The sequence below is a fragment of the Lactuca saligna genome, chromosome 6 (assembly GCF_052625555.1).
Source record: "Lactuca saligna cultivar CGN05327 chromosome 6, ASM5262555v1, whole genome shotgun sequence".
NCBI classification, from domain to species: domain Eukaryota; kingdom Viridiplantae; phylum Streptophyta; class Magnoliopsida; order Asterales; family Asteraceae; genus Lactuca; species Lactuca saligna.
Genome location: NC_136422.1, coordinates 94,114,549 through 94,186,637, shown reverse-complemented (window position 1 = coordinate 94,186,637; position 72,089 = coordinate 94,114,549). Strand labels below are relative to the sequence as shown.

The 72,089-nt window shown below is 36.3% G+C and overlaps 2 protein-coding genes and 1 long non-coding RNA gene across 3 annotated transcripts; 1 reads left to right on the top strand and 2 right to left on the bottom strand.

The window, feature by feature from the left end:
- Nucleotides 1–22,980: 22,980 nt before the first annotated feature.
- On the top strand, nt 22,981–26,432 carry LOC145001045 (vesicle transport protein GOT1-like). The gene is made up of 7 exons (XM_078960375.1): nt 22,981–23,088; nt 23,432–23,514; nt 24,502–24,593; nt 24,800–24,880; nt 25,137–25,234; nt 25,536–25,617; nt 26,073–26,432. Exons 2-7 carry the CDS (start codon nt 23,484–23,486, stop codon nt 26,109–26,111), a joined length of 423 nt encoding a protein of 140 aa, XP_078816501.1. The 5' UTR covers nt 22,981–23,088; nt 23,432–23,483; the 3' UTR covers nt 26,112–26,432.
- Nucleotides 26,433–27,521: 1,089 nt separating this feature from the next.
- Nucleotides 27,522–46,130, bottom strand: LOC145002030 (uncharacterized). Its single transcript, XR_013661785.1, has 4 exons — nt 45,782–46,130; nt 29,004–29,116; nt 28,040–28,604; nt 27,522–27,952 (listed from the first exon to the last, which is right to left on the bottom strand). It is a non-coding gene; the product is annotated as an uncharacterized LOC145002030 (long non-coding RNA).
- A 2,132-nt stretch (nt 46,131–48,262) lies between these two features.
- LOC145002788 (uncharacterized) lies at nt 48,263–48,935 on the bottom strand. Its single transcript, XM_078961984.1, has 2 exons — nt 48,872–48,935; nt 48,263–48,702 (listed from the first exon to the last, which is right to left on the bottom strand). The coding sequence occupies exons 1-2, from the start codon at nt 48,933–48,935 to the stop codon at nt 48,263–48,265; spliced, it is 504 nt and encodes a 167-aa protein (XP_078818110.1).
- Nucleotides 48,936–72,089: the final 23,154 nt, after the last annotated feature.

Genomic DNA, 72,089 nt, shown 5'->3' with positions numbered 1-72,089 from the left:
TTTAGTTACTATGTGCATTGGATTTGATACTCAACGTGGAGTCCACCCCGGAAATGTTTCAGCCTTCGGTTTTCGGGGTGTGACATAAGTCCTCCGAATTGAATCAAGAGATATGAAACAAGGGATATCTCTTTACGACAGGCATAGAATTCTATTAAGCAATAAAGCAAGAATGAATTACAGATAAACTATTGCTAAAGGAATGTTTGAGGAGCAACGCTGGGATAAGGATTTCTATAATGGATTCAGCTCGAGAAATACTCCTATAGTATTTCTTGTTTCGATGCAACGTCGGCTCATTGTTTGGGTATTGGGTAAGTTTTAGGCATGCCGCACACCACAATCACTCCCAAGCACATGTTGACCGTGTCTCGAATGAATATAGTTGGCCAGGCTATATTGATCCTAGACACGACTACATAACTGCCCAGGTTTAACCGCAACGTACAACACCCATTTACTTATGTTTTGTTCTACTTGTAGTTACGGATTTCGACGGTTGGGTATACTTGTATTTTTTTGAAAATACTTATATTTGGAGGTATAGCTTTAGTTCAGAGCGCTTAGGCCCTTTAGTGTTTATAGTTTTATACCATGTAAGGTTTGGTATACTAGTTCACTATAAACAAGGGATCTTATACCAATCTGTCACACCCCGGAAACCTAAGGCGGAAACATTTCCGGGGCAGACTCCACGTTGAGTATCAAATCCAATGTACATAGTAAGCAAAGTAAACAACCATTACATTACATATTCAAATTTACATTTGTTCAAAAGCAAAGTGTTACAAGTGTTATACATATATTATATGAACAAAAGTAGAGACGAGTCTTCTGTACGCTCCGTCTTCTCCAAAAGGATCGATGGATACCTGTCTAATATGGACCTGAGAATACAAGCAGTTTGAAAATCAGCATAAAGCTGGTGAGTTCATAAGATGTTTGTTTTCTGAAAATGTACAAGTTCCCTTTGGTTTTCCGAAAAGTTTGTTTTCCAAGAAAATCCCATATTTTCTTATATGTAAAGTTGGATTAACTGTTTTATTACACAAATCTGGTTATGTACAATTGTTATCCTAGGAAAATCCTATATTTTCCTAAAAGTAAGTTTAGTTATTGAATTTCAATGTAATGTTTGATTACCTTTCGTACTTGTTATATTAGCTAGGTATTCTGATATCTTAATGGCGTTACACTTGAATGTACCTAGACGCGTGCTTTCGTATTCGTATTCTTATTCTTGATCATATTCATATTTGTATTTTATACTTGTATTCGTATTTATATTTGTAATCCTATTCGTATTCATATTCACATTCGTATTCGTATTCCTACTCCTAATCCTAATCCTATTCGTATTTGTATTCGTATTCATATTCGTAGTGGTATTAATATCCCTATTCCTACTCCTAATACTATTCGTATTCGTATTCATATTCGTATTCGCAGTCATATTCGTATCACTATTCCTACTCCTAATACTATTCATATTCAATGTCGTATTCGTATTCGTATTCGTATTCGCATTCGTATTCGTATTCCTACTCCTAATCCTAATCCTATTTGTATTGATATTCGTATTCGTATTCGCATTCATATTTGCATTATTACTTTAGTATTCCTATTCGTTCTATTCCTAGTTATACTTTCGTATTCGTTCTGTTCCTAGTTGTACTTTTGTATTTGTTCTGTTCCTATTTGTACTTTCGTGTTTGTGTTCATATTCATATTAATTCTAATTGATGATTAGTAAGAATTATTCGTAGATTATGAAATATGATTTAGATTGTAACATTTTATCAAGAAATCTACGATTAGTCTGAAAGCTAACTTCGTAATTCGAACTATTTGATAAACACGGTTTTTGATATTAAAACATATAGAATATAGACATTTAAACTGAAAACAATAAGTATGAGTACAAGATATCCTTGTACTTTTTCTTGTATTCCCCCTGAAAACATTTGAAAAAGGGTAGGGGTATGAACTCACCGATCGAGAAGCGTGTCAGATTGGATGTTAAGTATCTGTTCGAGGCTTGATAATGCGTGAGGTTCATATGTAATATGAAATGATATACAAATGTATCTAATTAGACTTTAAATCACTAATTAGATATGATTATACACTCCAAGATGCGAAAACACTTCAAATCAAGTGTTTGGAGTGACCCGGGTGACATCTAGGGATGTATAAGGCTCGGATATGGAGTTTACTCCTCAAGAGTAAACTCATAAGAGGGTTTACGGTTCTAATGACTCATTCCCCATGAGTTTACGTCCGTAAACTCATGGGTGGTGTGTTCGTGGATGCCAAATGGTCATACAATGCACACGGGAAGGTTCTAGGATTGATTATATGGCTTAGGAAGTGATTGGGACTCTAAATGACCTTGGATAAGAGTTTACGGTCTATGAAGATGTTCTTCGGGAGTTTACTACCTTAAACACGAGTTTACTACCTTAAACATGAGTTTACTACCTTAAACACGAGTTTACTACCTGAAACACGAGTTTACTACCTTATACGCGAGTTTACTACCTTAAACACGAGTTTACTACCTTAAACACGAGTTTACTACCTTAAACACGAGTTTACTACCTTAAACATGAGTTTACTACCTTAAACACGAGTTTACTACCTTAAACATGTGTTTGTCCATGATTCATGAGTTTTAGTGGTTGAAAGTTAAGCATACTAAGTTCTAGACCCATTTCTAAGCCATACAAGGTGTTAAGGGCACTTTAACACCCATAGAATGAGTTTAAGGTCTAAGGAGATGAGTTTACGGTCTAAGAATGTTCTTGGACCGTAAACTCAAGCTTGTCCCATTTGAATAAGTTTTGGTGCATTTCTTGAAGGTTTATGAGGTTCTACACTCCTATGGAAGCATTTTGAAGGTGTTCAAGGGCATTTTGACTCATTAACATGAGTTTATGGTCCATGAATGGGGGTTTACGGTACAAGAAGGTTCTTGGGCCGTAAACTCATGTTCATATATCAAATGTCATGATTTTGGGGTCCTTAGTCCATGCATGCAAGTTTCTAAGTCGAATCTAAGCCCTAGAAGTGTTTTGGAGGGGTTTTATGGCACAAAAAACCCTCATTACATGTGTTCACGGTCTAAGAAGGTTCCAAGACCATAAACACTTGTTTATGGTCCCATTCCTCATATAAATCCCGAATTTGAAGGTCTAAGATGCTAATTTATGAGTTAGGGAAGTTACCTTAGTGATTTGGAGCTTGTTTTGGATGATTTTGGCTAAGTTTCGGATTTTAGAGAGAGAGAGAGAGTAGTGAGAGAAAGTTTTTAGAGAGAGAGTAAAAGCCTCAAAATGATGTCACTCAATCCCTTATATAGGGGTTGAGTTTGTGGCCCGGAGGAATTCTACCCGATACTACCGTTAGACGGTGCTTTTGGTCGAACCCGATAAATTTGTCGTAATCACGATTTAGATGAAAATAATAATTTTCCAAACAAATATGGAAAATATTTTAATGATTATAACACATCCCGACATTTACGAAAACAAAATAAAAGTCACGATAAAATTAATTTAACGCAAAGGTTAACGGAACGAATTGAATACAATGGATTTTTAATGACGTATCGGGTTACGACGACGGAACGAACTTCGGGTTGTCACACATGACTTAGTATATTTTTTGTACACTCAGGTTTCCTATAACTAGTGACTGAGGTTAGAAGTAGAGGGACGATATATTCGAGTGATTCATTAATCATTCGCATTTTTCTCTCTGCTTATTGTAATCAGTTCTTCATCAATATAAAATCTTATTAATATTTACTTCCTGTGTTCATACTTTACACTCCTACAATCATGATTGCATTCTGATTCTCGATAACAATTCTCTTCAAGGCTACAAGGACACTGGATGTGATGATATTGGAGCCTTTTGTGATTTTCTCGAGATTCGGGTGCTTGCTCTTAAAAAGCTCAGCACAAGTAAGGCTGGTCACAAGATAAGTGATAATCTCGACATAATGGATAGGGCCATAATCGCTAGTAGAGACCTTGAGATGTTTGTAAGCAAGGAAGGCGCCAAAATTTGGTCTCTTCAAGCCAGTGACCATACACCAGAGAATTTCTAGCTCCTTCTTGTCGGATTTGCTAACGTCTTCTTAGGGAAGACAATATTACCAATAATTTGGAGAGCCACCCTTAAAATCGGATGAATGATTTGGGATGCTTTGCCGGATCGAGCCTCATACACATCAAGTCCTGTGATTTCCTTCCAAAAGGCTTTGGTTTTGAAAAGGGTATTTTTCTCTCGCTTGTAGTCTAATTTGGGACCATAAGTATTGAATGTAGAAATCCCAACAAACCTACTAAGATCGTTTAGACTCAAAAAAAAATTACAACTGCGATAGACGGAATTAGAGACATTTAGCATTGTCATTGAATTCCAAGGATTGTAAGAATTCAATGGTTGTGTTTTTATATGATTCCATTGGTGCCAAAGTGAGAAGTTTCTCCCAACCGATGTTGCTAAACAACCTAATGACGCCATCATAAACTCATAGTTCTTTGAGAGTGGGAATATCTAAAAACCGTAGCTGAGAGTATTCGCGGTCCTTTAGGTGAAGGTAGCGGTTATGATGTTCAATAAAATTGTGAAAAATGGTGGTGGCACCATATTTGGATTGAAATTGTTCCTTTGGCTTTGGATTTTTGCGTTTTGCAATGATGACAAAGCAAATATATGACAGACAAGTGGTGACCAAAGACTAAAGCACAACTAGACAAGCACGAAGAGCAACTATATGAAGCATAAGAATGGATTTGCAACAATTCTAGCCAAAAAAACTTCAAATTAATGCATAAAACTTGAGATATGGAAGGAATCTACCATTGAAATTCCTGAATTTGTGATGTTTGCTTGAATTGTTCACTTTATCTTCAACCTCAAGAAAGCTTGAACTCTTCAATGGTGGAATGCACAATTGGAGATGAAGGCTTCTGATCTTCTCTCCAAAACGCCTCCCCAAGCTTGATCTTGAAATCCTATACAAGAATTTTGAAACTCAATATAAGAATCAATTCAAACTTTACAAATAAAAAACTGGGGTTTATGAAGAAAAATCTGATTTTTACCCAATAATGGAGGTATTCAACCTGGATTAATGAGATGAAGTTAGGAACCCATAATAATATACCTTTGTGCCTTAATCTCGAATTAATTGAAAGAAATCAAACAATAGACTATGTTTGGAGGGTTATCGGACGAAGATGGTTTTAGAGGGGGAAGACGCGACTAGCGATCGAGAACGCAAGAGAGGATAAAACCTGACTTTTGTTAGGCAGCCTCAAAACGCATGCCCATGAGTTTTTGCAATTATGCCTGTGTTTTCGTGGAATTGATTATGCATTGCCGATCACACATCCAAGTTAGTTGTGTGTTTTTCTAAATGTTGACCGTGCTTTTTTTTGTTTATGTCGTGCGCCACACTTTTTTCTTTTTTAATTGCGATGTGAATGTACGGTCATCCATAGGCCATGCATTTTTTTGGTTTAGTCGTGTGCTTCAAACTAGCTCCCGTGCGCTTCTTACTTGTTTCCTTGCATCATCGATGTGACAACCCGGTATTTCAACTCTATGTAACGACCTAAAAAGTCACGTATTATAACCACGTTTGTTATAATGAAATTAAATTCGAAAATAAAATGTCCAAAAAGCACTAATTAAATTACCTATTATGTTAGATGTCATTAAACTGTGATCGTACGTAAAAAGAACGCCCAAATCTGACTTCGTATAAGGAAGTTATGAATTTTCCAATTTCGTCTTAGCAACGGACAGCTAAAAACTCGAACCGGAGATCGAACGACTTTTGAACAGAATGACCTAAATGAGAATCGAAGGTCTCGACAATGGTTTTTCAACGGTAAAAAGTTTGGCAAAAACAGACGTCAGATAATGAAGTTATGAATTTCTAACGAAACTTTCTTACCCCGAACTTTTAAAAATAAATAATAAAAATAATTTCAAAATTTGCCGACGGAATCTAAACGAAAGTTGTAGAGTATAGTCTCACCTACGCGTGGATATAATGAACGTCGAGAACGGAGTTCATATGAAGAAGATATGAATTTTTGAAGTTTATTAAATATTTAAAATATAATTTTTATATTTAATTTCGGTATTATCCGAAGGCTGAGTCACGGGCCGAGTTACGCCCAGCGTACACACGTACACCCAGCGTACACTCGTACGCCCAGCGTACTCGAGGCCTAGGCCTCGGATCGTCCACGTCGCCCCTATGCGAGGCTATGCCCCGTCCCATCTGAAGTCTGAGGCAGTCGAGGATTCGGTCACACATGATGCACGAGTATGCCCAGCGTACCGAGGCGGTTCCCACTCACTATAAAAGGGATGCGAGGGTTCCAAAGAAAAGGGCCAATTCCTCTCATATTTCTTGCGTTTTTTCCTTGTTTTCCGTGCACGTGCTATCTCGAAGTCCCAGTTACCTTTCTTAAGTCCCGAAGGTCGTTTGTGCTCCCGAGATTCTCGAGAAAATCCGCTTTCTCGAGTCGAAATTCTGCTCGGTTTTCATCTCGCCTTCTTCGATCTTTCAAGTGAGTTCATACCCCTACAATCCACACTTTTAAATGTTTTATGAATACTTTTATATGCTTTTAAGGGGGGGGGGAATACAAGTAAAACACTCGATTATTATCGTGTGTTATATAAAGTTTCATTATACGCTTGTTATCAATGGAATCAAATGTGATTTATAACTATTATAGGGAAACTTTCGTATGCAAATTATACCACGATAACATCTTATCTTTTGAAATAAGAAATGATTTATGTATTTATGTAAATCAAACACTCTTTTTATACTACAGGTATATGTGTCCAGTTTTAGGCACTACAAAAATTATACTTTTCATGACAAGTGAGCATTTCAATAGGGATTACTATACAAACGAAACGCACTTTTAGAAAACTATAATAGGTATAGTTTTACGAGAACACTACGAAATTTTGCATACTGGAAATATTATTTCAAGAAGTTACTTTCATATACAACAACAAACGAACATTTTCACACGTAAATCTGTTTTATACTAAGTTTTGTGAGACATTAAACTTCACGTACGCTCGAGTACACATTTCAAGTCCTGTATTATATACCAGAATCCCTTGGAGGGGGAGCATGGTGTTTGTGTATAGATCTATACGAGATTGACAACCCTGCACGCCGACTGTTAGCTGTAGTACACCATTTGGGGTGACAAACATCAGACAATTCCAACACCTGAAGAACGTTGTGTATAGGCATTTCTAGTCAATAGCATGGTTATAAAACTCACATAGAGTATTAACAACACATTGATTTACGGGGTTTTTCAGACGTATTGGAGGTTTTATACGTACATAAATTAAGTAATTTATGCATGAAAAAACTAATTGTGATACAAGTTTGGAACTTCTAAACCACTACTCACAGTTGGGAAAACATCAACTTTCTAACAAACATTGGTCTTGATTTAAGACTACATTTATACCAGTAGGAAATATGGGATTTTCTAGAAACTAACAAACAAAAACAATCCATTTCATTTTAGTTCATACAAATACTATCATTTAATACTTATGAAACTCACCAGCAATATTGATCTACTCTTTCAAAGCTACATGTATGTCCCAGGGACTCAGTAATTGCAGGTACTAAACAGCTTTTTGAAGAAGGAACGCTGCGGCGCCAGTTTAAATTCATATTTTTGGCATCATATTGTAATTGGTTTTGAACATGTACTCTTTTAACAATGTAAACTTTCAGTTATATATATGATGGTTGTATTGCTTTCTTTACTATGTATTCATTTGTTACGTTACCACATGAAGTCATCCGCCCCCGAACGTTTTCGCCGTTCCGGTTTGGGGTGACAGATTGGTATCAGAGCAATGTTTATAGTGAACTAAGTATATCGAACCTCATAAGATATACAAACTATAAATGCTTAGGGACTCAAAGTCTCTGACAAAAGGTTTCCACACCTAAAATCCCTATTTCATTTAAATAGATTATTTTAGGTAATGAAAATACAAAATACATGCATACAACGATATATTTTCATGATGAGAGCTGTACAAAAAGTATTAAGACGAGTTGGACACTACGATTAGTTCTCGATATATGTAATTGAATTTGGGACGAATATAGCATGATCAACTATATTTATCCGAGATTGGACTAACGTATGTCGAGGAATGATCGTAGTGAGCAACAAGTCAAAACTTACCAAAATAGACACTAGTATCAAACATACAAATTTAAATACTATAGGAGTATTTGGTGCATACAATAGTTTAATCGACTTGTTTATTGTTACATGTTTTTAATTTTTGTTCAAATCTTATAACCCTATTCTCATATAGTCAAATGGCTGGATTTCACCCACAATGGGACCACTACTACCCAAACCAGGGCAATGGAGGATGGGTAGAGGAGGATCCTGAAGAGGATGAAGAACCTATCAAGTTGGAAGAAGGGGATGACTCTGGTATGGACTCAGAACCAGAAGTAGTCGACCCTCCAGCCATTAGGAGGAACTTCTAGGGACCGACTCCCGTTTGGGGAAGTCACCTCCACCATTGGAGCCAACAACAAGGGATACGCTCTCTCTGCGGTATGTGTCGGGACTTCTACAACATCAGGGATGGCGGTTCAGCCGACCGAGCACTTCCGGTCAAGGTAGGTAAAATGGCCAACCAGTCCTATCAATCGGGGGTCCAAGAAAATCGAATCCGCGAAGTCAACGTGGAAGTACAAGTTCACACGGCCGACATCCGTCGTCTAGATATGTTGCAGGATGACACCCATCTCCGTGCCGACGCATTCCAAGCACAAATGATTGCAGCCCTCGCAGAGTTGAGGGAACAGCAAGCCGCCTTCGATAGACGTCTTATAGAATCAAAGCAATCGGATGCGGAGTCAAGCTCCAAGCGCAATACACGTCGCAAGTAGTACTTGCGAAAACCTCAAATTTTGTTATAAGTTAGGACCTCAGCTAAAAGTTTTTACTTTCTTAAACCTTGTAACCGGAGATCCTTTTCGGGGTCAATTTTCGTGATCGTTGTATCATCTATTATATTAATATAATTTGCACGCTATTATTACTACGTTGAGTATTTCATTCAATCTTTAAAATATTATGGAAAACCATACGCTTGTTTCATGTATTCAGATTTACGAATGACTTTCATTCTTCTATCTTTGAGACTCATACTATCATCTGTTGTTGAACTATAGCGATTTAGTTCATGAGGCACATTCATTTTCTATACTATGGACTTCTTACCCTTGTCTTTTCAATCTTTAGTTGAAGGATACCTCTGTGTAGAAATCCGAGACGAAACAACAGTGGGGAAGCACCGATACCACCACCACCTCCACCTCTTCAATTTGATGTTGTCATGTTCCAAGAAGCAGTCACCACAGCTATGGCGGCTGTCATGTCACAGATCAATACCCCTGTTACTACTGGTTCAGGAATTGGCATACATCCTTCCAACCACGGCGATAGTCACGGGCAACCCCGAGAGTGCACCTATAAAGACTTTATGAATGCTAAACCCAGTATGTTTAATGAAACGGGTGGTGTGATGATTTTAAGGCAGTGGATTGAAAGGACGGAATCAGTCTTTGAAATCTGCTCCTGCCCAGAGCACAACAAAGTCAAGTTTGCAACTTACACACTGACTGATAGAGCTTTAACTTGGTGGAATGGCCACGTTAAGGTACTTACTATGATAGTGGCGAATTCAATAAGCTGGGAGAGCTTAAAAATCATGTTGATGAGGGAGTACTGTCCACGAGGAGAGATTCAAAAACTCGAGCACGAACTCTGGACTCTTGGAATGATTGGTACTGACATAGTAACTTATACCAATAGATTTTGCGATTTGGCAATCCTTTGCCCAGATATGATTGCTCCTGAGAGCAAGAAAATAGAGAGATACATTTGCGGATTGTCGCCCCAGATTCAGTCAAGCGTGTTAGCTTCAAAACCTAACACTTTTGAAAGTGCCAAAGAGCTGGCACAATCGCTTATTGATCACAGAAATCATCAGAACTCAACAATTTCTGCACCAGAACCACAAAAGGGAAACAACAACACCAACAATAAAAAGAAGAGAGGATGGAATAAGGGGAAGGGTGGGTCTTCCCAAGAATTCTCGAAGAAACAACAACTAGTTATAGTGAATGCTACTACTATACCTACTACCATTCCTACAAATCTCTACCCAACAAAGCCTTATGTGGGCAAACTTCCAAAGTGCACCAAGTGCAATTACCACCACAATGGACCTTGTTGAGAAATGTAGTGCTCCAATTGCAACAGAAAGGGACACACTGTCCGTTTCTGCAAAGCCCCCGTAAAGTCGATCACTCAAGTTCCCAATGGTGGTGTATGCCAACCTTGCTACGGTTGTGGCGAGGTGGGCCACTATAAAAGAAACTTCCAGAAGGCAGCAAATACCAGCGGAGTGGGACGAGTTTTGGCTATAGGTCACGAAGAAGCCATAGCTGATCCTACAGTAGTTGCTGGTACGTTTCTTCTCGATAATTCATATGCATGCATACTATTCGATAGTGGATCAGAGAGAAGCTTCATGAGCCAAAACTTTATTCACTTACTTAAACATAAACCTAGAACGTTAGAAGAATCATTCACGGTAGAAATGGCAAATGGAAAAACAGAAAACACTAACTGCATATACATGAGTTGTACATTAACTTTAGATGGTCACTCTTTCCCAATCAACCTCATGCCGGTCCAAATTAAAAGTTTCGACGTCATAATTGGCATGGATTGGTTAAGTCTTCTTCGCGCCGACATCATGTGCTTTGAAAAAGAAGTTCGTCTTAATCTCCCTAACGATAAAACATTAGTGATTTACGGAAACAAATCAAGTACAAACCTTCGCATCATTTCGTGCATCCAAGATCGAAAGTGTTTGCGGAAGGATTATCATGCATTTCTTGCACACATCATCGATACGAGTTGGGAAGTGAAGGATATTAACAGCATTCCAGAAGTACGCGACTTCCCCGATATCTTTCCAGAAGAACTATCGGGATTACCACCACAATGCCAAGTCGAATTCAGAATCGACTTAGTTCCAGGGGCTACCCCAGTAGCAAAATCTCCTTATCGTCTGTCACCAATAGAGATGCAAGAACTTTCCAGTCAGCTTAACGAACTCCACCAAAAAGGATTCATTAGACCAAGTTTCTCACCTTAGGGAGCACCGGTGTTTGTAAAGAAGAAAGATGGATCATTCCGTATGTGCATCGACTACCGAGAGCTGAACAAACTTACTATAAAAAATCATTACCCTCTGCCCCGCATTGACGACCTATTTGATCAACTTCAAGGAGCGAACTACTTCTCGAAGATAGATCTACGATCCGGATATCACCAATTACGAGTGCTAGAGGAAGATGTTCCCAAGACAGCCTTCCGAACCCGTTATGGACACTACGAATTTGTAGTGATGCCGTTCGGATTAACCAACGCACCAGCGGTATTCATGGACCTAATGAATAGAGTGTGTCGTCCATACTTGGATCAGTGCATCATTGTCTTCATCGATGATATACTTATCTATTCCCGAAGTAAGGAAGAACATAGTCAGCACCTACGAAGAGTCTTAGAAACACTACGATCGAAGAAGCTCTATGCGAAGTTCTCTAAATGTGAATTTTGAATTCGAAGAGTTGAATTTTTGGGCCATGTTGTTAGCGAAAAAGGGATACATGTGGACCACTCCAAAATTAAGGCCATTAAGAACTGGTCGGCACCGAAGACACCTACAGAGATTCGTCAATTTCTAGGTCGAGCTGGCTACTATCGCAGATTCATAAAGAACTTCTCTAGCATTGCGAAATCTCTTACTACATTAACCCAGAAAGGTGTGGTCTTTGACTGGGAAGCAAAACAAGAGAAGGCGTTCCAAACACTGAAACAGGCCTTGTGCACCGCACCGATACTATCCCTCCCCGAAGGGATAGAAGATTTTGTAGTGTATTGCGATGCATCAAATCAAGGACTTGGTTGTGTTCTTATGCAAAGAGGGAAGGTTATTGCCTATGCCTCCCGTCAGCTTAAGATACACGAAGTAAACTATACAACACATGATCTTGAGTTAGGAGCAGTGGTATTTGCTCTGAGGATCTGGAGACACTACCTGTACGGAACGAAGAGTTCTATTTACACCGACCGCAAAAGCCTTCAACACATTTTTGATCAAAAGGAGCTCAACATGCGACAACTACGGTGGGTCGAGCTACTCAACGACTACAAATGTGAAATTCATTATCATCCTGGCAAGGCCAATGTAGTAGCTGACGACCTCAGTCGAAAAGAATACACTGGTCGGAAAGTCAAATCTCTGAATATGACCATCCATTCCCACTTATCCACACAAATTAAAGAGGCTCAACTGGAAGCTTTACAACCCGAACATGTGACGGGTGAATCCCTGAGAGGAATGGAAAACAATCTAGAAATCAAGGGTGGCGGAGCCTATTATCTAATGGACCGTATCTGGACACCAAGACATGGTGGTTTCAAGGATGTGGTCATGACTGAAGCGCACAACACGAGGTATTCCGTTCACCCAGGTTCAGATAAAATGTATTTGGATCTTAAGAAACTGTACTGGTGGCCTAACATGAAGGCAGAGATTGCTACCTTTGTAAGTAAATGTCTTACTTGCGCTAAGGTTAAGGTCGAGTACCAGAAACCTTCAGGATTACTACAAAAACCAGAGATACCGGAATGGAAATGGGAACAGATCACTATGGATTTCATAACCAAGTTGCCCAACACAACGGGTGGACTTGATACCATATGGGTCATCGTCGACAGATTGACCAAATCCGCGCATTTTCTACCAATCAAGGAGACTGACAAGATAGAAAGGCTTTCAAGAACTTACATAAGGGAAATAGTGCGACTACATGGTGTTACGATATCCATTATCTCCGATAGAGATAGTAGATTTACATAAAGGTTCTGGCAGTCACTACAAAGTTCCCTGGGGACTAGACTAGACATGAGTACAGCCTACCATCCACAAACAGACGGGCAAAGTGAGAGAACGATACAAACTTTGGAGGATATGCTAAGAGCCTGTGTGATTGACTTTGGAAAGGAATGGGATATCCATTTACCCCTTGTCGAATTTTCATACAACAATAGTTATCATACGAGCATAAGGGATTCTCCATTTGAATCCCTATATAGCCGTAAGTGCAGGTCCCCTCTGTGCTGGACTGAAGTTGGCGACACACAGTTAGCTAAAGGACGAGATATTGAAAACACTCTCACCGGTCCGGAAATCATACGAGAAACGACAGAGAAGATCGTTCAGATTCGTGAACGGTTGAAAGCATCTAGAGACCGACAGAAAAGCTATGCTGACCAACGGAGGAAACCTTTGGAATTCTAAGTAGGAGACTGCGTTCTATTGAAAGTCTCACCGTGGAAAGGCTTAATACGCTTTGGAAAGCGTGGAAAGCTAAATCCAAGATACATAGGGCCTTTCGAGATTCTCGCTAGAATCGGTCCTGTAGCTTACAAACTTAATCTACCACGTGAACTTAGTAACATACATCCAACCTTCCATGTATCGAACTTGAAAAAGTGTCTGTCCGATGAGACTCTTGTTATCCCACTCGACGAGATTGAGATCAACGAGAGCCTCAACTTCATGGAAGAACCGGTAGAAATCATGGACTGAGAGGTCAAACAAACGAAACAAAGTCGCATACCCATCGTGAAAGTCCGTTGGAACGCCAAGCGAGGACCTGAATTCACATGGGAGCGCGAAGATCAGATGAAACATAAGTACCCACATCTTTTTCTCTAATTCACATGTATCTTTCTTACTTTAAATTTCGGGACGAAATTCCCTCTAACAGGGGGATGATGTGACAACCCGGTATTTGAACTCTATGTAACGACCAAAAAAGTCAAGTATTGTAACCACGTTTGTTATAATGAAATTAAATTCGAAAATAAAATGTCCAAAAATCACTAATTAAATTACCTATTATGTTAGATGTAATTAAATTTCCAAGTTCGGCTTAGCAACGGACAACTAAAAACTCGAAACGGAGATCGATCGACTTTTGACCGGAATGACCTAAATGAGAATCAAAGGTCTCGACAATGGTTTTTCAATGGTAAAAAGTCTGGCAAAAACAGACGTCAGATAATGAAGTTATGAGTTTCTAACAAAATTTTCTTACCGCGACCTTTTAAAAATAAATAATAAAAATAATTTCAAAATTTGCCGACGGAATCTAAACGAAAGTTGTAGAGTATAGTCTCACCTACGCGTGGATATAAAGAACGTCGAAAATGGAGTTCGTATGAAGAAGATATGAATTTTTGAAGTTTATTAAATATTAAAAATATAATTTTTATATTTAATTTCGGTATTATCCGAAGGCTGAGTCATGGGCCGAGTTACGCCCAACGTACACTCATACGCCAAGCGTACTCGAGGCCTAGGCCTCGGATTGTCCGCGTCGCCCCTATGCGAGGCTATGCCCCGTCGCATCCGAAGTCCGAGGTAGTCGAGGATTCGGTCACACATGACGCACGAGTACGCCCAGCGTACCGAGGCAGTTCCCACTCCCTATAAAAAGGGATGCGAGGGTTCCGAAGAAAAGGGCCAATTCCTCTCATCTTTCTTGCGTTTTTGCCTCGTTTTCCGTGCACGTGCTATCCCGAAGTCCCGGTTACCTTGCTCAAGTCCCGAAGGTCGTTTGTGCTCCCGAGATTCCCCAGAAAATCCGCTTTCTCGAGTCAAAATTCTGCTCGGTTTTCATCTCGCCTTCTTCGATCTTTCAAGTGAGTTCATACCTCTACAATCCACACTTTTAAATGTTTTATGAATACTTTTATATGCTTTTAAGGGGGAGGGGGACTACAAGTAAACCACTCGATTATTATCGTGTGTTATATAAAGTTTCATTATACGCTTTTTATCAATGGAATCATATGTGATTTATAACTATTATAGGGAAACTTTCGTATTCAAATTATAACACGATAACATCTTATCTTTTGAAATAAGAAATGATTTATGTATTTATGTAAATCAAACACTCTGTTTATACTACAAGTATATGTGTCCAATTTTAGGCACTACAAAAATTATACTTTTCATGACAAGTGAGCATTTTAATAGGGATTATTATACAAACGAAATGCACTTTTAGAAAACTATAATAGGTATAGTTTTACGAGAACACTACGAACTTTTGCATACTGGAAATATTATTTCAAGAAGTTACTTTCATATACAAGAACAAACGAACATTTTCACACGTAAATCTGTTTTATACTAAGTTTTGTGAGACATTAAACTTCACGTACGCTCGAGTACACATTTCAAGTCCTGTATTATATACCAGAATCCCTTGGAGGGGGAGCATGGTGTTTGTGTATAGATCTATACGATATTGACAACCCCGCACCCTGACTGTTAGCTGCAGTACACCATTTGGGGTGATAAATGTCAGAACATTCCAACGCCTGAAGAACGTTGTGTATAGGCATTTCTAGTCAATAGCATAGTTATAAAACTCACATAGAGTATTAACAACACATTGATTTACGGGGTTTTTCAGACGTATTGGAGGTTTTATACGTACATAAATTAACTACTTTAGGCATGAAAAACCTAATTGTGATACAAGTTTGGAACTTCTAAACCACTACTCACAGTTGGGAAAACATCAACTTTCTAACAAAAATTGGTCTTGATTTAAGACTACATTTATACCAGTAGGAAATATGGGATTTTCAAGAAACTAACAAACAAAAACAAACCATTGCATTTTAGTTCATACAAATACTATCATTTAATACTTATGAAACTCACCAACTTAAATGTTGATCTACTCTTTCAAAACTACTTGTATGTCCCACGGACTCAGTAATTGCAGGTACCAAATAGCTTTTTGAAGAAGGAACGCTGCGGCGCCATTTTAAATTCATATTTTTGGCATCATATTGTAATTGGTTTTGAACATGTACTCTTTTAACAATGTAAAATTTCAATTATATATATGATGGTTGTATTGCTTTCTTTACTATGTATTTATTTGTTACGTTACCACATGAAGTCATCTGCCCCCGAACGTTTCCGCCGTTCCGGTTCGTGAGTTTTCAAGTTTGCCCATGCCTTAATTTTTTTTATTAAAAACCTCAAAGTGTGGGCATGGGCTAAAAATTGGACCATGCGTTTTTGGTTGTGCATTTTTCTTCTGTAAACTACAAAAATCACGAATTTTTTAAACCCAATTTGCTCTTGACCCCTAGATAAGAAGTTTTTTTTGTACCGAACCCTCGAAAAGATTCAAAAAATTGCAACATGGATGTAACAAAGTAAAATAAAGAAAATTGAAAGAAATACTCTTGATTTGCCTCTCGGTTGGACGCCCTTGTTTTAAGTCTTTGGCTCGACTTTTCCCTTTAAAGTCACTCAATGTAGTCCGGACATTCCAGGCTATCAACCTCCACATCATTCTCTTAGAAACCTTCATAAAATACCTTTAACTAATGACCATTAACTTTGAACACTTTTACAGTTTTGTTACTTTTAGTCTTAATTGCACCATGATCAGATACATTAGTAAAAAGCAACGGTCCCACGCACCGGGACCGTAACTTACTTGAAAACCATTTAAGTCGAGAGTCGTAGAGTAATACCTTTTGACCAATCTCAATGTTTTTACTGGAGAGGTATTTATCATGGAATGATTTGGTCTTGTCTTTGTAAATGCATGAGCTCTCGAAAGATTCATTTCTGATCTCCTCTAACTTTCGGTGAACACCCGCTTCATCAATCTTCATGTTTAGCTTTTTGACAGCGCATAAAGCTTTCTGCTCTAGTTCAACGGGAAGATGACAGGCTTTGCCAAAAACTAGTCTATAAGGTGACATCCCAATTGGAGTTTTATATTGTCACACCCCAAAACCGAGAACGGCGGAAACGTTCTAGGGCGGAGGACGTCATGTAATGTATCACAACAATGTAAAGTAGTAAACAAGCAACAACATCATCCATTGTATTAATAGTATAAGTTTCAAGTACATGTATGTTCTTTCATAATATACAACAATAAAATGAATAATCAGAAAATAAGACGAGTCTGGATTGCTCCGTCTTCACAAAACCTGGTCGTCGTACCTGTCTATTTGCGACCTGAGAATACAAGTTATTTTGAAAGCGAGTATCAGCCAAAAAGCTGGTGAATTCATAAGTATTAATGTGTTTTTGATTTGTAAAACTTGTAATGAAAGACTTGATATTGTTCTGAAAGAAAGTTCGTATAAGTGTGGAAATGTTTGTAAGTAATCGAAACCGTTTGGTAAACCCTAGAAATCCCTATGATTCCTATTAGTATAGATGAAATCTTCTACCAAGACCTAGTTGTTTTGAAGGTAGTCTTCTACCAAGACCCGACTGTTTGACAATTATTATTAATATAAGAAATTGTATCCTTTGGTACTAGGATACTCAAATACAATTCACCTCATTGGTTATGTGGATAAGTCACAAGATAATGGTAATAGTATAACTAACTTACGTATTATCCCTTTATACTAGGATAACTAACAGTGTTAACTTTAGACATCCGTAGATGTACATTTACCTCTGTTGCTAACAGCTGGGTGTAGGAATAGTTAATCCCTTAAAGTATACCTGTAATGGTATCAACCGAAGACATCCGTGGATGTGCATTTACCTCTGTAGCTAATAGAGATTCTAGGAATGGTTAATCCCGTAAAGTATCCTTTGGTACTAGGATATAAAGTCCAATCTATCTCGTCGATGATGTGATTGTATCACAAGGTAAAGATAGAAAGGAGAACTATATAACAGTATCTAGACATATAATATGTAATAGTAATTTGCCATATAATATCTATGTAAAAGTATTCATGTGTAAGTATTCATGTAAAAGTATTCATGTAAACATACTCATGTAAGCGTATCTATCTAAGGGTATTCATGTATAAGTATTCATGTAGAAGTATTCATGTAAGAGTATTCATGTAAAAGTATTCATGTAAGCGTACTCATGTAAGCGTATCTATGTAAGAGTATCCCTATAAATATATCCCTGTAAGAGAAATCTCTGTAAGAGTATCCCTTCATATAGCATGTAGTCTAGACTCATGAATGAACTGACTCTGGTGTAATTTCTTGTAATAGGAATAATGTTTTGTATCCCCTAAACTATTCTTATAATAGTTTACTAGAATGTAATTGATGAGTGTCCAAGTAGATTTATACACCCTTGCTACCCAAGAGCGTCATAACAGAATTAACTGATGGAACATTTATGACTATACATGTACACATGATATATAACTAATATTTAAACGACCTTCGGACGGGTACCCGATATCCCACCAGACCACATCCAAATCGCGGAAAAGGAAATAGGGTGGATAGCCTTCCTAAGTCTTTTAAACATTTCTTATATAACTATACATATAGAGGCATGCAATTTATAATATAAAACCATAAAATAAGTTTTGTAAAACCATTGAAAAGTCTAATAAAGAATTTGTGACTTGATGTCAGTTTATAAAACGATTGAAAGTATTTTGTTTGATAAGACAGTTTAAGTACACGGAAAACCACTGTTTGAAAATACCTTTGTAACTGAGTTTGAAAGGAAGCTTACAGTGTGTAAGACAGTTTGATAAAGAGCTTTAATCATGTAAAAACGTTTAAGAAAGTCATTTGAAGTAATATATTTAGTAAAACTACTAAACTTGTAGTAAATCCATTTGTATACTAGTTATAAATCCCATATGATTGATTTATTAACAACAAGTATCCTAAAATTTTGATGTTTCTCGTGCCAAAATAATCGTATGTTTGTAGTACCAAAGATGGACACATATACATACAGTATAAGCATAGTGTTTGATTATATATATATATATATATATATATATATATATATATATATATATATATATATATATATATATATATATATATATAACAACACTTTTCATTTCAAAATTTATGATGTTATCGTGATATATTTTTCATACGAAAGTTTCCCTATAATTGTTATAAATCACATATGATTCCGTTGATAAAACGCGTATAATGAACTTTATTATATAACACACGACAATAGTAGAGTATTTAACTTGTATTCCCCCCCTTAAAAGCATATAAAAGTATTTATAAAACATTTAAAAGTGTAGTTTATAGGGGTATGAACTCACATGATTGATTGAAGAAAGCGTGACGAAAACCGAGCATAACTTCTACTCGAGAAAGCGGATCTCTCGAGATTCTCGGGAAATCTCGGGAGTCTCGAGAGTGTAAAACTTTCTTCCCACCTTGGATATGAAAACCGGGCCTTTGGGATGACTCCGAGGGTTGAAACGCAGAGCTTCGGTGCGAGAAAGGAAGGAAATTAGCAAATTTGGCCGGCACCCTCGCACCCTTTATATAGGGGCTGGAAGACCTCGGTACGCGGGGCGTACTCTTGTATGCGGTTCGTACGAGACGTCACGGATGATCGCATCCTCAGTCGAAGCATCGGGCGACGTGGACGAACCGGAGCCTAGCATCCGAGTACGCTGGGCGTACGAGGGATCGGACCGTTGACTCGTTCTTTGGATAATACCGGGTTTTGATTAAATTTATATTTTAATTAATTAGCAAACTTCAAAAATTCATATCTTTCTCATACGAACTCCGTTTTCAATGTTCTTTGTATCCACGCGAAGGTGAGACTACGATCTACAACTTTCATTTAGACTTTGTCGGCTAGTTTTGATTTATTTTTAATATTATATTTTTAATAGGCCGGGACAGGATAAGTCCGTAAAAATTCCATAACTTCTTCATCCGACGTCCGTTTTCGTCAGACTTTTTACCACTGTGCTAGTATTGTTGAGCTCTTCGATTCTCATTTAGATTGTGTCAGCCAAAAGTCTCTCGATATCTATTTCGAGTTTTTAGCTATCTACTGTTATATCTATAACTTAGAAAAATCACAACTTCCTCATACGAAGTCAGATTTGGACGTTCTTTTTATGTATGTTTACGGTTTGATGATATCTAAAACTTTCATTTAGATACCTAAGGCCAAAAACTATTGTATTGAAACTTCGCATTTTACGTCTATCAGTATTGCCGGTTTTGCCAAGAATCTTCGATTGGCCATAACTTTTTCGTTATAACTCGGATTTTAGGGTTCTTTATATGTATGAAAACCTTGACATGATTCCTACTACTTTATTTAACACAAATAAGATTCTATGAAAGTTCATTTTTTATCTATATTTGACTGGTGTTACATTTCATTGTCTCGAAATATCGGGTTGTCACATATATACGGTACGGTATGCCCAAAGAGCATCTTCTAGTCTCAAACTCCAATCTTTGTGGTTTGTGTTCACTATTTTCTTAAGTATGGACTTGATTTCTCTTTTTAACACTTCAGCTTGTGCATTTGTTTGTGGGTGATAAATTGTGGACACCTGATGTTGGACTCCACACTTCTTGAGAACTGATTCAAGAGTTTTGTTGTAGAAGTGTGTGCCTCTGTCACTGATCAAGACTTTTGGACTTCCAAACCTACATAAGATGTTAGCCTTGACAAAATCTACAACAACTTTAGCATCATCAGTTCTTGTTGCCTTTGGCTCTACCCATTTGGAAAAATAATCAACAACCAAAAGGATGTATAATTTCCCAAAGTATGAAGGAAAAGGATCCATAAAATCAATACCCCATATATCAAATATTTCACAAAACAAGATGGAGATCAAAGGCATTTGGTTTTGGGAACTCAAAGAACCAGTCATTTGGCATCTCTCACAACTTTTACAAAAAGTGCAATAGTCATGAAAGAGTCGAGGCTAATAAAATCCACGGTCTAAAGCTTAGGTCTTGCATTTTGGACTTTACCCGTGAGTTTTCAAGTTTGCCCATGCCATAATTTTTTTTATTAAAAACCTCAAAGTGTGGGCATGGGCTAAAAAATGGACCATGCGTTTTTGGCTGTGCATTTTTCTTCTGTAAACCTCAAAAATCATGAATTTTTTAAACCTAATTTGCTCTTGACCCTTAGATAAGAAGTTTTTTTTTGTACTGAACCCTCAAAAAGATTCAAAAAATTGCAAAATGGATGTAACAAAGTAAAATAAAGAAAATTGAAAGAAATACTCTCGATTTGCCTCTCGGTTAGACGCCCTTGTTTTAAGTCTTTGGCTCGACTTTGCCCTTTAGACTCACTCAATGTAGTCCGGACATTCCAAGCTATCAACCTCCATGTCCTTCTCTTAGAAACCTTCATAGAAGACCTTTAGCTAATGACCATTAACTTTGAACACTTTTACAATTGTGTTACTTTTAGTCTTAATTGCACCATGATCAGATACATTAGTAACAATGAACGGTCCCACGCACTGGGACTGTAACTTACCTGAAAACCATTTAAGTTGAGAGTCATAGAGTAATACCTTTTGACCAATCTCAATGTTTTTACAGGAGAGGTATTTATCATGGAATGATTTGGTCTTGTCTTTGTAAATGCATGAGCTCTCGAAAGATTCATTTCTGATCTCCTCTAACTCTTGGATATCTAACTTTCGGTGAACACCCGCTTCATCAATCTTCATGTTTAGCTTTTTGACAGCCCAAAAAGCTTTGTGCTCTAGTTCAACAGGAAGATGATAGGCTTTGCTAAACACTAGTCTATAAGGTGACATCCCAATTAGAGTTTTATATACGGTACAATATGCCCAAAGAGCATCTTCTAGTCTCAAACTCCAATCTTTGTGGTTTGTGTTCACTATTTTCTTAAGTATGGACTTGATTTCTCTTTTTAACACTTCAGCTTGTCCATTTGTTTGTGGGTGATAAATTGTGGACACCTGATGTTGGACTCCACACTTCTTGAGAACTGATTCAAGAGTTTTGTTGTAGAAGTGTGTGCCTCTGTCACCGATCAAGACTTTTGGAGTTCCAAACCTACATAATATGTTAGCCTTGACAAAATCTACAACTACTTTAGCATCATCAGTTCTTGTTGCCTTTGGCTCTACCCATTTGGAAAAATAATCAACAACCAAAAGGATGTATAATTTCCCAAAGTATGAAGGAAAAGGATCCATAAAATCAATACCCCATATATCAAATATTTCACAAACCAAGATGGAGGTCAAAGGCATTTGGTTTTGGGAACTCAAAGAACCAGTCATATGACATCTCTCACAACTTTTACAAAAAGTGTAATAGTCATGAAAGAGTCGAGGCTAATAAAATCCACAGTCTAAAATTTTTCTGGTAGTTCTTTGAGGACCAAAATGCCCTCCACAAACATAACTATGACAAAAGTTGAGAATAGATTGTACCTCAGATTGTTATCTTTATATCTGGTTTACTTGTAAGTTTTATTGGGTACGCCTTATATACCTACCGAACATAAAAATAAATACCTACACAATTTTTACTACTTTAATGGTATCAAAATTCCAAACATATTTTTTGATTGGGCAATATGGTTTCCATTCATTTGAGATCTGGTCGGATACATCTATTTTTGTTATTGCATAATAAATTTTGACTTGCCTTATTATTTATTGATCTTAAGTATGATTTTCTTGAATATTCAAAAAGTTATTGATCCTAATAAGCTGAAAATTAATGAATAGACAATATAGTTTTGATTTCCTCCAAAATAAAATTTAGTAAATGCTAATCATGACCCATGTATTCAATGACTTATCTATCAGCCAAGATTCTTGAAAAGCCTAGTGCCATAAATTAAGAAAATAAAACTCAAGGACTAAAGTTGTCTAAAGATCAAACGTATAGGGACTAGAATAGCTATTACTCATTCAGCTTAAACTTTAAAAACAGAAAATTGATGCAAAACCGATTTCTTCCCCAATTGTCACACACGCTAAAGCAGCAATTCAGCCATAGCCTTATTATATCTCCGTTTTGCTCGAGCTCCTCTCTTCTCTTCGCTCTGTATAGCAGGTTTATCCTATTTCTTTTTATATCTACGAGTTTTGAATTGAAATCAATTGTATATCTGTTTTTGTCTCTTTATTTTCGAATCGGATGTCAAATCGTTTCTCGAGTACGCATAAACTTTTAGTTCATATTCTTAGTGAATCCTTCGATTTAGGAAGGTTAAACTATTCTGGATCTTAATTCCGCTGAAATTTGGTCATTAAACCCCCATACTGACTGGCTGACCTAAATCAGTTGAGATTTAAGAACCAAAACGTTTTCATTTTTGTTAATTTAGTAAATAATTAAGTCGTTTTGTAGTTTACATTAAGTTTATTGAGTAAAATGTATTTTTCTTTTGGTTCAGTTTTTGAGGATCGGTTTTGGAAGTTGGAGAATTTTGTATCTGCTTAAGCATCATGGCTGGCCTAGAGATGAACGACTGGAAAAGTGAGTTTTAGACCTTCTTTTATTTATATTTTCCTTTTTCTGGATTTATGATCTTACACTGCTGTGCTATATTGGTTTTGTTGTTTAGCTTTTGTAAATTATGTTTTAGTCATGAACTGTTGTGTGATATTATAATTGGCATGTTATAATCCCAAATTTACTACATTTGCTCATATATGCAAAGCCAGATGACATGCTATCTAACTTTGATTTTGTTATAATGCAAAACATTGGTACCGAGTCCATCTGTCCATGTTTCTTGTAAATCTGTAAATCCTATTATGGATATGTAAGAATGTTGATCTTGTTGTAAACTTGTAATAGGAAGTTTGGAGTTGCTATAGGCTTTTGGTTTTCTTTTGTTAAAAGAAATTGGAGGAAGATGATAAAGTAAACTAATTAAGTTAGGTTATTGGTGATAACAGAGTTCAGACTCTACTTATTATATTTTTAGCAGAAAGTTGTGAAGACTGGAGAAGATTTACATTAAAGTTTAAGCTGGATTTACAAACTGTTTAAAATACCTTTAGAAACTTTGGTCCAAAACCCTGTCAAAAATACTATCTAGAGCTAACAAATATGAATAGGGACAGGAGAATAGCAACATCAAAGCTTACACTGAGTTTTCATATCAATGAAATTGAATGTGAACAATATTATCTAGTGCCAACAAATATGACTAACTCTCTAGTTTTAGCTCAATCGTACAATCATGGCAATGGGGTGAAAATTTGCAACTTATTGTCCCACCGAAAAGGTGGGACTGTGACTCATGATTGATCTTTTGTCTGTGCAAAAGACATTAATGCCCTCATCTCCGTCATCAAAGATAGCCCTAAAAGTCATGTCCAGTCTTGTCTACTCTTCTCCTGTGTAACAAACACAGCCTAAATAGTTCCGTTGGTATTTTCTTTACAAAAACACTGATAAGTTTGATTATTATTGTAAGTTTACTAAAGCATTTTGTTTTTATCTTAAATGAAACAGAAATTGGACTGGGATTAACTGGATTTGGCGTTTTCTTCTCATTTCTGGGGATCATTTTCTTCTTCGACAAGGGACTACTTGCCATTGGAAATGTTAGTGTCTTTGAGTCCTTGGATTCTCTTGTATCTCTCTGTTTTGTCTGCATATATATATATATATATATATATATATATATATATATATATATATATATATATATATATATATATATATATATATAAATACATACATACTTATTGCTGATGAGGTTGAGTTGGCAACTTCTAACATTAAAGTCATTTGTGGGGTACTGAACCAGATCCTATTCATCTCAGGGGTGATCATTACCATTGGAATCAAGTCCTCCTTGCAGTTCTTCATGAAGAGAAACAACCTAAAGGTACTCCAACTTCCCTTTCATAATTCTAGTTAAGGTGTGTGTGTTTGGTTCTCAAATCTGGTTGCCAGATGGATGGATTGGAATCCTTAAAATTCCATGTTTGATGGATTTTACCATTCCTAGGAATAGAATCAACAAATACTATTTGTATATGGATTAAAATGTTAGAAGTTAATACATTTAACAGATTCAATTACTTCTGAAAAAATTCTATAAACCAAACCCTACTTTAGCTTATGCTTGATTGGTTGCACAGGGCACAATCTCTTTTGGTGTGGGCTTCTTGTTTGTTATCATTGGGTGGCCTGTAATAGGAATGGCTTTAGAAACTTATGGCTTCATCATACTCTTCAGGTTTGCTTGATACAGTTTAATGCAAACAAAACATACTTGGGTTCATTTCTTATTATAGCATCCTACTTCCATTTCATCCTATTAGAGCATATTGTATCAATCAATATATCAATATTGTTCAAATACAAAGCAGATTTTTTCAACGTACAATGCTTATGCTGTGATAGAATGAAATTAAAGTAGATGGGCATAATAATACACACATCACACATGAATGAAGTTGAGTATGTTGGTGTTATTTTCATTTAACCATTCACAGATACTTATATGATTATATATGTTTTGATGGAATTATATGCAGTGGCTTCTGGCCCACACTAGCAGTTTTTGTGCAGAAAATACCGGTTATTGGTTGGGTGTTTCAGTATCCGTCTATCAGATCGGTATGTTAATTCCTAATTCCTTATCTTATTTGTTAGAAGATTCTTACTCTAGTTGCATTTGCTCTCTAATTATGATTACAACATGGAGTCAGCTTTGCTTTACTCATTCCACAATCATATTTGGTTGGTCTGTAGCTGTAGGAATGGAATGAATCATCTAAATTTTTAGTAAAATACAACGTATAGTTTCAATGAATTTAAATATAAGGAAAGCTAATTGATTCACTAAAGTTTATAAGTATATAAGATTGTAATATAACAAAAATCATGAATCAATAAAAAAAGAAGCATAATAAATTAAGTGGGTTTTATTATGTTTTTTGTATTTTTATTGATGGAATGAAAAAAGAAGCCAAACCACCCTATTGCCTAAAAAAAAAATTCATTCCATTTTACCATAAAGACACCCTAATTTATTGTGGTCGTATTTAATTATCATCTGTAATTGCTTACAGTTCTTGGACCGCTACCGTGGCAAAAGGGTGCCTGTATAAACCAAGAAGGATGACACTTGTAAGCCTCGTTCATAAATTGAAGAGGGGTTTCTTTCTAGACTCTAGGCTCACGTTACGTTTACTTCTTGTTAAGTTCCTTATGCAAATAGAAAAACTTAATATCTGGTTTCATCTCAATATTTGGCTGTGTATAACATCTCACCATCTTCAGCTCATTGTTAGATTAGATGTGTCCTTTCTATACTGTGTAAGTGTGTGTGTGTAATCTAGGGGTGAATTCTGTTTTTGGTTTTCTGAAATTTTTAGTAATGAAAACAACAATCTCATCTCATATATAGACGGGTTTGTTTCAATTCAAAATCCATGAAATTAAGGCTAGTTCAAGAACTATTACTCGAAAGGAACTCTTCGGCGCCGTTGCATTGTGCGGGTATCATGCTAGTGTATATATATATATATATATATATATATATATATATATATATATATATCGTTCAAGAACTATTACTCGAAAGGGACTCTTTGATCCACTTCATAAATTCTTATTTTTTATTAACATTATTCAACTAATTGTTTTTGACCCCGAATCAATAAAAAGTTAATAAGTTTGACCATCCCACCTCTAGGTAACTACAATAGACACAACCGAGAAAGATATTTTTGGATGTAAACGATTCAAAATTTCAAAATTTGAAATAAAAACACGGTGAAGATTGCATCCTTTGACTTTGAAACAATTATAATATTAATTTTTATATAACTAATCTCATACTTACTACTATAATCAAATTGTGTCAATTATTTATACCATATTTGACATACAACAAAAAAATTAATTCATACATTATTTTTTACATACGCATCTTAATATTCATGCTATGGAAAGTACCACTTTTAATATATTTTAACAACCTTTAAGTTATAGGCTTATCAAACGTCTTATATTTATGTAATACTTATACATTCACAAACCATATTTTTACAATTAACTAGGGAAGGACCCCCACTTTGCGGGGGTTAGAAAGTGTTCGGTTAATGTGCTTTGGTAACCAATCAACCATCCATATTCTCTGATTAAAACGTTTTACATCAAGATATTGTAACAACACCCCATCCTTAATAGGTGAAAACCCTATATGGCCATACCGGTGACCAATTTAATTGAGTCAAACTGAGGCTACAATAATAGAGTTTTAAATAAAAAGGAACAATTAGAGTCTTCATTATCATTATTATTATTTTTAAAAAGAGTTAAAAGTAGGTTTGTCAAATTGGAAAAAAAACGATAGACTCACATGTTGGTTTGGGTGTTTTTGGCTATGTACAGTAAATAAGACTTTTAATCTGATTCCAAGGCCAAGAACTTGAGGTGTTCCACATAGACAACATTTTCCATAGCCTAGACAATCCACAAGAGCATTGAAATATGTATTAAGTTTCGAAATCCAAAGAAGGAATGCAAATAAGTTTATTTAGACTTGCTTGATGCGGAGTTTTGTAGGTTAGAAAGTGTTTCTGAATCTCCTTCCAATTTGTATTACACTCCATTAACCTCAAACTAAATAACCTTCATATATCAAACAATCAACAAAAATTGAGAAAGAATAGGAGAAAGCATAAGTTATGGAACCCACAAAAAACGAAAACAAACAATCATGAACTCGGATAAGCATTCCTATGAGTCTAAGATATCCTAGGTACACTTTGCCTATCCCAAATTTAGTTAGCACACCATAGCCTAAAAACATGATATTGTAATTTGACACCATATTTGAGTAAGGAAGAGAAGTGGTAGAAAATCCAGGGCTAACCCTTTCGTAAGTACCTATCATTTCTGTAGCCATTTTATCAATATTTATGTAAAGCTCGTCACTTGTGACCTACACCAAATTCATAAATACAAATATCATAAATCAGAATACAACTAACAACAGAGAAAAAGAAGTTATAGAGCAAATGAGACTCACCTCCTCTTTGGTCAAAGCTGCAAGGTCCTACAAATAGGTAGCTGTCAAAATTGGATACTTGTTTCATCAGGTACATCCTGTGGAAAAAGAAATCTGTGGAAAAAGAAAAATAACCCAAGCAACATAATGTTGTTTATCCTAGTTGCTAACTCGTATGGGTTTATATAATCAGTCTCTAAGTCCAAAAAGCACATTATCTGCAATAAAAACATTGTAACTATTAAATACCAAGAATATCCCTCATTGTTTAAACATCAAGAATGAACTAATGTATGTTATATAGGGGCATCTTAAAAAAAATCCTTTAAACTTAATTAAAGGTCCAACCAACAACAGAGAAAAAGAAGTTATGGAGCAAATGAGACTCACCTCCTCTTTGGTCAAAGCTGCAAGGTCCTACAAACAGGTAGCTATCAAAATTGGATACTTGTTTCATCAGGTACATCTGTGGAAAAAGAATTCCGTGGAAAAAGAAAAATAACCCAGGCAACATAATGTTGTTTATCTTAGTTGCTAACTCGTATGGGTTTATATAATCAGCCTCTAAGTCCAAAAAGCACATTATCTGCAATAAAAAAGATTGTAACTATTAAATACCAAGAATACCCCTCATTGTTTAAACATCAAGAATGCACTAATGTATGTTATATTGGGGCATCTTAAAAAAAAACCCTTTAAACTTAATTAAAAGTCCACCTATATTTTCAGTTTCATCTAATAAAAAAAATTATTTTAACTAAATTTATGTTTTTTTAACATAACTTGTGATGTTTTTTTGTTTATCCGAAACCGACTTTTACAAAAATGACCATCCTAATCTATGACATATTTTTATAGTTTATGAATAGTTTTTGTTTCTAGAGCATTTGAATATAATTAGTAATTTAGTTCAACCCAAAAGTGTACGAAACTAACACCCTAGAAAGTAAAAAAGCGGATTTGAAAAGAAAAATGTGTTATGGACCTCTTTTGGAGATGTGGTTGGTACACAATATTGTCTTGTAGTTTAGTGAATATTGTGTTCTCAATGCTCCATCTTCAGCTCCAATATGCAGGAGTATTTGAAAGTATTCCATGCTGCAGTCCATGTGTGACATCCCTATTTTCACGGCCAGAAAAGACCGATTTTGTTTATGCTTTATAAAAAAATCAGAGTTCTTCTTTTAATAAAAATGTTGCGGAATTCGTTCCCAGAAAAAAATACGATAAATACGTTATTAAAACATTTTCGAAGAAACGTATTTTATTCATTTTAAAACGTTTGGGATGTCATCGTCAATACAGGAACATAAGCATAAACAGAACTTACATTTATTTACACTAGTGATCTACATCTCTTTAATCTCTCAGTGTAATGTGACTTCATATCAACACCTGTGATATAAATAAACTGAGTGGGTCAGGTTAGGAAACCTGGTGAGTACATAGGGTTTTCAACCCACAATAATATAACTATTATGTTTAAATAATCAAACAATCAACCCAATTACCCATCCCCATTATCTTCTTTATCCTTAAGGGTCTACCCTAAGAATCAACTATTTCTCATTCATTCATTCCTAAGGATCATCCTAAGGAAATAACATGAAGTCCATTGTTGCCAATGACACATTGGTCAAGCGCAGCTGCTAATCTTGTCACTTAGGCGCAGCTGCCAGAATTGGGACATTTTCTATGAGGCTCTTCTGCCGGTATTGACCTTTAAACGCTACTGTCATGGTCATAAGGCTCCCTATTGGACGCAGCTGCCGATACTGTCCTTAGAGCGCAGCTGCTAGGACGTTTACCGTAGATCTAAAACATCTACGGGTTGTGGCGCAACTGCCAGTGCTCATCTATAGGGTACTAGGTCCACTGCTGCCAATGTATACCCATGGGGCACTAGGTCCATGCTACTAATGTTCCTCTATATCAACTTTTATCGCTCATTATTCATCTACCCATGTTTTACTTAACATATTTTGTAGATATAAAATACTTTATACAGTTTACATCATTTAAAACATGTATAAAAATCTTTCATCAGCATAGACGACAAGTATTCAGACAATATGCACACATAACACGTAATTTATAATAAAATACTTCATATCTATGTGTAAGATGAAAGGGACCATGCACTCACCTGATAGGTGGTGACTCAATACTCGGATAGCGCTTCGATACTCTCAAAACAATTTCCTTCGATAAAACCTAGTATCAACACCACTAGGGTTTAGTCTAACGATAACCACAACGAGTTAATAGTCTGACTATTATTATTATTATTATTATTATTATTATATAAGCGTTAAATAACACTCAATATAACTCATAATAATAACCCAAATAATTATTTTCAGGTCCTAATAATGTTACTATAATTAATTAGAAGCTATATTAAAACTAGCGTAAGCGTAGCTCACTTACAGCGGGTTTTTCGCAAAACCGGGCTTCGCTGGATCAGCGTTTCCCGAGCCGAAAGGCTCTTTTCTCAGAGCCTTCGGGCGCTCCGGGGCTTCCGCCTCGTGCTAGGGAGTTACCCTCGGCTTTAGGGGGTTAGGGAGGCTTAGAGAGAGAGTTTAGAGAGAGAAAGAAGGTTTGGGAGGTGTGAAGAAGAGGCTAGACCCAGCACCTCTATTTATAGTGCAAAAATCTGATGGAATCGCCAAGTAGGGGGGACCTACTCGCCGAGTTGGTCCATGTGGTGGCCTTCTGGTGGTGCCACGTGTCCAATTCTGGTGGTGCCACGTCACCCCCTATCGCGTATCAACCTTCAAACTTAGAAAAATCATAACTTTCACATACGAGCTCCGTTTTTGACGTTATTTATATCCACGCGTAGGTAAAATCAAGATCTACAACTTTCGTTTAGACTCCGTCGGCTAATTTTTGTCCGATCTCAAATTTAACAGTAGGAGACGTTTAGACTGTTAAATGACCGCGAAGAATTCATAACTCCTTCATACGGACTCCGTTTTCGTCTGTCTTTTTACCATTGAGCTCCTATTAATGAGATCTTAAACTATCATTTAGGTCACGTAAGCCAAAAACCGCTCGAACTAAAATTCAAGTTTCGGGCTGTACACTGCTGGGCCGAATCTTAGAAAAATCATAACTTCCTCATACGAAGTCAGATTTGGGCGTTCTTTTTATCGACACTCTTAGTTTAACATATTCTACGAATTTTATTTAGATAACTAAGGCTAAAAAGTCCTTCATCGTAAATTCACTATTTACGCTTCCCGGTGTCGTGCCGGTTCCGTCGCGAAACTTCGATGGGCCATAACTTCTTCGTTATAAATCGGATTTCGGCGTTCTTTATATGTACGGAAACCTTGTGACATATTCTAAAAGTTGGTTAAGATTATTTATTCTAAATAATCTTTTGTCGAAAAGTCATTTTCGACCCCTATTGCCTCTAAATTGACTAGCCCGGATCTGCGGGCGTTACAATTATCTCCCCCTTAGGATGATTACGTCCCGGAATCATCAACGAAACAAGGATCGTATAATGACTCCATACGTCATCTCTTCATCCTAGGTAATAATTATAACTTCTTTATTCCTTCAAGTCTATCTTTTAGACTTATTGACTGTAAGCAGTACTTGATCGTGCACCTGCTCTCTACCTCAGATTAGACTCCAAATTATGACCTATCATCATGTGATGCACGTTTAGACTTAGGTCTCTTAAATTCTAAAACAGACTAAGCCTTCCTTCATGTTCTAATGTGATATAATCATACTTTAACATGTAGCATTTCTAGCTACCAACGAGCGCGATACTTCTATTGATCGCTTTGATTTTAATCGTTTGGTTTAAGTCAGACGCTATATCAAACTTGGTTCTCTGAACCACGTAACATACTCATCGTAGTTGGACTCAATTTGATATGACCATTGGGGTCGGAATATCAACAATCTTTTTAGTCATTACCGATGGTAACGACATACTTGAATAAAACGAAATCAATTACTGGCTTCTTGGTAACCTTGTGACTTTCCCTGATCCAAGTATGAGTCCTGTGCTTCCGGTAGTATAGGCCTCTACTACCATTCACACCTACTCATACTCGTCCCAAGTATTGTCCCGCAGTTTCCCAAGTCACCATGCAGCAAATCACACAATCATTCAACACATCAGATAACAAAACGAAGGTTTTATTTTATTACTTGAAACGATTACATGGGTGTTCAAGTTCACCCTAGCTTATGCCTCTAATAGGCTACATCATGTGACACTATCTATATGGCTTCTTCATAACTCGATCTCTATATATCCATCCTTACTCCTGATTCCTTGCATCGTCAGCTGCTTCGTCAACGATCATTTGAAATGCTCTTGCCTTTGGTTTTGGCGGCACATTTGGCTTTGTAGCCCCTTCTCTCTTTGGGCAATCTTGCTTAAAGTGACCTTCCTCGTTGTAGTGACATATGAACATGGTTTGGCATGCGGAATTAAAGCTTGTACAATTGAACATGGTGATTTGGGTGTTTAAGAGATATATTGAATGTATATGGTGTTACACAAAAAGGATCTAGATCTAGACTACATAATTAACACACACTTACACACTCACTTTTACATCTCTCAAGCACACCTCTACAAGTGGTATGAACCCACTATTTATAGAGGTGTTTACATGTCTCTCTCTCACTCTAATTAACAAATGGGTCTAAAGGCTAAAGCACCACATGCAAGTGGGTTTTACAAAAGTCAAACATTTACAAAGTCAAGAATGAATAACTTTGCACCCCAACATTCTCCCCCTCAAAGTTAGGAATGAATGACCCACTTCAAATCTTCCAAAATCAAGCACTACGCGGTTCGAGCCTCAAAGGTGACACATGTCGAAACGAACTTCAATCTTCAATTCTTCCATGACTTTTCAATTTGGGCTCTAGGATGTGAGACATTACAATCCGAGCAGCAACGAATGATTAAGAGTATTCCAAACTCCAAATAATCACCCAAAGTTGCGCATAAAAACACACCCCAAAAATCTTCAATAATTCCAAACCCATTTCGAATATATCACTTCGAAACTTCCAATTGCATCATCTCGTGGCTTCAAAACTTCAAGATCACTTCGGTCTTCAAATCCGCGTAATATGAAAAATTCAAGTTCGAATTTCCATATAAAACTTCTCCCCCTTTTTATAATCGAAATTTGATTATAAAACTCCATGGAAAAAGAACGTGCTTTATTTAGAATTTTTCATGTCAAAACTCCCCCTTAACATGTGACATAAACTTTGTGCTTCAATAAGGAAAACCCAAAAATAATCAATTTTTATTGCCGTTCACGGATCGCCTTTGACAAAATTTCTCAAAAATGGGTAGAAATTGTCAATTTCAAAATTCTGCAGTGACCCGTTGCGCCAAAAACAGCCAAATATGCGAAACACACTCCCATTTGCGAAACTGGGTAAAATGTGTAAATTCGCACAAACTGCAGGGACCCGATTTGAAAAATCTGCAATTTCATCATTTTATGACCCCATTTGCGAAGTTGGGTATTTATTTCCAAAAATGCGAAACTCCAGGGACAATATTTGAAAATTTCTGTTTTCTTCCCCAATTCGCATTCTACTGTGAAATACTTCGCATCTTCATTCTTACACCCTCCGCATCCCTTCGCATTAATCACCTTCGCATTTTAACCTAATTAATCAAATGCGAATTTATCTGAGAAACCCAAATGCGAACCACAAAATTTTCATTCCAGATGCGAACACAATTTAGTTCTTGAACTCTAAACTTGCGAAATCAAAAATTCATATGTTGAACCCATATGCGAATATTAACCCAATCGACTTCAAATTGATTCACAGATGCAAACACTCGATTGTTTTACTTTCGCAAAATGAGCATCAATAACTCCACAATCGAGTTTTCGTTCTTTTGTAAACATGGACTTCCCAGGCCTTCTTGACTTCGCATTCATCATGTGTTCTCTATCTCTTCTTTCACAACTCAAGGTCGTTCATCAAATCGACTCCAAACATCGATCATTCGCCCCAATTCCAAAATCGTTGTCATCAACAACAAATTTCAAAATCAAATTTTTCAACACCGCTGCCTTCGCTTCTTATTCGTTATCAAGAACATCAATACGTCCAGATTCAAAATTAAATTGAAACCTGATTAAATTTCAACTCTTTCAACCTTAAAACCCAAAATCACGAACTCAAGAACACTACTGGCCAATCCTTCAAATCCATCCAAACCATCGACAATCAAAATCGAAATCTCAAATCAAGTTCGATTTCCAAATCAATTTCTAAACCGATCCTTTTTAATTGCTTCATCCTTGAACATTGAAATCAAATCCCAACACATCTTGTTCAAGAACAAACACGAACGAACACAGTGTTCGTTCATGATGAACATACACCCTTTTACTTCCAGATTCGAAATTAAACCCAAATTAAGCTAGATTTCGAGTCTTACAGCCTAAAAAAAACTTGTAACTATCAATATCATCCTACGATTTCATCGATTCATCTCTTGAATTCCATCTTTTTCACAGTTTGACTTTTTAGAGTCAACGAACCATAAACTCGAAATTAATGATTCTGATGTTCGATTTCAGATCAAAACCGTGATTAACAAACTTTTCTTCAAAAATTTGAAACTTCTTGATCAGTTTCATCGAGATTAATTAAACGATTGACTCACTTGATCCTTATCGGTATGAAATTGATAACATCCGATTCACAAGTTTATAGTCACAAATCACATCAAATCGGATTAATGCAATCGATTATTAAGAATAAAGATAATCGAACAAAACTCGATTGATTCACAGAAGCTTGATGAACAACACGTACTTCAATCAAATAATGTTTTAATTTTGAAGAAATCAGATCAAAGATAGACTTATTACATGAACAGTATATGAACTTGGATCTTGGGCTCAATAATGTGAACAGTATCAGATTTCATAACCAAACAAGATATTGGATTGGGCTTTGAATTATGATTCAATGAACAGCACCAGATCAAAAATCTTGGGCTAAATCAAAAGTAATTGAATCACTATGAATTATGAGCATAAAATTTCGATTCAAATGAATTGTCACAGTTTGAGAATCAAATCAAACGAACAATTATGAAATTGGATCAGATCTTCTTCTAAAAGAAATTATTGGATCACAACAAATGGATTTTTCAATAAAATTTTGATCCAACGAGTCAAATGATCACAAATCAAAAACGTAACGCACGATTTCAATGAAATTACGAGAGATCATAGAGAGAGACTCACCAAAATTGAACAAATTGTGACAAAAATTGCCAAACCAAGAATCGTTCTTCAAAAATCAACTTGATCTTGAAGACCCGCTCTGATACCAATTGTAGTGACATAAGAACATGGTTTGGCATGCGGAATTAAAGCTTGCACAATTGAACATGGTGATTTGGGTGTTTAAGAGATATATTGAATGTATATGGTGTCACAAAAAGGATCTAGATCTAGACTACATAATTAACACACACGTACACACTCACTTTTACATCTCTCAAGCACACCTCTACAAGTGGTATGAACCCACTATTTATAGAGGTGTTTACATGTCTCTCTCTCACTCTAACTAACAAATGGGTCTAAAGGCTAAAGCACCACATGCAAGTGGGTTTTACAAAAGTCAAACATTTACAAAGTCATGAATGAATAACTTTGCAACCCCAACATTCTCCCCCTCAAAGTTAGGAATGAATGACCAACTTCAAATCTTCCAAAATCAAGCACTATGCGGTTCGAGCCTCAAAGGTGACACATGTCGAAACGAACTTCAATCTTCAATTCTTCCATGACTTTTCAATTTGGGCTCTAGGATGTGAGACCATACAATCCGAGCAGCAACAAATGATTAAGAGTATTCCAAACTCCAAATAATCACCCAAAGTTGCGCATAAAAACACACCCCAAAAATCTTCAATAATTCCAAACCCATTTCGAATATATCACTTCGAAACTTCCAATTGCATCATCTCGTGGCTTCAAAATTTCAAGATCACTTCGGTCTTCAAATCCGCGTAATATGAAAAATTCAAGTTCGAATTTCCATATAAAACTTCTCCCCCTTTTTATAATCGAAATTTGATTATAAAACTCCATGGAAAAAGAACGTGCTTTATTTAGAATTTTTCATGTCAAAACTCCCCCTTAACATGTGGCATAAAATTTGTGCTTCAATCCGGAAAACCCAAAAATAATCAATTTTTATTGTCGTTCATGGATCGCCTTTGACAAAATTTCTCAAAAATGGGTAGAAATTGTCAATTTCAAAATTCTGCAGTGACCCGTTGCGCCAAAAACAGCCAAATATGCGAAACACACTCCCATTTGTCAAACCTGTCAACTCCCAGGTTATTCATATGTTTAATGAAATGGGGCATCAACCGGAGTTGACAAAAATAAGTGATTTCAGAAAGTCTGGGTTGCCATGTATATGGAATTTTCTCTTTGAAATCTTTCTCAAATGTCTTACAGGAAGAGTAGTCGGGTTGGATAGAGGAAGAATGGAAGTATATGCTATGGCGATGGGCATATACTATGATATTAATGTCAATTATGCAACACAGTTGTGGAAGGAATTTGTCAAAAGCCTAGAAAATACAAATTTGGAGAAGGGAATTTCATGTGCAAGATACTGGAGTTTAATTCTTGAACACATGTATGCGAAAGAAGAAATTCCAATGCTGACAAATGTTGAAGTTGCTGAATTTTCTTTCTATCAATTCCCCAAAGCTGTAGAAGATGATGAAGCGATATTTACTCATGTGGCTCGTATTCCAGATGCGATGCTTCGCAAAGTTTCTCCCACCCACAAAATTTTGGTGAAATATTTGCGAACTGTTAATACAGATGAGCAGACTGGAGTTTTACTAGATGTTGCTACTCCATCTAAAACAAAGAAGGTTAGCAAGAAACCTGCGAAGGGTTCATCATCACCAACTGTACCAGCTGAAGTCATTCCAACTGAGGAACCTTCAAAGAAATCGAAGAAGGAACTCTTACCTTCCAAGTCTGGGGTACTGAAGCAAATTCGCAAAGCGGAAGTGAGTAGTAAAGGTGTTACTATTCACAATATTCCAGCGCCAGTATCTCCAACAAAGAAGCGACAAAGAGCTGAAGACGTTGCGAAAAATATGCAACGTACAATGGTTAAAAGAAGGAAGAGGGTGATTCGCAATGAATCATCTGAAGAAGAAATCGTTCCAGAAACTCCACCCGTAACAACTTTGGTACCTATTTCTTTACCCATCATACCAACTTCGCAAATTTCTACCACTGTTTCCCAAACCAAACCACTCGAAATAGTTCTTACCAAATCAGTTAATGAGGAGGTTCCTATTTCTGATATGGTTGTCAACGTATCTGATACGGGGGCACCTATCCTGAGTGTTGCACCATCAATTCAAACATCCTTACCCATTTCATTACCTGTTACCACTTTATCTACCACTTCATCAATTTTTGATCATGCTCTTCAAAACCCATTCACCACACTTTTTCCTTCTCAATCACCTGAAAAGCCTCAACTTCACAACCATTGTCTAATACAGAAGTCGAAGGAGGTGCCTTTGGTGGGATACTTGATGATATTCATTTTGATTCAGATGAAGAAGATATTCCTGATCATATGCTGATGACAGGAAAACAGTTTAAAATACTGAATCAAAAGTTAAAGACCATTGTTCAATCACAAGCTGATTCTGGTCGAATGTCTTCAATATCTTCCATGGAGGTTGATATCATGATTAAAGGAGCAGAGAAACAAATCATGGAAAAGATTGCTCAATCTGATAAAAACAATGAGCTCCGAATTACGTCACAAGGAAGTAATTTTACTTCTGTTGTTCAAGATCTTCGAGCAGCTACAAAAGAACGTCATGTTCTTTTTGTACAAGATGTTAAGAAGGTTCGCGAGGACGTCAACTTCAAAATTCAGGAGTTGAAGTCTGAACTTGCGAAGGATATTCAGAATGTCCACATGAAACAAGAAGAAGTTCAACAGCAAATTGTGGACATTTCTTCTCAGCTTCAAAAGCCCAATAATATTCCTGTTCTTGCCGATCATAAAGCAGAAATACTGATGAAATTTGATCAGCTCATCCAGTTAGTCACTGATCTTAAAACAGCTCTTTCGCATTCTTCATCCTCTCAAATCCTAACTCCTGAATTCTTGTCTCTAAAGATTAATACTTTACAAAGAAAAGATAGATTTGAACGATTTAAGATGAAGAACACAGAGAGTAAATATTAATCAGATCTCATATTGATTAAGATTGATTACAAAGTTAAGCAGAAGTGAGTTCTAGCATCGTCCTACAACTTCTAGCCTAAGTCCCTATTTATAGGGAACGAACAAAAAATATACTAAGTCTATACATTTTCACTTCGCACAAAAGATGACTTAGTAAAATAACATAAAATGCGAAACTATACAAAACACTCTATTCGACTTTTACAATACACATCAACATTCGTTATATTCGTAACACACCCTTTTGTTGAATTTACACTCGTTGACATAATGCCCATGCTTCCCACACTTGAAACAAGTCACCTCCTCACCGCATTTTCCAGAGTGTTTCTTTTTGCACTTCTCGCACCATCTTTCTTCACTCCACCCTCCTCTAAACTTCCTTGTACTTGATCTGCTTTTCTCATCGGGCTTCGCAGACCCCTCAAACTTTCTCTTTTCGCCAACCTCGGTCTTGTTGGCGGCTCTTCCCTTGATCATCTCCTCAACCGACTTGGCAGCCCAGATAGCTGCCTCCAAAGTAGGTGCCTGACGCACCAGCACTGCATATTCCCATGGAAGTCCTTTTGCGTACTTGTCAAATTTCGTCAGCTCATCCGGAACAAGACGTAAGGTGAACTCCATCTTCTCTGTGAAGTTGTTGGTGTATTCATCAATAGACATGCTTCCTTTCTTTAAGGTAAGGAATTGGTTTTCTAGCTCGAGCAGATTTTGGGCTGAGCAATACCTACGTTTGAATTGCACCATAAATTCTGCCCATGTCAGTTGCAGGGGCTCATTGGGGCTCAGAGTCTTCCCCAAGGTATTCCACCAACGTACAACGCCTCCTCGAAACTGACGCACTGCAAATGTGGTGTGCTGTTTTCCCTTGCAACCGCACGTTGTAACAACCCGAAATTTCCGTATCATTTATTGTAACTCTTTCATAGTGCAATTCGCGCAACCGATCGTCGTTTCCGATTTCGATTTCCGATCTTCCGTTTAATTAAGTCATTATCTGGTACACATTTAAAATGACTTAATGGGTGTCTTAATACATTTAGAAATCATTTTAACACTCAAGTTTAGTGATCGGAATATTTCTAGAAATTACCGTATCGGGTTACGGTAACTCAATCGGGTACGACCAAAAACCTCGACTAAAGTCGGTATCGGGTAGAATTCCACCGTGTCCAAAACTTAAACACTATATAAACGTGTTTAAGACTCCATTTGAAGCCTTTGGTCAATTTACCACTAAACACTACCAACCTCTCTCCTCATCCTAGTTTAAAGGATCAAAACTCAAATTTAAGGCTTCAAATCTCTAAGGTACTTCCTCTAGCTTGTATTGTAACCTTCTTAGCCTTCAAATTCGAGTTCAAAGCATGATTTAGGACTACATTCATGAGTTTACGGCCATGGAACCTTCATGGGCCGTAAACTCATATATCAAGGGTTTTTAAGCCCTAAAACCCCTCCTAAGCAATGTTAGACATTAGTAATGGCTTAATGACTTAATGGAAGGGACTTACAACAATTAAAACATTCATTTTAAGGGAAAAAAGTGAGTTTATGGCCAAGACACATTCTTGGGCCGTAAACTCATATTCAAAGGGTTTTTGAGCCAATTAACCCTTCCAAATCATAGTTGAGACTTAGATATGACCTTTGGGCTTGCTAATCTAGAATTGGAACACTTTAAACATGATTTTTGGGTAATAAAAGTGAGTTTATGGCCAAGACATACTCTTGGGCCGTAAACTCCTCTTAAATGGTGATTTAGTGCCTTTAAACATGCCAAAATGCTTTCAAACTCAACCAATGGCCTTGTAGTAAAATCTAGATGCATCTAAAAATGGTTTAAAGGGTTGAAACATATCAAAAGTGTCATTTATGGGAGTTTACAGCCTAGGAGCATACCCTTGGCCGTAAACTCATAAAACTATGTTAATGATGCATCAAATACACCCAAATGGCTTGTATAAATTTCTAGAATCACATGTGATTGTTTTAAGCATCAAAAACTATCTTTTTCAATGGTAAAGGAGAGTTTACGGCCTTAGAACATACCTCTAGGCCGTAAACTCCAATAAGTGTCTTAATTGATGTTCTAAATTCATAACAATGCTTAGAAAATTAGTTAGAATCACATGTGATTGTCCTTTATAGTTCAAATTAACCATTCTTAGCCATGGGTGAGTTTACGGCCGTAAACTCTATGAGTGTGGCCGTAAACTCATGTTTTAAATGATGTAAATTCATTTCCAAGTGTTCCAAGGCATTTTAGATAATCCATTCTAGCAATCCCTATGTCCATTTGAGCCCTTAAACCATCAAAACCACACCCACATGAGTTTACGGCCGTAAACTCATGTATGTGTGTGTTCCATAGTTGTAAACTCTTTAAAATGTTTACTCTTGGGGAGTAAACTCAAGTCCCAAGTCCCTAGTGCCATTTCACGTCCGAAGATGTCACCCGGGTCACTCCAAACGCTCGTTTTGAGGTGTTTAACCTCATTGGAGTGTAATGTTCCATATGATTAGTGAATGTATCCCTAATTGTATATATGTGGACATTATTTTGTTTTACATAGGGACTTTGCGAGTAATCAAACCCCGAACCAACGTCTAGCATTCAAAACCGACATGTTTCCGAGTCCGGTGAGTTCATACCCCTACCCTTTTTCACTGTTTTCAGGGGGGAACACAAGCAAAGTACAAGGGAATTCTTGTACTCAAAACATGTTTTCAAATGTGTGTTTCATAATTCATATGCTTTTATTACTGATCATCACAACTAATAACCATTTGAACATGCAGATCACGTAACATATATTTGTGAAATGGGTCTTTAAACTTGTATGTTTTACATATATTTCACAAATGGTTTTCCACATTTTATCAGTTAAAAAGCATGACATTAAACATTTGAACATAATACATGTACACTGTTTTGTCCTCGGTAACACTCCACACATATATGCGAGTGGAGGACTATCATATTATTACTAGTAAATTTGTTAATCCTGTATGATTGGAGACACGTCCTCGGAGAACACTCCACCGAGATACGCGAGTGGAGGACTACACCCATAACCAGAATCTCTGGTATTTAGAGAGCGTGACTTGAGTGTATAGATCTATACGGGGTTGACTACCCACACCTGGCTGCTAGCTACAGCCGAACCGAAATGGTTCAAGGGTGACGAAAGTCATAAGTATGTGGACGACTTATTGCCACATGTGGACTACTTATTGCCACAGGTTTTAGTCTATTGTATGGTTATGGAACTCGCAATTAGGATAACAGAGATTTACTTATAGTAATAATGAATTACTTTATACATCTTTTACATCTTTTACATCTTTTACATACTGTAACTAACATTCAGGAAAGTACGGGACTTTCCTGGGGAAAAACATGGAAACCAATCACGATTACATCTTTTACATCTTTAACATCGTTTACTTTAGAAACCAACATGCAGGAAAGCATGGGGCTTTCCAAAGCATGGGGCTTTCCTGGGTAACACTTACATAACTAGAAAGAGTAACAAACTGGATAACATTACATCTTTTACAATTGGTAACATACATTAAGGAAAGTATGGGACTTTCCTGGTAACACATGATAAGTAAACAAAACAGTTTATACATTTTTCATATGAGTAGACATGTTTTCAGTGTACGAACTTACTATACTTTACATTTGTGAAACAATAACCAACTTTTAAGAAAATACGGGATTTTCTTGGTGTACCTAACATTTCAGAAACAGAAAGGAAACCGATTCATTTTCATAAAACAAAAACCGCTTATGAACTCACCAGCTTTATGCTGATTTTCAAACCGCTTGTGTTCTCAGGTCAGCGTTAGAACAGGTACCCGAAGATTTCTTTTGATCAGAAGACGGAGTACATGAAGACCCGTTTCATTTTGTCTATATATACTATGTATCACAATTGTACAAACTTTACTTTTGAAACAACTGTAAAACTTTATTATGTAATGTAATGGTTGTTTTACTTTACTTACTATGTGCATTGGATTTGATACTCAACGTGGAGTCAACCCCGTAAATGTTTCCGCCTTCGATTTTCGGGGTGTGACACACGTCATGAAAGCTAATTCCATCTCCGAGATCCAATCCATGACCCCGATCGGATCCTCCTTTCCAGTGAAAGTCGATGGCTTGCAAGTCAGAAAATCCTTGTACTTGCATCCATTCCTCTCGACTTTGTCGTCGTGGTTGTTTTGTCAAACTATTGGTGGGTTGACTTGACCAACAGTTCCACTGTAGTCTCCTTCCTTAGTCTGCCCTTCGTTCAACTCGGGCTGTTCGATCTGAATAGTGGCTTCCTCTCGATTTTGCTGGAGCAAGCGTCTAGTTTCCTCCATTTGACGATCCAACATCGCTTGGATCATCGCTTGCACTCCAGCCATTGTGACTGGCTCAGCGGCGGCTTCCATCACCGGTATTTGCTCAATCACTGGGGGTTGGTTTCTGTTCCCATTTGTATTCACGTTTCCGCTATGGGTTCTTGCCATCTTGATCTATACACCGAATAAGGTGAATATAGATCTTTACTTAGGGTTGATGGTTAAATCATCCTTATCACTCTGAAACGTTTATATGCTAGTTCTAATATCGTAGTCGTACGTTTAGAATCCTAAACACATAAGGTTTCCAGATCCGGTCGGCAACAGACCATAGATCCGAACAAATAACAACATATCAGACACAAGTATTTAGCACATAAAAGCATCTTAGGCACAATTCCTAAAATAATCTAGTGCTCACACCTCACAATCATCGCTTAGCATTCTAAGTTTAAGTCTAGAAATAAATCCATATTCCTAGTTCTCTTAAACTAATGCTCTGATACCAACTGTGACATCCCCATTTTCACGACCAGAAAAGACCGATTTTGTTTATGCTTTATAAAAAAATCAGAGTTCTTCTTTTAATAAAAATGTTGCGGAATTCGTTCCCAGAAAAAAATACGATAAATACGTTATTAAAACATTTTCGAAGAAACGTATTTTATTCATTTTAAAACGTTTGGGATGTCATCGTCAATACAGGAACATAAGCATAAACAGAACTTACATTTATTTACACTAGTGATCTACATCTCTTTAATCTCTCAGTGTAATGTGACTTCATATCAACACCTGTGATATAAATAAACTGAGTAGGTCAGGTTGGGAAACCTGGTGAGTACATAGGGTTTTCAACCCACAATAATATAACTATTATGTTTAAATAATCAAACAATCAACCCAATTACCCATCCCCATTATCTTCTTTATCCTTATGGGTCTACCCTAAGAATCAACTATTTCTCATTCATTCATTCCTAAGGATCATCCTAAGGAAACAACATGAAGTCCATTGTTGCCAATGACACATTGGTCAAGTGCAGCTGCTAATCTTGTCACTTAGGCGCAACTTCCAGAATTGGGACATTTTCTATGAGGCGCTTCTGCCGGTATTGACCTTTAAACGCTACTGTCATGGTCATAAGGCTCCCTATTAGGTGCAGCTGCCGATACTGTCCTTAGAGCGCAGCTGCTAGGACGTTTACCGTAGATCTAAAACATCTACGGGTTGTGGCGCAGCTGCCAGTGCTCATCTATAGGGTACTAGGTCCACTGCTGCCAATGTATACCCATAGGGCACTAGGTCCATGCTACTAATGTTCCTCTATATCAACTTTTATCACTCATTATTCATCTACCCATGTTTTACCCAACATATTTTGTAGATATAAAATACTTATACAGTTTACATCATTTAAAACATGTATAAAAATCTTTCATCAGCATAGACAACAAGTATTCAGACAATATGCACACATAGCACATAATTTATAATAAAATACTTCATATCTATGTGTAAGATGAAAGGGACCATGCACTCACCTGATAGGTGGTGACTCAATACTCGGATAGCGCTTCGATACTCTCAAAACAATTTCCTTCGATAAAACCTAGTATCAACACCACTAGGGTTTAGTCTAACGATAACCGCAACGAGTTAATAGTCTGACTATTATTATTATTATTATATAAGCGTTAAATAACACTCAATATAACTCATAATAATAGCCCAAATAATTATTTTCAGGTCCTAATAATGTTACCATAATTAATTAGAAGCTATATTAAAACTAGCGTAGGCGTAGCTCACTTACAGCGGGTTTTTCGCAAAACCGGGCTTCGCTGGATCAGCGTTTCCCGAGCCGAAAGGCTCTTTTCTCAGAGCCTTTGGGTGCTCCGGGGCTTCCGCTTCGTGCTAGGGAGTTACCCTAGGCTTTAGGGGGTTAGGGAGGCTTAGAGAGAGAGTTTAGAGAGAGAAAGAAGGTTTGGGAGGTGTGAAGAAGAGGCTAGACCCGATACCTCTATTTATAGTGCAAAAATCTGATGGACTCGCCGAGTAGGGGGGACCTACTCGCCGAGTTGGTCCATGTGGTGGCCTTCTGGTGGTGCCACGTGTCCAATTCTGGTGGTGCCACGTCACCCCCTATCGTGTATCAACCTTCAAACTTAGAAAAATCATAACTTTCGCATACGAGCTCCGTTTTCGACGTTCTTTATATCCACGTGTAGGTAAAATCAAGATCTACAACTTTCGTTTAGACTCTGTCGGCTAATTTTCGTCTGATCTCAAATTTAACAGTAGGAGACGTTTAGACTGTTAAATGACCGCGAAGAATTCATAACTCCTTCATACGGACTCCGTTTTCGTCTGTCTTTTTACCATTGAGTTCCTATTAATGAGATCTTCAACTCTCATTTTGGTCACGTAAGCCAAAAACCGCTCGAACTAAAATTCGAGTTTCGGGCTGTACACTACTAGGCCGAATCTTAGAAAAATCATAACTTCCTCATACGAAGACAGATTTGGGCGTTCTTTTTATCGACGCTCTTAGCTTAACATATTCTACGAATTTCATTTAGATCACTAAGGCTAAAAAGTCCTCCATCATAAATTCACTATTTACGCTTCCCGGTGCCGTGCCGGTTCCGTCGCGAAACGTCGACGGGCCATAACTTCTTCGTTATAACTCGGATTTCGGCGTTATTTATATGTACGGAAACCTTGTGACATATTCTAAAACTTGGTTAAGATTATTTATTCTAAATAATCGTTTGTCGAAAAGTCATTTTCGACCCCTATTGCCTCTAAATTGACTAGCTCGGATCTGCGGGCGTTACACCATGAATCAAAATTGCACCTACAATAAGTCTTTATATAGTAAACCCAAAAAATACACATAACATTCTATCAGCATAAGTTGAAGCCAATTAAAAATCCAACCAATAGTGTTAAAATTTAAGAACCAAAAGTATGGCAGATATGACCTGATACCCAAAGTTGCATTGGAAATTCTCTGTAAAGTTGGAATTTAGTACACATAAATTAAAAAATCTTGTGATTTTATGTGTATTTAATACTTACAACCAAAAGTCATTAGCATTTCCTTGTAAAGATACCTTATTCATTTGCCAATAACCTACCTTAATTGGATCAGACATTTCATCGAACGACTTATAGGCATGTTTCTCGTCCAAATCTAAATCATTGTTGAGTCTTACCACTTCTAAAACATGTAGTCAGCAAATCATCCCCTTCAATCACATCATTCTCCAACTGACAACATTCGCCACCATTCAATTCCACACATACACAATCTTTCCCAAAGTATGATGCCATTGTAGATAAACAACCTAAAGGATGTGTTCCAACTTCCATTGTTGGTGAAAATTTGTATAATATTATCATGGATTGTAAGCCTAACATCCCACAAAATAGTTACATGGAGAGGTCGTGGAAGAACTTGGAATCTCCATGTAGAGAGAAGAATTGAGAGAAGGAAGAAAGATAGGAAGAGTCGATGGAGGTGGATGAAGGAAAAAAAGGAATCGATACGATTAAAAGGTAAAGGAACGAAATCAGAGTCGGTGAGAGAAGGCGGTGGGATATATGAACACGGACAGAGGCGGTGGAAGATAAAAAATTAATGGTGCGGTGGAAGCTCAAATGGAGAATGAAGTAGTGGAGAGCACACTCATCCTGCTTTTATTGGTTACACTTGTGTGTGGGAAAAGCGAAGAACACGTATACTATTAAAATTACAACACATGAATAAAAAAAACAAAAAATATTAAAGGTGGTCCAATAGGAACAGAGTACTGTTCAATTGGGAACCTTCTTTTTATATAATTATATAATAATATGAAATTGTTTTTGGTCGAGAGTTTTCAACTTCAACTCACAATGACCGGATGCTTTAGATACAAAATTCATATTTAAAAACCTCAATTAGACAATCTTGATCCTATAATCAAGAACTCACAATTTAATTTTTCAATCTACACTCTTGTCTTGACCTCACAACACTGACAGTCTAACTTCATGTATTGCTAACTGTACTAGTATTATCATGAAAATAGTTGAATATCCTACAAACTAAATCATGATCTACAGAGAGCATTAACTCCCTTCAACAATATAGGTGTAAGTTTCCCACTTTCTTCTTGGCTTATACATTCTTTCGACTTCGTTCTTCATGCATTTCACCCATCTTATCTTTAAACATACGCACATACACATGTGCATCGACAAATACACACATAAGAGGCACAACCACTCACGTATACAGTATACAGACACCACACACATACATACACATCACAACCCCAAAACCAAAGATCCTCAAATACTTGTTAGTGGCATCAAAAAACAAAAGCAACAGATAGAAATACCAGTAGCAAATACACCATACTTCCTGCATAATTCCCCAATTAGCATCAAGATTTATCTAAAAAGCTAGTGAAACAGCTGATAGATATGCCAAATGCAAGTCAAAGAGCACTACATTAGTTAATAGCGTTTAAATTATTGAAAAATATGTAAGATGCATGAAAAATGACTATGCAAACCTACAGTAACCATGCCAAATATCCACTTATAAAGTTACATGACTATGCAGCTTTATCTAATTGTCCCCCATGCACAAAGAATGAGAGATAACATTTGAGTTCAAGTACCCTTATTGCTTCCCAGAATTTTTCATCTCAGAATCCTTCGATGAATATTTGCAAATTTCAAACCTGGGAAATCAAACAAAACACTACAAATCAGATTTTTCTTCTTCAAATCGCAATTTAAAAAATAAAAATTGATGGTAAGGCAAAAAAGGAATTTAAAGCTGAGATATTAAATGGTAAAATTGATGATAATCATAAATTGGATTGAAAAGAACATGCTTACAAGTTCAATGCTAGGTCTTCATTTCAAAATGAACCAGACCCAAAATCCAAAGCATCTACAAATATGATGAAGATTCAAAAACTGGAAAATCAAACAAGATATTTATAGATTTTGATTGTTCTTCACTTCAAGAATAAAAAAAATGATAGAAAACAAAAAAAATGGAAATCTAAACCTGGAAAATCAGAGAACAAGTATATGACAAATGTGACAACCCGAAATTTTTATTTTGTATAAACATATCAAGTCAATAGAAGTCAGAACTGTTGCTATCAATTTTCAGACTTTTTAGAATAAGTTTGTGTATTTCAGGATTTCACACTTTAGAGATATCAGGAGAGAGGATGCAGTAGGGTTATTGTTCAACACTGTTATTCCAAAACTCTAAGAAATTAGAGTTTACTGCCTGAATAAAATATTTTCTGACAAAAACCCTAAATCTGAGAGTATATATATGAGAACTAGTCATTATTTTCATGTTTTTCAAAAACTCAAGATCCAAAACCCATTCTCTCTCAAGTATCATCCAAAAGATTTTCAAGATCTTCAATCTAGTAAGTGTTTCTAGCTTCCTTAAGTGATTATATGTTTTGATCTAGTGTTTTAAAACACTTCTAACCGTGAAATCATTCCAAAAAGGTTGATTCTTCCTTTTCACCAAGAACACCAAGAACATACACTAGTGTTCTTGGACTTTTAGCTCATTGGCGATGGTGTGTATGGAAGTTTAAAATGTGCCATGCTGCTTCGTGTGGGCAAATGTATCGGCCGTCTAAAAAGTTCTGGACCTCATTTATATGGCAAATATCTTCATTTTCGGAGGCATTATGTCCAACTGTAGTTGTGTCAACAGACGATTCGTTGGGTGCTTCTGCCTTTTGGATACCGTATCTGACACGGTCAACTCCCTTGGAAACGTATTTGAATAGGTACTTAATCATCATGTTCCAACCGCAGTACTCGACATTGATGTGTGCGCGGAATAGTGAGCAAAGCCTTTTGTTGTAGGGGACAACATATCCGTTGTCTATAACTTGTCCACATTGGGTGGTATGGTGTGCAGATGAGCCACATTTGTAGTGTACATATCCCTCCGTGTCGAACAATGTAGCGTGGAGAAAGGGTTTAGGGAAACTGTGTACTACATTTACCATCTTTCATACATTTACAGAGACATAATTAGGAACAAGGTCAACACCCTCCCTATAGCATGAGTGAGGCTTCTACAACCTCAATAGGGGAGGACTATCAGACAAGGCTCTCCTTGTCATAGTGCACCACATCACTCACTAGAGAGTACAAACACGAACATCGGTCAGCCGAATCATGGAGGTTGGCGCTACCACCAAGATCACCGCCATTCGCCTTCGTCATCTGGATGGAGGCCATGAACAGCTCAGAAACCACATCAAACCCTTCAGAGGAAAGTGACCACAACTCGAGCCAAGATTAGAGAGTATTGGGAATGCCGAACGATGTTAGAGAAAACATGTGATAAAGGCAAAACATCAAATAACAGAAGCCAGGGCGGAGGTTAGGGAAATGCAGACTTTCATATCTTTATTCTATGGCCCACGAAACATCACCCACCGCGAGTAGTGTGTAGCCTAATGACATATCGATACAGACTTAAACTACCGGCGTATGCTTGAAAAACTGCCCCGTCATATACATATATTCGACCCTTCAAATTTAGGGATTTCACTATTCAAAGGGGTCGTGTCACTTCCAAAAAATTTCCTTACATTAACGAAATATAGGCCTATTATCAGGTCAAAATCTTTCCCAAACTCCATTTACTAAATTATATCAATGAAATTGGCATGCATTTTATTTCATTGGGAATTTACCAAATATTTTATAACTTGGTATTACAAACAATTTGCTTATGGTTACTCAGAGGTTACTTAATGTATACCTCTAGGTTATGTGTAATTATGAGACGATCGACTTAGAAATGGTGAGTTCGCCTTAGGTCCTGTTCCTTGTTTAGTTGTGGGTTTAGGGCAGACTCATTAAGTTCAACGACCTATTAAACCTTAATTACACACAACTGGTGTATATCGAGTGATCTTAGGAGTGAATCAGGCATGGAACAAATCACGAGATTACATTCGAGTCACTACTACTAAATTCATAAATTCATCTATATGGACTGTCATTGTGAACTACTTACAAAATACATTTAAGTCGGGACGTAATACAGAAAAATGTAGTTCAAAAACATCCGTCTTGTCACTACTATTGGAAACTTACCGCCTGTTCATCTCTACAAACTTATGACAGAACTATGCCGCCGAAGAAAAAGTCCAGACCTTCTAGCAACATAGCTCCACCACCACCTCCGCCACCACCTCCCCAGTTTGATCCTGTAATGTTCCAAGCGGCCGTAACAGCAGTCGTGGCTGTTACAATGTAACAAATTGGTATGAATGGTACCGGTGGTGCTGAATCTGGTGCCACAAACTCTAACCATGGGGAAATTACAGGGCGTACGAAAGAATGTTCATACAAGGATTTTACTAATGGCAAACCCGATTCTTTCAATAGGAGCGGGGGTGTCATCACACTGATGCAATGGTTCTAAAAGATTGAATCGGTCTTCAAAATTTGTGCATTCCCCTAGGCAAGCAAGGTCAAATTTGTGGCTTGCACTTTCTCCGGCCGGGCCCTTACTTGGTGGAACGGCCACGTTAAGTCACTGACGCTTACGGTGGATAACTTGATGAGCTGGGAGGATTTGAAGGCAATAATGCTGAAAGTGTATTACCCAAGGAGCGAAGTGCAAAAGCTGGAGCAAGAACTGTGGAACCTTAAGATGATAGACTCTGACCTTGAAACTTGTACCGCCCGATTCTGTGATCTAGCACTCCTGTGTCCCGCTATGGTCACCACGGAAGACAAAAAGGTGGAACGATACCTTTGGGGATTGTCTTCCCAAATTCAAAATAACGTGTTAGCCTTAAGACCAACTACTTTCGACAGTGCCAAGGAGCTGGCACAACGACTCATCGACCATAGTGCCAACCATGACACTGTGACAACCACCCCTGAAAAAGCAAGAGGGGGAAACAACAAAAGCAAGTTCTAGAACAACAAGATGGACCAACCAGATCAGGACTCTACTAAGAAGCAACAGATCGTTTCCGTTCATGCTGCCACGACCCATGCCACTCCAGCACCCATAGATAGATACGCTGGAACCCTTCCGAAATGCAACAAGTGTAACTTCCATCATACTGGGGTTTGCCGGAAGATGCATTGCAAGAATTGCAATAGGATGGGGAACATTGTCCATTTCTGTAGGGAACCGACACAACCCATCACTTAAGTCCCCGACACTGGAGTAAGCCCAGCCTGCTACAAGTGCGACGATACGGGACACTTTAAAAGGGATTGCCCAAGAGCAAGAAATGATGGTGATGGTGGAAGGGTGCTTATGATCACCGCATGAGAAACTCCCCCGGAACCACCCGTGAATAGCGGTACGTGCTTCTAACCGCCACATGTAGGTTTTAAATCTTCACAAAGACTAGTGTCAAATTAGCATTTTTCAACAATGTATCTAGAGAACGCGACAAAAAACCCGAATAAGTCATATCATTTATATAAAAACTCAAGATTTGTACTGGTGAGTCTTTGATGGCTAGTGTAAACATAATTTAACTTGGTCCTTACCATATCAATGTCATATATTATGAAAAATACCCCCCCCCCCCATCTTTTCCCCAAATTCTTGAAGTCCTAGTCAAAACATTAATTTCGGGACGAAATTCCTTCTAACGGGGATGATGTGACAACCGTCAATTTCCGGTCAAGTCACAGTCAAATAAAGTCAATACATCAAACCTGTCAACCCATTTAACCCTTGTATATTGGGGTTTACATGATGTTACTATTGTACAACTCACTATTTTAATAAGAAGTTGTCACTTGGGAAGTTCGTACGTTCAGAAATTCTAAACCCTAATCGGGGTAAGTGATGAAACTATTCGATAAAACATTATTCCATACCCCTCGGGGGCATATAACCTTATTGACAAAGCTTAACGGGGTGTACAAACCTTGCGTTGCGAAGCTAAACATCTAAAAAGGTCACAAACGAAGTCTCTCTCAATCTCTCTTTATCAATCTCTCTCTCTCTCTCCCTAATCTCTCTCATAACCTCCCTCAACTTTTTTATAATGATTTGGGGGTATCTCGGCCCTTAACTTAGCCAAAAAAAAACTACGCAAAATGGGGAGTTAACGTGAAAATCAGCCGTTTAGGGGTGAACCTTCTTAGGGCTGAAACCCTAAGAAGCGAATCCCCTAAGGACCTCCTGACCGAAGAAGAAACCGAGAGGGGAAAAGAAACAGAAGGAGTCGAAACCGAAACAGTAGGAGCCAAACCCGAGAAGAGAGAACCGAATGCTGCTGGATCAAACCTCGCCTAGGACCGAACCCGAGCTTCGCCTTCTCCCCATTTCGCTCCTTCCCTTCTTGCCTGCTAGATTCCCCGGACCGAACCACATTTCGGTTCCCTTCCACAACCGAACCCACCTTCGGTTCTTGACCTCCTAGGGACCGAACCCTCAGCTCCAATATCCGCAATTTCGCCTTTTTTTTTTTTTTTTTTCTGGTTTTCGACCATGTTCGCGTTTTAAGCCCGTTTTTTCATGATTTTGACGTGGGATTTTCACCAAAAATCATATTTTGACATATAAGACCTTAAATATTCATAATTTAAACACATTTTTAGGGAAATCTTTATTTAAGAATAAAATCTTGTGGGTAAGATATTGAGGTGGAGTGTTGACTTTACCTTAAAGTTATGACACAAGCAACCCACCACACCCACTCCAGGGCCATACTCAGTCACTATTCATCCATAATTAGCCAACTAGTTATCCTTCACACTATTTCACTAGCTCGTAATTAGATCAAAGGGCTGGAAATCTTCACTTCACTTTCCACATTATTCACTTTTTCTCAAGAAGAATCAAACCCATTTCTCTCTCACCTTCTCTCTCTAAAACTCGAAATTGAAGGCTATTATTGAGCATTTCCCCTCCAAGTTGGTAAGTAACTTCATCCTACATTGATTATCTTCCATCCTTTCACTCAAATCATGGATTCCTTACACAAATAGCATCATATTTGTTACTAGATCTTCGAATCCTCAAGTATCTCCCAAGTGTTCTTGACTTGGAAACTCCTTTTCTTCATCATCCATCTACTGAAATCACTCAAGGTGAGTTCATACCCCCAAATTTTTATGTTTTATTTAAGTTTTAGGGGGGGGGGGGGGGAATACAACTTAAAACACAAACAACATAACTAAATTAAAACATCAGCTTTCAACAGAAAAGTTGAGTTCCATTCACGGACTATTTTGAACATCTTAACCTTTTTAGTTTTCAAAACTGTATTACATGAAAATATTTCAGGTTTTTACCTTTAAAAATGACTACTTGCACATGTCCATATGATTTTTCTACAATTTATGGTGATTTTACAAAACTGACTAAAATTGTAGCTACGAATTCGGACCAATCTGTGAATATCGACATTTTCACACAAGTTAGAGACATCTAAAAATCATAATAAAAATATTGAGCAAACTAGACACATTTTCTAAACCATCAGAGTTTACGGATCTAAATTTCGATCTCTGGGAATGTCTCTATGAATTTTCCAATAACAGGAACAAAAAAGGTTAAAAACTATAAAATAGTTAACAATCCTATCTACACCTTGTAACTTGTTGAGCAAGGTGAGTAGTATTATTTGAATACATGTTGCTGATTGTGCTTATTATTTACCTTAGGTTAAAGGTATGAATCATATACAAAGACATACTACCACTACAAATAATTATAATAAATTATAATAAGTATGGTTGGATCTATTATACACCATAAACAAGTAAGTTAAACTATAATAGGTAAAGTTAGATTGCATATACAATACAAACATTTTGATAAACTATAATAGGTATAGTTTATGTTTCATTTACATTTCAAACTCAGGTATAGTTTATGTTTCATTTACATTTCGAACTCATTACAAAAGATTTTCACTAAAGGGGTACAAATACAAAGTACCGGGTTTACACAAAAGGAGTACAAATACAAAGTACCAGGTTTACACAAAATGGGTACAAATACAAAGTACCGGTTTTACACAAAATGGGTACATTACAAAGTATCGGGTTTATACAAAAGGGGTACATTACAAAGTACTGGGTTTTCACAAAAGGGGTATAAATACAAAGTACCGGATTTATATAAAAGGGGTACAATACAAAGTACCGGGTTTATACAAAAGGGGTATATTACAAAGTACCGGGTTTTCATACAAAAGGGGTACAATACAAAGTACCGGGTTTATAAAAAGGGGTACATTACAAAGTACCGAGTTTTCAAATAAACGGGGTACAAATGCAAAGTACCGGGTTTGTATAAAATGGGTTTTATGATATTAAAACTACAATTCATGTAGAATTTGTTTGTTTCCGGCTATAATTGCTAAGTGTATATGTTAGAGTTATATAAGAATTTAGTTGCGATCGACTTAGAATTAGTGGGCCCGCCTTACTTCCTGATCCTTATTTGGTTGTGGACCTAGGGCATGCCCATTATATTTGACGGTCTATTTAACTTAAATTGTATATAAATTATATACACTGGGTGATTATAGAGGAAATCTATGGGTCTTTCTAGTGTACATTATCGCATAACATAGGAGCTTTCATTACACATTTTATAAAGAAAATATTGGATTTTCTGGAATCATATTCATTCATTCTTACAAGGAAAATGGCATCATTATCAAATAAAACTCTTATGAACTCACCAACTTAATTGTTGATACTTTTTCAAAATTATTTTTATTCTCAAAAAATCAGTAAAACAGGAACTCAACGGCTTTTGAGGATGGGACGCTAAGGCGTTAAACATTTCGTTTTTGTCAACATAATGTAATTGATTTAGAAACATGTAAACTCATACTGTGGTGTAACTTTTTCAATTATATTTATGTTGGTTGTTCTTACTTTGAGCAATATTATACTCGTTGTTGTGATACTATACATGAAGTCCTCCACCCCCGGACGTTTCCATCATCCTTGGTTTGGGGGTGTGACATGGTAACTCGACTGTAATGTACGTGTTGACATCAGCAACGTTTTTATTCGGTCTGAATTTTTAACCCACAATAGAGTGTGCCAGTGGGGAATGCCTCTCTTCTGGAACTCAATGGTGTATAAATCTATAATCAACAATGTATGTATTATTGAGTAAGCCAGATATAATACATATAACATAAATGTAAGTTTAGGGACATAAAAGAGTGGAGTATCAATTGTTGAGAGGCAAATATGTTAACAAAGTGGCAGTCTTTAAAAAAAGAAAATCGTATTCATAAAATGTATAGGAAAGATGTAAAGAGGAATGTGATATATTAATAAAGAGGACATTGACAGACAACCGAAAGAAAATCAGAAAACATATGGACTACACTTTCTTTAGTTAGATAACATAAAAAAATTAAGAACAAATAATAAATTTATAAATTTCTTAGATCAGTCTATCAAACAATAGTTTTTATGTAAGGAAATATTAAAAAATTAAAAAAACATAGCAGCTTATATGAAATAAAAGGTATATCGCAGGGGAGTATTGGGAATATAGGACAGTCATGACGGAAGCTGTAATATTTCATTTCTGACAATGGTTGCTAATAGTACGGTAGAAAACTGAAAGTTTTAGAAGCGTCAAAAAAAGAAACTTAGTACAACTAATTAGGTATCAACATAGGGGTATATTAGGAAATGCATCATTTCACAATAATAACGTCAACAATAAATATAATATACTTTCTTTAATTAATCAGATAAGACAAAAAAATGTATGAACAAATAACAAATTCATAAAAATCTTAGATCGGTATATCAAACAACAGTTTTTATGTATATATTGTGCTTATATAATTATTAGCAGACATATTTATGTTGACATATTAATAGGAAAATTCAGCTCATTAATAATGTTGATATTACCATTGTAGACAAAAAAAATTAATAGATATTGATTATAAATTATGAAAGGATAGAGACGTGGCGTCTAAATTTTTCAAAACTTAGATAAAAATTGAAAACGAAAACTATAATTACCCAGAAATTACGAAAGAATATGTGGTTGAAACAATGGTCACAAAGTAAGTTTAAAAAAAAGATAGTGATTACAAATGCGACAGTAAAGTATGAAAACAGTATGATGAGTAAGGTTGGTAAGAGCACGGTAAATAACTGAAAGTTTTTGAAGAAAAAAAAAAAAATTGGCCCAACTAATTAGGTATCAACACAGGGGGAATTGGGAAAGCATCATTTTTACTATAATAACGTGAATGATACTTTGTTTAATCAGATAAGACAATTTTTTTTTGAAGAAATAACAAATTCATAAATGTCCTACATCAACATATCAAGTAACATTTTTTATGTATTTTTTTATGGTTATATTGTGGTTATATAACCTATATATATGGTAACGCTAGTAAGTATTATTACAGGGGCATATTGGAAATATTGTATTTGTCGGAAATGATTTCATAATCTCCAAAAAAAAAAAAAAAAAAAAAAAAAAAAAAAAAAAAAAACGGCAAGCCATTGAAGGTGCTTGAAAGAAAATTTTCCGGGACCACATGGGTAGAAATTCATGTGAACTCGGGGACTATTTTTCTAATTTAATCTAGTTATAATTATACATTGTGATCCGAAATACCCAAAATTGATTTTTGGTGTAAGGCCCTTAAAATTTCAATAATCGGATGAAGAATTTTCCAAATATTAAATTTTCTCATTTTTTATGCTCATTGACAAATATTAAGCCTTTTGTAAGTCGGAAAACACAAATGGAGTGCAAGTCGGAAAACATGTACAAAGTAAGCAAATACTCATCAATAGAAGTTCATGTTGTAGCACATAGTGTATTGAAAGCATAAGAAATTGAGTGGAATACAGAAAAAAAAAAATTTAAAATATAGATAGTAGGTTATAGGAAACAAAGGCTATATAACAGAGGCAAATTGGGAATGCAGGACAAGTTAGTTATAATATGGTAGAAAACAGAGAGCTTCAGAACAAAAAAAGAAAAAGAAACCGGTTAAACTGATTAGGCATCAATACAGGGGCATATTCGGAAGGATATATATTTTTTCAGAATTGAATAAAATATATGTTATGTAAGTTTTGTAGGAGTCTGATAGCATAAGACTTTGACTATTAGTCTATGCTATGGAAAACATATACACAAAAATGGTAGAGATATGACAACAAATAAACATAGGATGATACTTAAAACCTAAGTGAAAGAGAAAGAAAATGAAAACATACATGCGTTAACACCGCCAAAAGTTTTGTCCTTTTTAAGAAAGTTGATAAAGTCATGAACCTTGATGTTGAAGACTTTAGCAATAACATCCGCTCTATTGTGAACATCTCTTTGACCATGTGTATCCATATAGCGGGTTATCTCTTGCCACTTGACGTTACATGTAAATGTTATAAAGTATTGTGGATTCCCATAGACCCTACATATGGAAAGTGCATCTTGATAATGGTTCTACATTAACCGGGGACTGTCCGTAAAGGACGCAGGTAAGAAGACGCGTTTGCCAATCCCTGTCTCCCTTCAAAGGGCGTCATAGAGGCCACTAACATAATCGGACAGAAGGTTCACTTAATGGTTGATGATGTAGTCTAACTATCCCTATTCAATACATTTGTATGCATCAACCAAATATTGTTGGAACGGGCAATAAGCGTTTATAGTAGGGGACCAGATGTGTTGACGGGTATGAATATGATATGCATAATACATACTGACAGTCAGATTTTTAGCGCTAACGCCCCTCTGATTACCCATCTTCAAACGGGCGACCAACCTCCCTCGCCATGTAGCTTAATGATATGTTGAGGGCGACCCGAATAAGAATAGATAAGAATATCATACTTGCTACACGTTGTGTCATCACCGCCTACTATGCAACCCAATGATCCAGGCGACGGCAAATCATACCTACGATCAACAACATTGTTAAACAATCGCACTACATAAGATTGTAAATTCCTTTCACCCGCCATATGTTTAGGGGTCTTGAACGCCCGTACATACTTATTGTTAGCCCTCAAAAAAAGTGTACCAGAAACTAAACAATGTTAGAATCCAAATCCCTCTTTCTAGGATCATCAAAAGCCCTGAATATATTCTCTATTTTGTTCTCAATATCGAACAAATAAAGATGGAGAAACTTGGGACCCTTTGCAGCATCCGGAGAGAGAGACCTTATCCTGTGACTAATCTGACCCGATATCTTGAAAACATACGAACCACGATTATCATTCACATCTTCATCTACATTTTCCCCAAAGGAAGTCATAGAAAACATGCTGTTATAAGTCCTAATGTCCTTCAAAAATCATGCATTTTGATACAGGGCAAGGAGTTCAGGGGGAAACCTAAAAGGGTAAGGAAGGACAACACCTCCATCTCTACAACAGTGATTAGCCCTTGGATGAGAAGGCGTGGAGAACTTGAGGACCCTCTTAACATACTAGAAAAATGCACCATATAACTCACAAACACAACCACAGTCGTGGAGAAGATGACGAGGAATGAAAGAGAAAGAGAAAAGAAGAAAAACGGAACACGTGAAAAATAAAAGAGGCAGAACAGAACATGTGGAAAGTAAAAGCCAGGAAATTATAAAACATAAACCGTTTGACAAAAAGGAGGAAATCTAAAAAAATTGTTTAACACCCAAACAGCAAAAAATATAAAAATAAAACCTAAAGAGAAATAGGAAAAGTAGAAGGACTGAAACAGACAAAAGACAAAAAACAGGGATATTAGTACAAGGATCAAAATAGAAAAAAAAAGTTGGGAGTTTACTATTGCTAACTTAGCACATTTATAATTTATATATATATATATATATATATATATATATATATATATATATATATATATATATATATATATATATATTAATATGCTAAATTCATTATTATTCTAATTTTAATATAAATTATTTATTTTCAAACCATATTTTTTCTAAATAATATATTTTTTAATATAATACCTAAATGAAAAATGTAAAATTAACAAAAAATAGATCAAAAATTACTTTTTGTAATAATAATTTTGTCAAAAGAGATAGATTTAATGTTATTTATAATATTCAAAGTTTCAATATAATGCATAAATGTTTAAAATATAATGTTAAATATAAACCATACATCAAAATGTTAAATTCACTCGCAACCTATGGATATATTCCATTAAAATGTTATAATCATAAAATATGTCTACATAAACTGATTAGTCATTCATAATTAGAAATAATTATAAATCAATAAAATAAGTTTATTTTTATTTTCATGTACAACCCACATATAGAGGTTATTGAGATAATGTAATTTTAATATTTATATATGTTATCTTTTATTTAAAATAATCAGAATGTTTTATAATAAGTTAGTGTTAGAATTATTAGTTCAATTTTAGTATCAATGATATATTTTTAAATAACAATATATTCATCAATATTTTACTTATATCTATGCAATGAGCGGACATTCACCTAGTTATGTAATACAATGAACTATGCAAAGGCAATTATGATTTGATTAATGTTGAATAAACTACATGAAATACGTGTTCTAGATTACAAACAAATTACACAGATTAAAACAAATTTTATCAAGCATCACTGTGTCATGCGAAGCATTGCTTCTGATAGTTTCATTTTATTTACTTCTTTTTATAGTTTATTTTAGCATGTTTCATTCATAATTTAGCTAATCTTCATTCATATTCTCCTTTTTTGGTATTTTATGATTGTTTCATGTACTTTCTAGTTTTCTGAGCATAATTGCATATTTTAAGAAGACTAGATGTTCCGGACTTGTGGAAAGCAATTGGACTTCGTGGACACCAATAAATCTTGGGCTAGAAGACTAGTAAGGATGATTCATAAACTAGGCTAGTGATGGATGGATCATAGAAGAACATTTGGGCCTTGAACTTGAAAGAAGACTAAAGAATTAAGTGGGCTTGCAAATTGAATTCAAGTGAGGGCACGAGCTAGGGATGTCTAATGAAGGTGAAATGAGCTAAAATTGAAGAATTCTTGGGCTATGATGGACTACAAGCTTATTGGAATCATTCTGGATCAGCGAGCTAGGGTATTGGAAGCCCAAATCACAAATGAGCCCAAGTCAGGACCCACTCGTGCAACCTACGTGTGCATCAGCATGCAGGTCGCGCAAGGGCCAAGGTATTTATGAAATTCTCTCTTTTGTGCTACATGGGGAAGGTTGGTGTGCCACTTTTCACAAAACTTAGAGATCCAATTTGGAGCATTTTCTCTAGAGATTTTGGAGTTCTTGAAGCCTTGGAACTTTGAAGAAACATCATATTTTGTCTTTGATTCTTGCTACATGTGTGGTACTCTTAACTCGTATTTTATTTTCTTGAGTTTAGCCGTGATAGGCTAAACTTCTTTTGGTTGAATTTGGTTAAATTACTTGAATGCTTGGTTGCATGTTGAAGAAATCCAAGAACTTGTTCTTAAGTCTTTATGAAAGTTTTTTATATTTTAACATCTTCTTGATACTTGTATGTTTTTAATCATGAATTTAAATGTATTTGTAGTGATTAATTGGCCAATTTGTTGATTAAGTTATGAATCCCCGAATTAGCAAGCAACAAGTGATTTTTGTGTTAGTTTTCACTTCACACAATTAGAAAAACATGGTAGTGGAAGCTTTTGACTCCTCTTGGATTTTGTGACATTTTGGTTCTTAATGATAGTTAATTTTCACTAATTACATGCTTAATAGAAATTACGACTTTAACTAAGGAAATATGTGATGAAATTCTCTAGCTATTTTAAAAACTAAGAAAAGTTTAGGTAATCTCAATCTTCTTGGATTACTATAGCCCAATTAGAGATTTAAGATAACTATTACACTTTGGATTCTAATGATATATTTACCAAGTGTTCAAGTGATGAAATCTTAAGTCAACCATCTTTCCCTCACTAATTTTACATCATACCTTTGTTGAATTGTGTTTTTTTAAATCTTAGTTTAACTCTAGTTTTCTTTTAAATATCTCAAAACACCAGAACCCCCATTTTTATTTTATTTTAGTTTTACAAGTATTTAAATAATAAGATTTTCATAGAGATATTAGTTGAATCAATTCCCGTTGATTCCATCCCCTTACCACTATACACTATTTTAGTGTGTAATATTGATGATATTTATTTTTGTTGGCCTCGACAACCACCAACTTCCCTCTAGTTTGTTATTATTATTAGTTTATTTAAACTCATTTATAATTATTAACAATTTGTAAAAGATTTTTACAAATTACGCATTTTATTAAAAAGTTACGAACGAGTTAATATTGAAATTAGAATAATAAATAATTTATTGTATTAAATTAAAAAGAAGTTAGAAATGTTTCAGGGTTTTAATGTATGTAGTTAGAGTACATAAGAAACTTTTTCGTACATGTGATTAATACTGTATTGTGCAAGATTTTTTTTACTTGATAATATATTTATGACAATATGTTTTAAAACAATCAATAAAAGTTTCAACCAAATAAACATTATAGTGAATATAGAGAATTCAAAATATATATATATATATATATATATATATATATATATATATATATATATATATATATATATATATATATATATATATAAGATTTGAGACATGATTTTTATGTTTGAAGTATACGGGTGGTATTTATTAAAAAGTAACATACATCACAAAAATCAACTATTAATATGAAAATACAAATAATTTTGATTATTATTTGGCATATTGTTCTATCAAGCATAACTCTCACAATAATGAATAAGAGGGTGTCAAATTGATCTCACTTATAGAAATTTACATCATTCAAATGTTTATCTTCCTCTTCTTCATTCAATATAAATACTTAACATATGTAGACGAGATTGCTAGAGTTTGGTGCATAAGATGGAGAGAAAAAAACGATTTGAAAATAAGCATGAATATTTGTCTACTATCTATTATAATATAGACCAATTTCTTACACCATATTGATTTGAAATTCTCATTAGATCTCAAAAGTCTTTATGACCAATATAATTGGTTTTCGTAGTTTATATATGGCTAAATCAAGGAAAGATTGTCTTAATTAGGATAGAATATCTAAAGTGGACGGTTTGGGTTTTCAATGGCAGCGGAGATAGTAAAGACCGTTACAAATGGGAAAGGAATTAAGGGAGGTGGTTGATTTGGTGCAGCGGGTGGAGGATTTTAGCTTATCATGTGTAACACCCTTTTATAGATTGGATCAGTGTAGGGCATAAAGGAGTCAAAGAAATGGTTTCTAGGAAAATAAATCATGTGTCATGACGTGACCATGGGGAGGTCACGACTTAACATGCCAAAAATGATAACATGTATCCGGTAGCATATCACGACGTGACATGAGTATGGTCACAATGTGATAGTAGCTGCACCGCAAGCCCATGATCTTTTAGGATTTCCTTCATATTTACATCACCAATCTTGGATTTTGGGCTTAATTTCTAGCCTCCATCACCCTCTTGAGCCTTGAAGCAAACCCTAATACCATCCTTGTCACACCCCCAAACCAGAAAGGCAGAATCATTTGAGGGCGGATGACTTCATGTAGTATCGCAACAATTGAATACATAGTAAAGAAAGCAATACAACCATCACATATATAATATAAAAGTTTACATTGTTGAAAGGTACTTGTTTCAAAAGAAATTACAATATGATGTTTAAAATGAAATTAAACTAACGCCGCAACGTCCCTTCTTCAAAAGCTGCAGTTTACCTGTATTACTGAATCCCTGAGAAATACAAGTGGTTTTGAAAGAGTAGGTCAGCATTTAAGCTGGTGAGTTCATATGTATTTAGTGACAATGTTTATATGAAAAAGAATGAAAATGGTTTGTACATGTTAAATGTTCCTAGAAAATCCCATATCTTCTACTATAGTAGATGGTAGTTTGATTTTTCGAAAACTGTAATGCAATAGTGCTTTTCATGCCTAAAATAGTAGTTTTATGTATAAATCGTTAAGGAATTTGAAAAACTCCGTAAATCAATATGTTTTTAATACTCCATGTAAGTCTTAAAACCATACTATTTGACCAGGATGCCTATAACAACGTTCTTCAGGCGTTGGAAAGTTATGACGTTTGTCACCCCAGGCCTGTCGGCCTAGCTATAGCTAACAACTTAGGTGTGGGATTGTCAATCCCGTATAGATCTATACACAAGTATCACACTCCCCCTACAAGGGATTATGGTATATAATACATGACTTATAATGCATACTCGAAAGTACGTGGAATGTCTCAGAAAATTAAAATTTAGTATAAAACAGATTTACATATGAAAATGTCCATTTGTTCTTGTATATGAAAATATCTCCTTGATATAGTGTTCCTAGTATGTAAATGTTCAAGATTTTCTCGTAAACTATACCTATTATAGTTTTTCAAAGTGTGTTTTGTTCATATAGTAAACCATAGTGTAATGCTCACTCGTTATGTAAAGTATAACACGTAAAGTGACCTAACTGGTCATATATACTTAATGTATAAATGAAGCGTTTGATTCGTATACATACATACATACATACATACATATATATATATATATATATATATATATATATATATAAACACGTTTTATTTCCACAAGACAAGGTGTTATCGAGAATATATATTTCATACGAAAGTACTCATGTAGTAGTTTATGAATCACATATGAGTACTTAGATAAAAAGTTTATATAGTGAAACTTTAGGTTACACACGATAATAACCGCGTGTGTACTTGCATTCCCCTCCCCCCTCCCCCCTTTAATATTGTGTAAAAAGTAGTTATCAAACATTTAAAAGCGTAGTTTATATGGGTATGAACGCACTTGATAGATCGAAGAAGGCGAGATGAAAACCGAGCAGATCTTTGACTTGAGAAAGCGGATTTTCTCCGGATTCTCGGGAATCTCGGGAGCATAAAACTACCTTTGGGGCTTGAGTATGGAAACCGGGGCTTTGGGATGTCACGTGCACGAAAAACGAGGCAAAAACGCAAGAAAGAGGAGAGAAAATGAGCAATTTCCCCGGAACCCTCGCATCCCTTTTATAGGGGCTGGGAACCGCCTCGGTGCGCTGGGCATACGCAGTTACGCTGGGCGTACGCGTACGTCATGCGTGACCGCATCCTCGACTGCCTCGGATGGGACTGGGCATAGCTTCGTAGAGGGGCGACGTGGACGTTCTGAGGCCTAGTCGTCGAGTACGTTGGGCGCACACTGTTACGCTGGGCGTAACTTGGATTAGCCCGGTGACTCCCCCTTCGGATAATACGGAAATTTGACTTAAATTTATATTTTAATTATTTAGTAAACTTGAAAAATTCATATCCTCTTGATACGAACTCCGTTTTCGACGTTCTTTATATCCACGCGTAGGTGATACTACGCTCTACAATTTCCGTTTAGACTCCGTCGGTAAATTTTGAAATTATTTTTATTATTTATTTTTAAAAGGTAGGGGTAAGTATAGTTCGTTAGAAATCCATAACTTCTTTATCTGATGTCTGTTTTTTCCAGAATTTTTACCGTTGGAATACCATTGTCGAGACCTTCGATTCTCATTTAGGTCATTCCGGCCAAAAGTCGCACTCTCTCTGTTTCGAGTTTTTAGCTGTCTACCGCTATACTGAACTTGGAAAAATCATAACTTCCTCATACGAAGTCAGATTTGGACGTTCTTTTTATGTACACTCACAGTTTAATGATATCCAACATAGTAGGTAACCAAATAGAGACTTTTGTACATTTTATTTTCAAATTTAATTTCATTATTGTCAAAAGTGGTTACAATACTTGGTTTTTTAAGTCATTACATAGAATCAAAATATCGGGTTGTCACATCATCCCCCCCGTTAGAGGGAATTTCTTCCTGAAATTTAATGTAAGCAAAACACTTGTGGATTAGGGAAAAAATGTGGGTACTTGTGTTTCATCTGATCTTCGCGTTCCCAGGTGTATTCAGGTCCTCGCTGTGCATTCCAGCAGACCTTCACGATGGGTATGCGACTTGGTTTTGTTCTTTTAATTTCCCTATCCATGATTTCAATTGGTTCTTCTATAAAGTGGAGACTCTTGTTGATTTCGATTACATCTAGAGGGAGAACGAGGGTCTCATCGGACAAACATTTCTTCAAGTTTGACACATGAAAGGTAGGGTGTACGTTATTGAGTTCCTGCGGTAGACGAAGTTTGTAGGCTACCGGGCCGATCCTTGCAAGGATCTCGAATGGTACGATATACCTTGGGTTTAGTTTCCCATGTTTTCTGAAATGTATTAACCCCTTCCAGGGTGAGACCTTTAATAGCAATCGGTCCCCTACCTAAAATTCCAAGGGTTTTCGTCTTTTGTCTGCATAACACTTTTGTCTGTCTCTTGAAGGCTTTAGTCGTTCCCAAATTTGTACAATCTTCTCGGTTGTCTCTCTTATGATTTCCGGGCCAGTGAGAGTGTTATCGGGTACTTGTCCCTTGGCTAGTTGTGTGTCACCTACTTCAGTCCAGCACAGTGGTGATCTGCACTTCCGTCCGTAGAGGGCTTCAAATGGAGCAACTTTAATGCTGGAGTGATAGCTATTGTTGTATGAAAATTCGATTAGTGGTAAATGGGTATCCCATGCTTTACCAAAATCGATTACACAAGCTCTTAGCATATCTTCCAAGGTTTGTATGGTCCTCTCACTTTGATCGTCGGTTTGTGGATGGTAAGCAGTACTCATGTCGAGCCTCATTCCTAGAGATTGTTTTAACGATTGCTAGAATCGCAAGGTGAACCTACTATCTCTATCGGAGATAATGGATATTGGTACACCATGTAGTCGCACAATCTCTCGGATGTAGGTTCGAGCTAGCTTCTCCATCTTGTTGGTTTCTTTTATTGGCAGGAAGTGCGCGAATTTTGTTAACATATCAACGATTACCCAGATGGTGTCTAGTCCACCTGTTGTCTTGGGTAATTTGGTTATGAAGTCCATCGTTATCCGTTCCCACTTCCACTTAGGTATTTCAGGTTGTTGCAGCAATCCCGATGGCTTTTGGTACTCTACCTTGACCTTAGTGCAAGTCAGACACTTGCTCACATGGGTAGCGATATTTGCTTTCATGTTCGGCCACCAATACAGTTTCTTGAGGTCCAGGTACATCTTGTCCGAACCTGGATGCATAGAGTATCGAGTCTTATGAGCATCGTTCATGACTACATCTTTGAATCCACCAAACTTCGGTGTCCAGATCCGATCCATGAAGTAATGGACTCCGTCACCCTTGACTTCAAGATTCTTGTCCATTCCTCTTAGGGCTTCACCTGTTACATTATCTATTTTCAAAGCTTCCCTCTAAGCTTCCTTGATCTTTGTGGACAGATGTGAATGGATCGTAATGCTTAAGGATTTCACTCGGCGACCTGAGTATTCTTTCCGAATAAGGGCATCAGCTAATACATTTGCTTTTCCTGGATGATAGCGAATCTCGCATTCGTAGTCATTCAGTAGTTCAACCCATCGTATCTGCCTCATGTTGAGTTCTTTTTGGTTAAGGATGTGTTGAAGGCTCCTGTGATCGGTGAAGATCATGCATTTCGTGCCATAAAGATAGTGTCTCTAGATTTTTAGCGCGAAAACGACTGCTCCTAGTTCAAGATCGGGGGTAGTGTAGTTGACTTCGTGCATCCTGAGTTGTCTTGAGGTGTAAGCGATGACCTTACCTCATTGCATTAGTACGCATCCAAGACCTTGATTAGATGCATCACAGTAGACTACGAAGTCTTCTGTTCCTTTTGGCAAGGACAATATAGGTGCGCTGCATAGTGCTTGCTTAAGCGTTTGGAATGCAACGTCTTGTTTTCCTTACCAATTGAAAGTTACACCCTTCTGTGTCAGGGTGGTGAGTGGTTTAGCAATCTTCGAGAAGTTTTGTATAAATCTACGGTAATACCAACAAGTCTCAAGAATTTTCGAATTTCCGTTGGGGTTCTTGGAGCTCAGTTCTGGATTGCTTTGATTTTGGAAGGGTCTGTATTCCGTCTTTGCTAACCACGTGACCTAGGAAATCTACCTTCCGAATCCAAAATTCGCATTTGGAGAATTTTGCGTATAGCTTCTCTTTTCTTAGCGTTTCCAAAACTTGTCGGAGGTGCTGACTATGATCCTCTTTATTTTTTGAATGAATGAGTATATCGTCTATGAACACGATCACAAATTTTTCAAGAATGAACGACACACTCGGTTCATTAAGTCCATGAACACCAACGGTGCGTTTGTTAATCCAAAGGGCATCACTACAAGCTCGTAGTGACCATAACAAGTTCGAAAAGCTGTTTTGGGAACATCTTTAGGATTAGTGTCTAAGTCCATAACTATTTTGGTATGTACTTGACCCGATGGTGCAGGTCCTTTTGGGTTGCCTTCACCAAAGCAACTTGATAGGATGAATTATGGAGAGAAAGGATTAAATATGATTTATTAATATATTATGAGAATAATATATTAAAGGAGAAATCATATTGTTTAATTAATATTAGTCAAGACTTAATTGGTAATTAGTTTTGTGACTAAAAGAGATTAATTAAACTTAAGGGCCTGGAATTGTAATTATAAGATAATTGCTATTTGGGCCATGGATTGTCTTATATTAAGGAGTGGACGAATTCTATGGGGAAACTGTCACACCCTGAAAACCGAAGGTGGAAACATTTCCGGGGTTGACTCCACGTTGAGTATCAAATCCAATGCACATAGTAAGTAAAGTAAAACAACCATTACATTACATATGAAAAGTTTTATAGTTGTTTCAAAAGTAAAATTTGTACAGTTGTGATACATAATATATATATATATATATATATATATATATATATATATATATATATATATATATATATATATATATGTGAACAAAATGAAACAGGTCTTCTGAAAACTCCATCTTCTGACAAAAGGATCTTCGAGTACCTGTTCTAATGCTGACCTGAGAACACAAGCGGTTTGGAAATCAGCATAACGCTGGTGAGTTCATAAGTGGTTTTTGTTTGTGAAAATGTTCAAGTTTCCTTTCTATTTCTGAAATGTTATGCACACCAAGAAAATCCCATATTTTCTTAAAAGGTTGGTTATCGTTTGTCAACATGTAAAGTAAGGTTGTACACTGAAAACATGTTTTATCTAATGTAAATGTACAGTTAGGTTATCTGGTTTGACATACTGTTCTGGTTATATACCAATGTATTCCCAGGAAAGTCCCATACTTTCCTGATTGTTTTACCAATTGTGAAAGATGTAAAGTAAGGTTATCTGGTTTGTTACCCTTTCTGGTTATGTAAATGTTTTCCCAGGAAAGTCCCATACTTTCCTGAATGTTGGTTACCGTATGTAAAAGATGTATTCATGTTAGACCTGGTTATGTACTAGGTTTCCCAGGAAAGTCCCATACTTTCCTGAATGTTGGTTACCGATGTGAAAGATGTATACCGAAACCTGGTTATCTTGTGAATTGTGTAAAGTTGTTCATTATTACCATAAGTAAATCTCTATTATCCTAATTGTAAGTTCCATAACCATATGATAGACTAAACCTGTGGCAATAAGTAGTCCACATACTTATGACTTTCGTCACCCTTGAACCATTTCGGTTCGGCTATAGCTAGCAGCCAGGTGTGGGGTAGTCAGCCCCGTATAGATCTATACACTCAAGTCACGCTCTCAAAATCCCATAGATTCTGGTTACGGGTGTAGTCCTCCACTCGCGTATCTCTGTGGAGTGTTCGCCGAGGATGTGTCTCCAATCATACAGGATTAACAAATTTACTAGTAATAATATGATAGTCCTCCACTCGCGTATTTATGTGGAGTGTTGCCGAGGACAAAACAGTGTACAGGTATTATGTTCAAATGTTCTAATGTCATGCTTTTAACTGATAAAATGTGGAAAACCATTCGTGAAATATATGTAAAACATAACAGTTTAAAATCCATTTCACAAATATATGTTTACGTGATTTGCATGTTCAAACGGTTATCAGTTGTACCAATTAGAGTTAAAAGCATATAAAATGTGAAACACACACATGAAAACATATTTTTGAGTACAAGTAATTGTTGGATTAATGTCTAAGTCCATAACTATAATTGGTAAGACTTGACCCGACCCGGCATGGTCCATTTGGGTTGCATGGCATCATGCACTTGGATAGACTATAATGAGAGAAATAAGACACTTATGGTTATTAATATATTATAAGTTCTAGTATATTAATAATAAGAATAATAAGATTATTTAATTAGTATTGATCAAGAATTAATCTAGGATTAATTAAGTGATCAAAAGAATACTAATTAAATATATGGGTTGATTGTGTAAATCATCCATACTTGTATAGTGGGCTAATGCTCCATGGATTATCTAGTTGGGCCAAAACCCATATGATGCTCCATGGATGCTCCATGGTGTATTTGAACCCATGGATCCAAGGAAATGGAAAGTCATGACAATTAGGGTTTGCCCTAATTGTAACACTATATAAAGATATTATTGTTGACAAAATCGGCACTAGTGAGAGAAAGAAAGGGCTAGCCGATTTCATGAAGTGTAGAATTCTCTCTAAGTTATTCCAAGTGCTTATGGTGTTGTTTGAACCATTTGAGGTGTCACACTTGGGGCACTAGGCACTCAAGCTTCATGAAGACAAGCACTAACAAAAGGTATGTTATTCTAACTTGTGTTATTCAAAGTTTAGTATGCTAGAATAGAACAATACCTTGGAAAGTTGATATTTGCATGTATAATAGAGAAAACATAGATCCAAGGTATTTAGGGTTGCATGTACACTTAGGAGTGTTAGAATGCTCATAACCCAACAGTGGTATCAGAGCCTAGGCTTGTTTTCTTGTTATACTTGCAAATGGAGCTGAAAAATCGAGTTTTAATGCTGTCTGCCCAGCAGACTCACCTAGTCCATGAAGGGACTCGACGAGACCAAGGCAAAAAGCATCCAACTCGCCGAGTTGGTTAGTGCACTCGACGAGTTGGACCCCCAGACAGCATAAATTCGACTTTTTTGGCTGGAATTGGACTAGGAACATTACCCTAAGAGGTTTTTGGACGTATAAAATTGTTTTTGATGTGGTAATGTTCATGCTAATCCAATTTCAAAGATAATTGTCAATAGATTCATGTTTTGTATTAGTTTAAGGGTTAGACTAATTACATGAAAAAGTTTGATTTGAATTATCTTGTTCTTATGAGTTGGTTAGATTAATAGAAAAGTTGAGTGAAATAGTTGTTTTCAATTCAAATTAATCTAAGAGTTGATTCTAAAATGTGTTTTTGTAACTTGTCCTCAAGTTATATGAAAAGTCACATTTAAGTTTCATAAAACTCATAAAAGTTGGCAAATGTTACAAAATGAAGAGTCTAGTTCTAATTAATTGGAGTTATGACTACATAATTTGTCCTCAAGTTATGGAGGACCAAGAGTCTCTTCATTAAATAATAATAAAAAAAATGTAACCTTAATTAATTCCATAAGTTATAAAATAAAGAAAAGTTAATTCTTTTATTAGTTTAAAGTCTTCCAAAACTTGTCCTCAAGTTATGGAACTTGAAGAGTTTTTGGATTAAAACTACTTTAAACACATAAGTTATAGAATTAATTAGTTTTGAATAGTTTCAAAACTTGCCCTCAAGTTTTGGAATTTGTAAAGTTTTCTCTTATGAATACTTTAATTCCAAGTTAGCCCTTAGAATTTTAAAAGTTAAAATTCAACCCTTATACTTTATAATATTATAAGTTAATAATATATATATATATATATATATATATGTGTGTGTGTGTGTGTGTATATGTATAAGAGTAAAGACCAGTCTTACCGCTAGTACGCCTCATTCACGAAGCCGGTCTATAAGGTGGGTATAAGGTTGTTGCCTATAAAATGGCAACTTAATGGGTGTCCACTCTCACCCACCGCTTGCTTGACTGGTGGAGGGTCATTAGCCGAATGGGTTTGACAGGACTATAATTCTCCCTTCATTAAAAGTATTAATGATAAATACTAAGTAACTAAACTCTTAATAATACCCAATCTTAGTTACTTAGGAAAAATGTGAATAAGGTGCTAATCCATGAAATTACACTTTGCACTTTGTTTAAGTCGGTTAGTGGAGCGTGTGTGGTTAACCGGCACACTAACTCGTATTTAACAAGGTAGGCAAAGGGTAACTTAATGTTTATCATAGTATCGATGGAGCGTGTGTGGTTAACCAACATATCGATTGAGGGGTAAACACTTAAGGGTACCAAGTAATTTGCATGGTTACTTCACACCTTGTTTTGTGATCCTCGGCATTCCAGTCACAAAACCTGAAGGGCAGACTCGAGATTGAAACATGCCATTGAACAATTCAATGAATCTCAAAAGATCTAGGAGTTTCAAAACCAATTAAAACCTAATAATACATTTCGTTTATCTTGGTGGAAATTGGTGAATCGTCATTCACCTACCTTCAAAAAAAAAAAAATTATAGCTTGGATTACGGCATACCTCTTCTAAGTTATAAAATAGTTTGTTGGGTCCTAGCCTTAATATTTCATATTGGGTGTCATATTAAGGACTTAAGATCAACTATCTTGAATATCTCCCAAAACAGGTCTGGTTTAGACATTTATGATCTTCCCAAATCTCTTGAAACAAGCTTTCCTAAATGAAGATGATCTCCCATGGAAATCATACTTCTTTCACCTCCTCCAATTATTCTCCCTAACCCACAAGTTCTTGAAAAGTTTAAGGTCACTCAAGCCCTATTGGCAAGTAAAGGTCTAGGTGTGGTCACATCTTGGAGATGTAGTCACATATTGACAAGCCGGGAGAGTTGGGTGTCAAAGTCTTGAGAAAGTTGGTGGTTCAACTACTTTCTAAGTCACATAGTGAGTTCTTTTGGAACACCTATGAAATAGACTATGACAAGACCCTTAATGATCTCATCTATTTGCTAAGATCAACTTCCTGAAACTTTATGGACATTGAGAATGGTGACACTGGAAATACAGAAAAAGCATTCTCTTCCCAAGGAAAGGGATTTACCATAGTCAACTAGGTTGACCAAATGGTAAAGAGAAAAGACTAAGTCTGTAATAGTCCCGTGTACCATTATCAAAGGGTCCATATGTTTATATTGCCAAAGAAAGGGGCATTCGTTGCGAAACTGCTAAATTTACCTAAGGATGTTAAAGTCAATAAGTTTGACTCTACTTCGAGTAAAGTCCACTATCTAACTCTGCTAAGTTTCTATTCTGAGATTCTTGATACATGATGTGACTGGGTCACATGGTAATGTTTTAAGAATCAACGAAAAGTGAAGAAACTTAAA

Bases quoted from the DNA above. Each gene is read 5' to 3' on its own strand.
- LOC145002788 (XM_078961984.1), bottom strand. From the start codon at position 48,935: ATGACGAAGGCGAATGGCGGTGATCTTGGTGGTAGCGCCAACCTCCAT. The intron at 48,703-48,871 runs GTTCGTGTTTGT...TGGTAAATGTAG, and splicing joins CCATGATTCGGCTGACCGAT to TACACAGTTTCCCTAAACCC.
- LOC145001045 (XM_078960375.1), top strand. From the start codon at position 23,484: ATGGCTGGCCTAGAGATGAACGACTGGAAAA. The intron at 24,881-25,136 runs GTACTCCAACTT...TTGGTTGCACAG, and splicing joins TGAAGAGAAACAACCTAAAG to GGCACAATCTCTTTTGGTGT. The intron at 25,235-25,535 runs GTTTGCTTGATA...AATTATATGCAG, and splicing joins GGCTTCATCATACTCTTCAG to TGGCTTCTGGCCCACACTAG.